The 72,089-nt window shown below is 40.3% G+C and overlaps 3 protein-coding genes across 4 annotated transcripts; 2 read left to right on the top strand and 1 right to left on the bottom strand.

Annotated features, from left to right (window-relative positions):
* Positions 1 to 48,437: 48,437 nt before the first annotated feature.
* LOC111880514 (probable Ufm1-specific protease) lies at positions 48,438 to 52,110 on the top strand. Of its 2 annotated transcripts, none has more exons than XM_023876942.2 (13): positions 48,438 to 48,702; positions 48,863 to 49,204; positions 49,280 to 49,509; positions 49,620 to 49,707; positions 49,994 to 50,163; positions 50,252 to 50,342; positions 50,460 to 50,585; positions 50,806 to 50,853; positions 50,927 to 51,003; positions 51,090 to 51,178; positions 51,268 to 51,379; positions 51,454 to 51,556; positions 51,627 to 52,110. In XM_023876942.2, the coding sequence occupies exons 1-13, from the start codon at positions 48,504 to 48,506 to the stop codon at positions 51,854 to 51,856; spliced, it is 1,905 nt and encodes a 634-aa protein (XP_023732710.1). In that variant the 5' UTR covers positions 48,438 to 48,503; the 3' UTR covers positions 51,857 to 52,110. The 2 variants fall into 2 exon arrangements, with proteins under 2 accessions (XP_023732710.1, XP_023732709.1); XM_023876941.2 differs by having other exon boundaries at positions 48,440 to 48,702; positions 49,274 to 49,509.
* Positions 52,111 to 59,622: 7,512 nt separating this feature from the next.
* Positions 59,623 to 63,123, top strand: LOC111880529 (MA3 DOMAIN-CONTAINING TRANSLATION REGULATORY FACTOR 1). The gene is made up of 4 exons (XM_023876961.3): positions 59,623 to 59,902; positions 60,021 to 60,258; positions 60,944 to 61,038; positions 61,129 to 63,123. Exons 2-4 carry the CDS (start codon positions 60,036 to 60,038, stop codon positions 62,929 to 62,931), a joined length of 2,121 nt encoding a protein of 706 aa, XP_023732729.1. The 5' UTR covers positions 59,623 to 59,902; positions 60,021 to 60,035; the 3' UTR covers positions 62,932 to 63,123.
* A 73-nt stretch (positions 63,124 to 63,196) lies between these two features.
* Positions 63,197 to 65,532, bottom strand: LOC111880530 (CBBY-like protein). Its single transcript, XM_023876962.3, has 8 exons — positions 65,051 to 65,532; positions 64,654 to 64,724; positions 64,272 to 64,430; positions 64,121 to 64,187; positions 63,936 to 64,031; positions 63,793 to 63,839; positions 63,554 to 63,634; positions 63,197 to 63,460 (listed from the first exon to the last, which is right to left on the bottom strand). The coding sequence occupies exons 1-8, from the start codon at positions 65,384 to 65,386 to the stop codon at positions 63,340 to 63,342; spliced, it is 978 nt and encodes a 325-aa protein (XP_023732730.1). The 5' UTR covers positions 65,387 to 65,532; the 3' UTR covers positions 63,197 to 63,339.
* Positions 65,533 to 72,089: the final 6,557 nt, after the last annotated feature.

Here is a 72,089-nt window from a genome sequence, read left to right as displayed (position 1 = left end):
CTGGTGTTTGGCGATCATGTGCGAGGACTTCCCCTTCTCAAGTTTGATAAGGAACACTTCTGCGCCGCATGCGAAATGGGAAAGAAAAGTCGAAAGAGTCATCCTACTCATATCAACACAAAGATCATTGAACCTCTTGAACTTCTACATATTGACTTATGTGGACCTTCGGCTACTGAAAGCATCGATGGCAGTAAGTTTATACTTGTTATTGTAGATGATTTCTTACGCTTCACATGGGTTTTGTAACACCCTAAATTCCAGAGGTGTTGTTGAAGGGCTTAAATTGTAAATTAAGGAAAGGGACACGACGAGTAGACATGCTTACTCGCCGAGTCGGAGCGGGATTTGTCGCGGGTTTAAGTGGCCAACTCGCCAAGTCGGCGGCTTGTACTCGACGAGTTGGTGCTGAAGGGAGAAAACCCTAATCCCGGGGTTGTCCCCTATATAAAGCACAATATAACCCACCCTCAGCCTCTTTGCTACCCTTTTGAGATCCAGAAGCCCTAATTTCGTTTGTGAGAAGACTTGGAAGCAAATTGGAGTGATTTGTGAAAGGATCTTGGAGATCAAGAAGCTTGGATCAAGGAGACTTGAATAGATCCGGACTACTTCAGTGGGAGATCATTTTGGAGGTAAGGAATCGTTATCCTTGGCCTTCTCCTTTCTAGTTCCATTTTCATGGAGTTTTAGGGTTTGGTTGGAGAAATATTGATGAGATCTTGAAGCATGAGTTAGATCTGGAGTTGAAACTCCAGATCAAAGTTCTATATGGATCATTGATGCAGAAAGACTTTCTAGTTTTTATGCAAAATCCCTTCCCCAAGAGTTAAGTCCCTTTCTAGCTTGGTTTTTGGTATTATGGGGCAAGAAGCACGTAAAGGTGGCAACTTTATGTTGCTAATTGACCCTAGAGACCCAGATCTCTTATTTGGAGCAAAGGAGTAGCTCTATGACTCGAGATTATGAGAATGCACGTATGGACTCGGCGAGACTGGGAGATGACTTGGCGAGTAGGGCTAGAGATTAGATATTGAGTCGCGTAGTAACTCGACGAGTCGCATGGGTGACTCGGCGAGTCTTATGATGATGAGCTTGGACTCGACGAGTTCGAAGAACAACTCGGCGAGTTTATTGAAGATTGTCGTGAACTCGGCGAGTCTGTTTTTGGACTCGGCGAGTCTGTTTTTGGACTCGGCGAGTCTGCTCGCAAAACCAAACCACTTTCAGTTAAAGCCTTGGATTAGTGATTCGGTTGGGGACTCAGTGATTTGGTCATGATGGAACTCAGAAATTGTTGGACTCGACGAGTCTTAGGGCGACTCGGCGAGTTAAGTCGTGCTATGAGAGTTTTCTGGATATGAAAACTCGGCTAGTCGACAGGTTGACTCGGCGAGTAGAGTTAATCAGGAAGGTTGACTTTGACCTTGACCTTCAGGGGTATTATGGTAATTTGGATATTTATGCCAATGATTATTGATGGATGTAGGTGTTGGAGTTTGAAGCGGTGCTTCTGGATTGTGCTCTTGTGATTCGGTTCGGCAGTTGCAAGGTGAGTTATCCTCACTATACTAAGGGGTCTAAGGCACCAAGGCCGACCCATTGGATATGTTATCCTAGTAGTGTTTCATGTTGAGAATGAGTTTGTGTTGCATGTTAGTGGTTATGCCAGTTAGGTAGACCTGTAGGACTACCTATGATGTTATATAATTATTGTATGCTTAGTAGCTATGTTATATGTTATGTGGGTTAGGTTGAGGTTGCACTGCTCCATGCGGTAGCCAACAACCCCTAAAGTATTCCAGATATGCGTTGAGGGCCCGGTAGGCATTCCAGACTCATACTGAGGACTCGGGAGTATGCCAGATATGAGCTGAGGGCCCAGTAGGCATTCCAGACTCATACAGAGGACTCAGAAGTATGCCAGATATGAGCTGAGGGCCGGGTAGGCATTCCAGACTCATACTGAGGACTCAGGAGTATGCCAGATACGAGCTGAGGGCCCGGTAGGCATTCCAGACTCATACTGACGACTCAGGAGCATTCCAGATACGAGCTGAGGCTCGGTAGGCATTCCAGACTCGTACTGATGGCCCAGGGGTAGTCCAGCCTGTTAAGCTGTAGACCCAGTATATGCTGTTATGTTTTATTGATATTCTATGCTAATGTTGATATTGCTATGTGGACTGTATGTGTATCAGTATTTTGGGGGTAACTCACTAGGCTTTCGAGCTTACAGTTTCAGCTTATTGTTTCAGGTACATCAGAGTATCGCGGCAAGGCGGAGGCGTGATCGTACAGTTTCTCCTATTATGTTTATGTTTCTAGGAAAAACTCTGATAATCAATATATTTTGAAAACAAAGTTGTAACGTTTTGATGAACTTGATATGTTTTAAAAGTTTAAATTGGTTCGAAATTTTGGATGTTACAAGTTGGTATCAGAGCCTTGGTTTGAGTGAATTGGATGAACATTCGTGTGAATCCAGTCTCAAATCAAGGTAATATTTTCAAAATGTTTTTTTATATGGTTTTCAAAATAACTAAAAGAGGATGCGAAGTTTACGATCAGCCGGACCCAGTAAGTAGACCCCAAAATACCATACAGTTATTTGATTACGTGATATGTTAGAACAGCATGCTAGTACTAGGCTAGCGATCTTCAAGAATTGCATGGTATAATTGCCTGATTACATGATGCCTGCTAGCCTAGGGTTTATCTTATATGAAATTGACATCATTACTGTAGTTATCTAGTGTAGGCATCACGGTTATACATAAATAAGATCTTATAGCCTGAGAATGTTTGATTTGGCCTTATGTTATGTTCTTGTTTAATTGGGAGCTTAGGGTATTGGATATTCGAAAGTCTATAGGGTCCAGCATTATGTATGGCTAGCATACACTAGTGCTGCTGGGTTGGTGGAAGTTTCATGGATAGGTGGGTTGTGAGAGGCCGGGAGGCCAGTTATGAGATATCCAACATTCCTCTAGGAGTGAGTATTGAGCGCTCGCTATGTTTACGTATATTGTCAGAGTGTTGTGGTGATACTTGAGACAAATATGGGTAGGTGTGGAAGGTAGTAGGGGCCCATACTACTGAAAGCACAGAACCTATACGCGTAGCAAGGAAGTCACAACCCCTAGGGTTGGTTGGGAGTTGGTTCCCTGTTAGCATATGGGTTATTCGAGATCTTTCTGGTGTATTGCTAGAATGGTGATTACAAGGCGTTTTGAGACTGAAGCCATGTCAGGATCGAGAGCTATCAGTCAGGATACGTCAGTATTGTCAGAGGATTGTTAGTGAGATCATCCGGGAGGGGGTGATCGAGATGGTCCGGGAAAAAAATTGTCAGAGATGTTTGGGTCTATCAAGACCGTCATGGTTGAGTATTTCGGTGAGTGCTATGCATCCATTACAGGGACGGTCGCCGCCGCGGCTACAAAAGCTGTAACTGCGGCAGGAGGAAGGAGCTGGTCGAGCTTGCAGTACCGAGACTTGTCACTGGGGCATATTTTGGTGACCAGTGGGCTGCAGTTACTTGGAATTGGGGAAATGTTACATACTCGATGCACACTGCAGGTTGAGCGGGAGAAGTTAGTATATTAGTTTCCTAGTTGGAGGCTTCAGGGGTCATGCTTGAGGCCAGGATTCGAGTTGCAGGGACTCTGAAAGGGGGAGATGATTATGATCAGTTAGAGTTTTGTAGTTGGAAGTAGAACGGATAATAGATGGATAAGAATGTCGTTTCCTAGGGCAAGGATTATACTCTTCCAGTTGTTCGAGCTCTGAGCATTGAGCAGGCTTGCGACCCTAGGTTCAGGTTGTGTTCCAGCTCAGGTTAGTTGGTCACCAAGATTGGCAACAGTATTTCAACGCTAGTAAGCGTGGGTGGGTCGATGTGGCATGAGTATGTTGTGAGGTCCGGTTCGACTTGGATCTCTTATATCGGGCTGTAAGGATTGATTCTATGATCTATTGCACTTTTGGGGACTGGAGACTATGTCTTGGGAGTAGTTTGTAACCCGGTTTAGGGCATAGGTTGCTTCGGCTACTGTAGTTTAGATATGGATGATCGAGCTGGTGAGTAAGTCGGGGTGCGAAACCCTGATTGATAGTATTTCTAGAGCTGAGGGTAGGAGATTTGTCGGAGCACTTTGGGAAGAAGGGTATTATATGGGAGGTTGCAGATAGAGTCCTATGGGATAGTTATTCGACATTTTCAGGATTCAATGGTTTTTAGTAATCGTTATTAATTGGCGTATAAGAGCGCCAAGGGAAAAAGCTTGTTGCTGAAGTATTAGTAGAGCATCTATCTCTGGACTTCAAGATTTGAGAGTGGGATCATTCAAGCATCAGGGATTGTCAGCTAAGTTATGTTGGGTTTCACACCAGTGGGTGGTGGTTAGTGTTCTAAGTAGGGGAGAATTGGTAATTCTTAGGTTGCGCATCATCCATTGAAGGTTTTGTCTGTTGCTGCTCAGATTATGTTTTCCAAAATGGTCGGACAGACATTAAGTTGTGAACCCACAGGGAGCAGGAATTCTCCGAATGGGATTCAAGAGGTGACAGTTACGAAGCTAGGATCATGCCACCCATTCCCTTATGCAGTGTTTTTATGTCCCGAAAGTATTTGGGGTATGTTTCTCCCCAATGGTGAAATAGAATTTTGATTTGTATTAGACCCGTGTGGCGGTAACCTTCGGGATAATTGTGGAAGTCTTCTCGGGCTAGTTCTGTATTGGTAGAATCGGATTAGTCTCGATCCAGTATGGGCTTTGTGGCGAGTGAATGTGAAGTTAAGGACTCCCAATTATGTTCATAGTAGTGGTCCTTCATGTGTAACGGCGGGTATTTATGATGGCATTAGAGTTAATTCGATATACGTGTGATCAGGTCTGGGTTATAGTCTACTAGTGAATCTAAAGTTCGTCTATCATTCTATTCTGGGGTCGAATGCGACCAAGGGTTGTAGGATTTTGCTTGGATAAGCAACTTGATCTATAGGTGGATCATGCATAGTGGGATTTCAACATGGTAGCACGGGTTGGTGTTGTAAAGGACGTTGGTTAGGTTTTCTTTTGGACAAGGTTGATAGTTTATCAGTAGCATTCTAGTCATGAGCTGAGGGCCAGGTGGGGTATACCAGACTCATGCTGTGGGCTTAGAGGCAATCCAGACCATGCTGAAGGCTTTGAGAGTGGTCCAGACAGGCTGAAGGCCCAGGTGGGCGGTCCAGACATGCTGAAGGTTCTGGGAGTGGTCCAGATAGGTTGAAGGCCTCGAAAAGCGGTCTAGTTATGCTGAAGACTCTGTATGTGTTAATGGATCAGTATGAGGAGAATGAGTGAATATTTCGCCATGCAATGGTAATCGAGATGGTGTGGCCCCAACTATTGATCATGATGATGGAGTTGGCTGGAGGCCGTGTGTGGGCCTAGTTAGTATGTGATCAGAATCGGAGTATATAGGAGTTCAAGAATAACAGTTGCACCGCATAGATAGTGTAGAGTGGAGTTTAGCTCAGTGGCACTTGTAATGCGGTAAGGGTTGTTGAGTAGGTTTCCTGGAAAAGAAAGGTGTGTAGCTCCGGAAGGAGTGTGGTCCTCTGAATGGAAAGCAGTAGTGTAAATGGATGATCGAAAGTACTTCAGTTATTGATAGTAAGCACTAGGGTTGTACCAGATATATCGAAGCACTTACGGGTAGGATGCCCGTTGAGGTTGTGGCGATGTTGGATGATGCGCATGCATGTTTTTAGTCTCCTTGGAAGAGGAGGGGGATAGTGGGTCCAGATTGGAGATTTGGACAGAGGAAGGTGAGACAGCAAGTTAACAGACTCGGGAGTAGTCTGAACCCGTTATGGGCGTGCCAAGTATTACAGCCTGAGGCTGATTGGGCCAGGTACAACTGGTTACACGAGATGTTTGGTTGATGGGCTATTGGAGTTGAAGGATGTGGTATCCTATCAGCGCGTGAGGTATAGAATCAGAGGGGAAAACAGGGTACGTTCCAGGTTGCAAGTTATTACGGTTATCCCCAATCATGGGTGAAGGAGGATGGATTAGTGTCTTGACAGAGCTCAGTGGGTGTTTGTGGTATCTAGCGTTCGCAGGGCGTGAAGGTGTGTTCCTGATTTGAAGGGATGTTCATCGGGTGATATGTGACTGATATGTGGTGCTATGGAGTTGAAAGACCGATGGTTAGCTTGGAATAGTGGCAAGGATGCCACGTGCGAATAAGCCATTTCAAGAGGCATATAGAAGTAGGGTTTGTAAGAGCATGAGTTGATTGAGAAAATCGGAGTCTACAGTGCAAAGGGTTTGTCCTGAAGCGTATATTGCAGTAGGCTTCGAGGACGAAGCCTAATTTAAGTGTGGGAGAGTTGTAACACCCCAAATTCCAGAGGTGCTGTTGAAGGGCTTAAATTGTAATTTAAGGAAAAGGACTCGACGAGTAGGCAAGCTTACTCGCCGAGTCGGAGCGGGATTTTTCGCGGGTTTAATGGCCAACTTGCCGAGTCGGCGGCTTGTACTCGACGAGTTGGTGATGAAGGGAGAAAACCATAATCCTGGGGGTTGTGCCCTATATAAAGCACATTATAACCCACCCTTAGCCTCTTTTCTACCCTTTTAAGATCCAGAAGCCCTAATTTCATTTGTGAGAAGAGTTTGAAGTAAATTGGATCAAGGACACTTGAAGAGATCCGTATTATACTTCTGTGGGAGATCATTTTGGAGGTAAGGAATCGTTATCCTTGGCCTTCTCCTTTCTAGTTCCATTTTCATGGAGTTTTAGGGTTTGGTTGGAGAAATATTGATGAGATCTTGAAGCATAAGTTAGATCTGGAGTTAAAACTCCATATCCGAGTTCTATATGGATCATTGATGCAGAAAGACTTTCTAGTTTTTATGCAAAAGCCCTTCCCCAAGAGTTAAGTCCCTTTCTAGCTTGTTTTTTGGTATTATGGGTCAAGAAGCACGTAAAGGTGGCAACTTTATGTTGCTAATGGACCCTAGAGACCCAGATCTATTGTTTGGAGCAAAGGAGTAGCTCTGTGACTCGAGATTATGAGAATGCACGTATGGACTCGGCGAGTCGGGCTAGAGATCAGATATTGAGTCGCGTCGTAACTTGGCGAGTCGCATGGGTGACTCGTCGAGTCTTATGATGAAGAGCTTGGACTCGACGAGTTCGAAGAACAACTCGGCGAGTCTATTGAATATTGACGTGAGCTCGGCGAGTCTGTTCTTGGACTCGGCGAGTCTGCTCGCAGAACCTAACCTCTTTCAGTTAAAGCCTTGGATTAGTGATTCGGTTGGGGACTCAGTGAGTTGGTCAGGATGGAACTCAGAAATCGTTGGACTCGACGAGTCTTGGGGAGACTCGGTGAGTTAAGTCGTGCTAGGAGAGTTTTCTAGATATGAGAACTCAGCGAGTCGACGGGTTGGCTCAGCGAGTAGAGTCAATCAGGAAGGTTGACTTTGACCTTGACCTTCAGGGGTATTATGGTAATTTGGATATTTATGCCAATGATTATTGATGGATGTAGGTGTTGGAGTTTGAGGCGGTGCTTCTGGATTGTGCTCTTGAGATTCGGTTCGGTGGTTGCAAGGTGAGTTATCCTCACTATACTAAGGGGTCTAAGGCAACAAGGCCGACCCATTGGATATGTTATCCTAGTAGCGTTTCATGTTGAGAATGAGTTTGTGTTGCATGTTATTGGTTATGCCAGTTAGGTAGACCTGTAGGACTACCCGTGATGTTATATGATTATTGCATGCTCAGTAGTTATGTTATATGCTATGTGGGTTGGGTTGAGGTTGTACTGCTCCATGCGGTAGCCAACAAACCCTAGAGTATTCCAGATATGCGCTGAGGGCCCGATAGGCATTCCAAACTCATACTGAGGACTCAGGAGTATGCCAGATATGAGCTGAGGGCCTGGTAGGCATTCCAAACTCATACTGAGGACTCAGGAGTATGTCAGATATGAGTTCAGGGCCCGGTAGGCATTCCAGAATCATACTGAGGACTCAGGAGTATGCCGGATATGAGCTGAGGGCCCGGTAGGCATTCCAGACTCGTACTGAGGGCTCGATGGCATTCCAGATACGAGTTGAGGGCCCGGTAGGCATTCCAGACTCATACTGAGGACTCGGGAGTATGCTAGATATGAGCTGAGGGCCCGGTAGGCATTCCAGACTCATACTGAGGATTCAGGAGTATGCCAGATATGAGCTGAGGGCCCGGTAGGCATTCCAGACTCATAGTGAGGACTCGGGAGCATTCCAGATACGAGCTGAGGGCTCGATAGGCATTCCAGACTCATACTGATGGCCCAGGGGTAGTCCAGCCTGTTTAGCTGTAGACCCAGTATATGCTGTTATGTTTTATTGATATTCTATGCTAATGTTGATATTGCTATGTGGACTGTATGTGTATCAGTATTTTGGGGGTAACTCACTAGGCTTTCGGGCTTACAGTTTCAGCTTATTGTTTCAGGTACATCAGAGGATCGCGGCAAGGCGAAGGCGTGAACGTACAGCTCCTCCTATTATATTTATGTTTCTGGGAAAAACTCTGATAATCAATATATTTTGAAAACAAAGTTGTAACGTTTTGATGAACTTGATATGTTTTAAAAGTTTAAATTGGTTCGAAATTTTGGATGTTACAAGTTGGTATCAGAGCCTTGGTTTGAGTGAATTGGATGAACATTCGTGTGAATCCAGTCTCAAATCAAGGTAAGATTTTCAAAACGTTTTTTATATGGTTTTCAAAATAACTAAAAGAGGATGCAAAGTGTACGATCAGCTGGAGCCAGTAAGTAGACCCCAAAATACCATACAATTACTTGATTATGTGATATGTTAGAACAGCATGCTAGTACTAGGCTAGGGATCTTCAGGAATTGCATGGTAGAATTGCCTGATTACATGATGCCTGCTAGCCTAGGGTTTCTCTTATATGAAATTGACACCATTACTGTAGTTATCTAGTGTAGGCATCACGGTTATACATAACTATGATCTTATAGCCTGAGAATGTTTGATGTGGCCTTATGTTTTTTTCTTGTTTGATTGGGAGCTTAGGGTAGGATTGGATATTCGAAAGTCTATAGGGTCCAGCATTATGTATGGCTAGCATACACTACTGCTGTAAGGTTGGTGGAAGTTTCATGGATAAGTGGGTTGTGAGAGACCGAGAGGCCGGTTATGAGATATCTAACATTCCTCTAGGAGTGAGGATTGAGTGCTCGCTATGTTTACGTATACTGTCAGGGTGTTGTGGTGATACTTGAGACAAATATAGGTAGGTGTGGAAGGTAGTAGGGGCCCATACTACTGAAAGCACAGGACCCATACGCGTAGCAAGGAAGTCACAATGCCTAGGGTTGGTTGTGAGTTGGTTCCCTGTTAGCATATGGGTTATTCGAGATCTTTCTGGTGTATTGCCAGAATGGTGATTACAAGGCATTTAGAGACTGAAACCAGGTCAGGATCGAGACCTGTCAGTCAGGATACGTCAGTATTGTCATAGGATTGTTAGTGAGATCATCCGGGAGGGGTGATCGAGATGGTCCGGGAAAAAAATTGTCGGAGATGTTTGGGTCTATCAAGACCGTCATGGTTGAGTATTTCGCTGAGCGCTATGCAGCCATTACAGGGACGGTCTCCGCAGCGGCTACAAAAGCTGTAACTGCGGCAGGAGGAAGGAGCTGGTCGATGTAACATCCCGAAATATCAAGAGTAGAGTTAAAGGGCTAAAAGAGTAAATTGGGAAAGAGCGACTCGGCGAGTCCATGTGTGGACTCGGCGAGTAGAGTCGCGACTTGGTCGCGTGTTAAGTGGCCGACTCGGCGAGTCAGAGTAATGGACTCGGCGACTAGGCGCTGAGTGGAGAAAACCCTAATTCTCGGGGTTGAGCCCTATATAAAGAACATAACATCCATTCCCCCAGCCTCCTTACTAATCCTCAAGTCCAGAAACCCTAACCCTTGTGTGTGAGTGGATCAAGTGCATTTGGAAGCTTGGAGAAGCAATTGTTGAGGAAATCATGAAGGGTAAGAGGCTTGGAGCAAAGGGGCTTTGCTTGGATTCGAGTTTCATTGCAGTTGGGGCGTTCCTTTGAGGTAATATCTCGTTTTTGAGCTGCTATTTCTTAGATGCATCGTTTTGGGGGTGTTAGAGACCATATCCTTGGATGTATTGGAGTTTAGAGGTTAGATCTGAGGTTGCTACCTCAGATCTGGAATGGAGAAGGATTGGAATGCATGAAAGTCCCTGTTTGTGAGTGGTTGATGGAGCTATTTTGTCCCAAACCCTAGAGTGAAAATGCATAGATCTCTTTGGATTCATGTAAAGTTTGCCACTTTACGTGATGGATGAGTTGTAGGAGGCTAGATCTATGTTTTGGATCAATTACATGGCCTGGAATGCTTCTGTATGAGTTCAGACCGGTGGTACTCGGCGAGTCACATGGGTGGACTCGACGAGTTGCTTGATGATGAGCTGGAACTCGACGAGTTGGAAGAACAACTCGGCGAGTTGGATGAAGATGGCCTGGAACTCGGCGAGTTGTATGAACAACTCGGCGAGTAGGTTGAAGATAGCCTTAGACTCGGCGAGTCTGCTGTTGGACTCGGCGAGTCTTGTCGAAGAGTCCCAATATTTTCTGGTTGAGTCGAGAATCGGCGAGTCAAGGGATGACTCGGTGAGTTGTGTGCAAGTGGACTCAGAGTTGTGGGACTCAGCGAGTCTCGGGGTGACTCGGTGAGTTGAGTCGCGGATTGGGGAAGTTCTGAGCATGGGGACTCGACGAGTCGACGGGTTGACTCGGCGAGCAGGGTCAACCAGGAGGGTTGACTTTGACTGAGGACTTTGACTTTGACCAAGAGTTGACCGTTGACTTTTAGGGGTTGGTCAGCGATGTGGCCTTTGGGCCAAGAGAGGGGTAAAATAGTATTTTATCCTTAAGAGGGTGCCATGAGAGGGTTGATTCTTGTCTCGAGAGTTATATTCATGAGAGTATATGCCTTACGTGTTAGGCGGCGGCGAGTTCGAGATTCAAGTGTGGGGATATCTGCTTTCTGCTTTCCAGGTGAGTCTTCTCACTATACTTTACCTTGAGTAGGTAACCAGAGTTATGTGACAGAGTATTTGTATGCTATGTATGTTATGTGTTGTACTGCATTATTTCTATGTGATTTATGTTGTGCATGTTTTCAGAGTTGGAACCGGAGGGTTCCTAGAGTTAGAACCGGAAGGTTCACAGAGTTAGAACCAGAGGGTTCACAGAGCAGGGTCCACGGACCCACAGAGTTATAGCCTCGTGTGGCTAATATGTGTTGTGTGTGGTATTTTGGGGAAACTCACTAAGCTTCGTGCTTACAGTGTTTTGTTTTATGTATGTGTTTCAGGTTTCTTTCAGGACCACGGGACGGCACCGGCTTGATTGTACACACCAGAGAAAGAGTCATGTTTTTGAGGATCCTGGTTTTCAATACAAGTGAAAATGGAGTCATGTTTTGTAATTCGATTATGAATGAGATTTTAAACAAGTGTTTCTAAGAATTAAACGATTATTTTTAAATGAAAAATTGTTTGAAATTTTCGGTGTTACAGTCGAGCTTGCAGTACCGAGACTTATCACAGGGACATATTTTGGTGACCAGTGGGCTGTAGTTACATGGGATTGGGGAAATGTTCCATACTCGATGCACTCTGTAGGTTGAGCGGGAGAAGTTAGTATATTAGTTTCCTAGTTGGAGGCTTCAGGGGTCATGGTTGAGGCCGGGATTCGAGTTGCAGGGACTCTGAAATGGGGCGATGATTATGATTAGTTAGATTTTTGTAGTTGGAAGTAGAATGGATAATAGATGGATAAGAATGTCGTTTCCTAGGGCAAGGATTATACTCTTCCAGTTGTTCGAGCTCTGAGCATTGAGCAGGCTTGCGACCCTAGGATCAGGTTGTGTTCCAGCTCGGGTTAGTTGGTCACCAGGATTGGCGACAATATTTCAGCGCTAGTAAGTGTGGGTGGGTCGATGTGGCATGAGTATGTTGTGAGGTTCGGTTCGACTTGGATCTCTTGTATCGGGCTGTAAGGATTGATTCTATGATCTATTGCACTTTTGGGGACTGGAGACTATGTCTTGGGAGTAGTTTGTAACCCGATTTAGGGCAGAGGTTGCTTCGGCTACCGTAGTTCAGATATGGATGATCGAGCTGGTGAGTAAGTCAGGGTGCGAAACCCTGATTGATAGTATTTCTAGAGCCGAGGGTGGGAGATTTGTCGGAGCACTTTGGGAAGAAGGGTATTATATGGGAGGTTGCGGACAGAGTCCTACGGGATAGTTATTCTACATTTTCAGGATTCAATGGTTTTTAGTAATCGTTATTAATTGGCGTATGAGAGCGCCAAGGGAAATAGCTTGTTGCTGAAGTATTAGTAGAGCATCTATCTCTGGACTTCAAGATTTGAGAGTGGGATCATTCAAGCATCAGGGATTGTCAGCTAAGTTATGTTGGGTTTCACACCAGTGGGTGGTGGTTAGTGTTCTAAGTAGGGGAGAATTGGTAATTCTCAGGTTGAGCATCAGCCGTTGAAGGTTTTGTCTGTTGCTGCTCAGATTATGTTATCCAAAACGGTCGGACAGACATTAAGTTGTGAACCCTCAGGGAGCAGGAATTCTCCGAATGGGATTCAAGAGGTGACAGTTACGAAGCTAGGATCGTGCCACCCATTCCCTTATGCAGTGTTTTCATGTTCCGAAAGTCTTTGGGGTATGTTTCTCCCCAATGGTGAAATAGAATTTTGATTTGTATTAGACCCGTGTGGCGGTAACCTTCGGGATAATTGTGGAAGTCTTCTCGGGCTAGTTTTGTATTGGTAGAATCGGATTAGTCTCGATCCAGTATGGGCTTTGTGGCGAGTGAATGTGAAGTTAAGGACTCCCAATTATGTTCATGGTAGTGGTCCTTCATGTGTAACAGCGGGTATTTATGATGGCATTAGAGTTGATTCGATATACGTGTGATCAGGTCTGGGTTATAGTCTGCTAGTGAATCTAAAGTTCGTCTTGATGGGTTTTGAGCATTCTAACACTTCCTAAGTGTACATGCAACCCTAATAACCTTGGATCTATGTTTGTCTAATTATCATGCAAAGTTGAATTCCAAGGTTATATTCCTATCTAGCATACATGGGGAACAATTTTAACTTGAATCATAGATAGAATAACTTACCTTGTTGTTACTTGTGTTCCTTGAAACCTTGTGAGCCTAGCACCCCAAGTGTGATGCCTCAAATGCTTCACACAACACCAAATGCTCTTGGAAAGACTCTTGAGATAACACACACTTCTCAAAATCGGCCAAGCCCTCTAGTTTCTTAGTGTTCAACTTGTGTAGCCAATTTTGGTGGAGAATGGGATCCTTATATAGTGTTGACACATCTAGGGTTACACCATGTAAACCCTAATGTGTCATGACTCTTCATTTCCATGACCCATGGGTTTGTAACTCCCATGGAGCATCCATGGAGCATCCTATGGGTAGAACCCAACTTGATAATCCATGGAGCCTCTTAGCCCACTATACAAGATATGAACCCATATATTTAATTAGTTATCCTTTGATCACTTAATTAATTCTAAATTAATTCTTTGATCAACTAATCAAATAATATTATTAATATATTAGAACTTATAATATATTAATAATCTCCAAGTGTTATTTCTCTCATTTAGTCTATCCAATTGCATGGTGCCATGCAACCCAAATGGACCATGCCGGGTCGGGTCAAGTACAAGCCCGAAATAGTTATGGACTTAGACACCTTATCCAACAGTCTCCCACTTTGATAAGTCTAATAACTATATCTCTAGTACTTCAGGAACCGACCGGCAATCGTAGCTCTTTCAAGGTCTCTCGGAACTGAGAAGATGATGATACGCCATTTAAGATAAGTGATCATATAATCCTCCGTTCTAGATATCAGCCGGACAAATACATGGAACATTGTCTTGCTTATTGTCCAGCATTTGTTTCCCGATTTCCGATTTGTTTGACATAGAACTTAATTGAACACATCAACTTAGTTCTGACCGGGCCCGGTACATGGGTCAAAACAAAATCATCGAGGGGCCCAGATATCAGCTTCTAATCGAAGAAGGAACAGATAAACTTCGACTCATATGTTTGTTCTACCACTTATTAAATTACACACAAAAGTACGTTTTATAACATCGAGTTACCAATGCGGTTTCGTACAGTCAATGCATAACTAACTTGTAAGTAACAAATCATATCTCTAGGTTTGAAGACTTATATGATATTACCGTCTCACGATCACTCGAGATAAAATTCCATGAAGTGATTCCAGTGAGCGTGGGTTGTGTCCAATGCTCAGCACTTATGAGCACTCATGATTGTTGTAGCCTTGTCCAAGACCTCTACAACCAAACATGACAGTCTTGATTCATATCTACTTCCAACATATGACCGACTGTGGAGGTTTGAATAATATGTTATACCAAACAAAATTATTCTGGAAGTCAAAACATGCAAAAGAAATATAGTAAACGATTGACAAGAGATAGCAACACTTTACTCATAAATAAAACACCTTTTATTCATCATCAAATGTCAATTACACTTTACAAATTTTCGGGTTATCTAACTACTAAAACTTATATCATCCTTCAGCCCTATGCTCCGAGCATGCTGAAGATGCTTAACCCTACTCAGTCCCTTCGTGAGGGGATCTGCTGGGTTCTCATCCGATGATATCCTCTTTGCCACGAGGAGTCCTTCTTCGATCCGATGTCTGATGAAATGGTATTTTCTGTCGATGTGTCTGGATCTCCCATGATCCCTTGGTTCCTTGGCTAAGGCAACAGCACTTTCACTATCACAGAAAATTTCCATTGGCTCTTTAATAGCTGGTACAACTCCAAGGTCTCCAATGAAGTTCTTCAGCCATATCGCCTCCTTTGCTGCTTCACTAGCTGCAATATACTCTGATTCATAAGTAGAATCTGCCACTGTCTCTTGCTTGGAACTCTTCCAAGAAATTGCTCCTCCGTTTAGGGTAAAGACCCAGCCCGACTGAGAGCGGAAATTATCCCTATCAGTCTGGAAGCTAGCATCACTATACCCAACAACTCTCAAGTCATCACTCCCACCGAGGGTAAGGACCCAGTCCTTAGTCCTTCGTAGGTACTTGAGGATATTCTTTACTGCAGTCCAGTGTGCCTTGCCAGGGTTCGCCTGATACCTGCTAACCATGCTCAAGGCAAAAGCTACATCGGGTCGAGTACACGTCATAGCATACATGATCGATCCTACAGCCGAAGCGTAAGGTGGTCGACTCATTTCTGCTATCTCAGCCTCAGTGCTAGGGCTTTGTGTCTTACTCAATCTGGTGTTACTCTGGATGGGTAACTCTCCTTTCTTGGAATCCTGCATGCTGAATCTCTTCAGCACCTTATCCAAGTAGGTACTCTGACTAAGTCCAATTAGTCTTTTACTCCGATCTCTCAAGATTCTTATCCCTAGAATATAGGCAGCTTCACCAAGGTCCTTCATAGCGAAACACTTCCCAAGCCAGGATTTTACTTCCTGCAGGGTTGGAATGTCGTTTCCTATGAGTAGTATGTCATCCACATACAATACCAAAAAGCTAACTATACTCCCACTAGCCTTGACATACACACAAGATTCATCTTCACTCCTAGAAAAGCCAAATTCCTTGACCTTTTCATCAAAGCAAATATTCCATCTGCGAGGTGCTTGCTTCAATCCATAAATGTATTTCTCAAGCTTACACACTCTATTAGGGTACTCGTTGCTGACAAAACCCTCTGGCTGACTCATGTAAACATCTTCAGCCAACTTTCCATTAAGGAAAGCGGTTTTGACATCCATCTGCCATATTTCATAGTCATGAAATGCAGCTATGGCTAACAGAACCCGAATAGACTTAATCTTGGCTACCGGAGAAAAGGTCTCATCATAATCCACTCCAGGAATTTGAGAGAAGCCCTTTGCAACCAGTCTAGCCTTATAAGTGTGTACTTTACCATCCATGTCGGTCTTCTTCTTGAAGACCCATTTGCACCCTACTGTCTTACGACCTGGTACATTTTCAACCAAGTTCCAAACTTTATTGTCATACATGGATTGTATCTCGCTATCCATAGCCTCTTTCCATTTAGCAGACTCGGGGCCTGCCATGGCTTCCTCGTAGCTGTTAGGGTCATCTTGACTTACTAGTGTCTCATCACTAATAAGTGTCTCACCTTCTGCAGTAATATGGAATCCATAGTAATGCTCAGGTGCACTCCTAACTCTCGTGGAACTTCTCAGAGGTACAGATTTGTCAATTGGCTCAACAGGAGTTTCCTCCTCAAGTTGAGGGCTAGAGTTTGAAGTTCCTTCACCGCTTGATTCTTGAATTTCTTCAAGATCAATTTGCCTCCCACTGTCTCCTTGGCTTATAAATTCTCTCTCTCGAAAGACACCTCTTCTTGCTACAAAGACCACATTGTCACTAGGTCTGTAGAAGAGGTAACCAAAGGATCGTTGTGGGTAACCGATGAAAATACACCTCTCGCTTCGAGGTTCGAGCTGTAACGACCGAAAAACACAACAAATTTTAAATTTTTCAAAAACATCTCAATTCCAATAATTCTTTACAAAAAGGTTTTCATTACAAAATAGTTATCGTATTCCCAGAATCATAACACCACACAAATTACGAGGAGCGGTACGATCACGCCTTTGCCTTGCCACAATCTCCTGAAGAACCTGAAAAACATGAAACCACAACTGTAAGCCCGAAAGCTTAGTGAGATACCCCCCAAAATACCAACCACAAATTCCATACACGCATAACATGCCATAACATATCCGATCATAGAACAGCCATGCTCATCGAGTCTGCAGTGTGATTGGTCCGCCCGTTCCCGGCCTTCAATCCACCTGGTCCACTCTCTGAGTCTACAGTATGACTGGTCCGCCCGCACCGGGCCTTCAGTCTGTCTGGTCCACTCTCCGAGCCTTCGGCACGTCTGGTCCGCCCCTACCGGGACCTACAGCCTATCCGGACCGCTCGCTGGGCCTACGGGACAACCGGTCCACCCTGGGTATCTTGGCCTACTGCACACAGCAGGACCCGCCTCAACCCAACTCCAGTCCATACATCCATGTGCACATATACATATAATCATCTAAAAATTCACAGATAACAAGCAGATCAACAAATCACATAACATGCCACTATCCTCGCCAGGATACCGACCTAACAGGTCACTAACATAGCATTTCTCTAACTCTTGGATACCGATCTCAATCAGGTCTCTAGCATATACCATCCTAACTCACAGGATGCAAACATGATAAAACAGCAACATAAAAACAACTACCCGGATCCCAATCCGATAGGGGTCGGCCTTGGTGCCTTAGACCCCGTTGATATAGTGAGGATAACTCACCTCGAAGCTGCCGACTGAACAGATAATCCGAGCTACTCCGATCACTGATACGATCTCCACCACTGGTCAACCACTAATGCGCTGAACTCAAAACAACAAACAATAATTACCAAAATGCCCCTGGACACCATTGGTCAACCCTTGGCCAAAGACAAGGTCAAAGTCAACTCCTGACTGACCCTACTCGCCGAGTCAACCCTATGACTCGCCGAGTTCCCATGCTCAGACTTCACTCCATCCGCGACCTAACTCGCCGAGTCACCCCGAGACTCGCCGAGTCCAACAATTCAGAGACCACTCGCACACAACTCACCGAGTCATCCCTTGACTCACCGATTCTCGACTCAACCAGAGAATATCGGGACTCTTCGACAAGACTCGCCGAGTCCAAGAACAGACTCGCCGAGTCCAAGGCTATCATCAACATACTCGCCGAGTTGTTCATACAACTCGCCGAGTTCAAGGCTATCTTCATCCGACTCGCCGAGTTGTTCTTCCAACTCGTCGAGTCCCAGCTCATCTTCAAGCAACTCGTCGAGTTCACCCGTGTGACTCGCCGAGTACCACCAATCTGAATCCATTCAGAAGCATTCCAGGCCATGCAAATGATCCAAAACATAGATCCAACCTCCTACAACTCATCCATCACGTAAAGTGGCAATCTTTACGTGAATCCATAGAGATCTAGGCCATATTCACTCATAACTAGGGTTTGGGACTTGCAAGCCTCACTAAACACTCCAACACAGGGACTTTCATGCTCTTTGATTCTCCTCCCTTCCAGATCTGAGGTAGCAACCTCAGATCTACCCTCTAGACATCTATTTACACCCTTAAACATGATCCCACAAACCCCAAAATGAAGAAACAACATACAATCAGACCAAGAACGAGATATTACCTCCAATGGACGCCCCCCAACTGCAATGAAGTTGATTCCAAGCAAAGCCCCTTGCCCCAAGCCTTCAATTCCCACAAATTCCTTCAAAGATTACTTCTCCAAGCTTCAATCCTCTCAACAATGGATCTCCTCTGCGATTTAGGGTTTCTAGCACTCAAGAGGGAAGTAAAGAGGCTGGGGAAGGAACATAATGTTCCTTATATAGGGCTCAACCCCGAGAATTAGGGTTTTCTCCACCCAGCGCCTACTCGCCGAGTCCAACTCATCGACTCGCCGAGTCGGCTACTTAACACGCGGTCAAGCCGCGACTCTACTCGCCGAGTCCATCCATGGACTCGCCGAGTCACTCTTTCCCAATTAACACTTTTGGCCCTTCAACTCTACTCTCGCTATTTCGGGATGTTACACGAGCTTATCATGAGTCTCGCGTCTCACAAAAGCCTCGCAACCCCAAATCTTGATGTGGTCTAGTTTAGGTACTTTACCAGTCCACATCTCGTGAGGAGTTTTGGCAACTTTCTTTGTAGGGACTAGATTAAGAATATGGGCGGCAGTCTCTAAGGCATACCCCCAGAACGAGATTGGTAGCGTAGCTCGACTCATCATGAACGAACCATATCTAACAAGGTTCGATTACGCCTCTCAGCCACACCATTCAACTGTGGTGTCCTGGGAGGTGTCAATTGTGAGACTATCCCACATTCCCTTAGATAGTCGAGGAACTCTGAACTAAGATACTCACCACCACGATCGGATCGAAGCATCTTAATGTTCCTACCCAATTGATTCTCGACTTCCTGTTTAAATTCCTTAAACCTCTCGAAAGTCTCTGACTTATGCTTGATCAAGTAGACATATCCATATCTACTATAATCATCAGTAAAAGTCAAATAATAACGATTAGCATCCCTTGTGGCATGTTTGAATGGTCCACACACATCCGTGTGTATAAGGTCCAACAAACCTTCACCCCTCTCACACGAACCTGTGAAGGGTGACTTTGTCATTTTTCCAAGTAAGCATGATTCGCAACTATCATCTGACTTTAGGTCAAACGACTCCAAGACTCCATCCTTTTGGAGTTGGCCTATGCGCTTCTTGCTTATATGTCCAAGACGACAATGCCATAATGATGCTTTATCCAAGTTATTATTAGTAGAATCAATACACAAAACATTATTTCCTAAGTTATCAACAACAGATACAGCTTCATACACACCATCACAAGGTAATGCTTTAAAATAAAGAACATTATTAAAGAAAGCATCAATAGAACCAACTTCATTATTAAATGAAAAGGTAAACCCTTGTTTGTACAAAGCATGAAAGGAAATAATATTTCTTGCCATTCCTGGCGAATAACAACACTTATTCAGATCTAAACTAAACCCACTACTTAGCGATAAAGTATAAACTCCAATCTTGGTAACAGGTATAGCTTTCCTATTCCCCATGATCAAGTTTATCCTTCCTTGCTCCACATCCTCACTTCTTCTTAGTCCCTACAAGTCACAACAAATGTGAATACCACACCCGGTATAAAGGACCCAAGAATTAGAATGGGGTGAGTTATTAGAAATGATAGTGTAAATACCTGCATGGTTGGGTTTAACTTTCCCATCCTTCACATCTTGCTGGTATTTTGGGCAGTTCCGCTTCCAATGAGCTTTTTCATGGCAATAGAAGCATTCAGCCTCTTTTGGGTCAGAAGAAGGAGTAATGAAACCTTTCTTGGTTCCACTTGAAGAAGAGCCATCAAGGGTCCGAGCCTTGGTACCCTTCGAAGATCTCTTTCTCTTCCTCCATCGATTCTTCCCGATTGCCAAAACCGGAGTAGAGTTTTGAGTAGGAGTGATAGCAACCAACTTCCCCTTAAGACCTGATTCTGCGGTCTTGAGAAGTCCCTGAAGTTTGCTGAGAGTGAATTCTTCCTTGTTCATGTGATATGTCATGCGGAATTGATCATAGCACGATGGTAAGGAATGCAAAATAATATCTATTTCAAGATCCTCCGGGAAGTTCACATTAAGCTTCAGCAAACGATCCACATACCTTTGCATTTTCTGCATGTGGCTCGTGACGGATTCCCCGTCCTTCATCATGGTTGTTATCATGGAGCAGATGATTTCATACCTCTCTTGTCTTGCACTTTGATGGTATCTTTCCATCAAATCTTGGTGCATTTCATAAGGGTAGAAATCCTCATAAGACTTTTGGAGTTCCGCTGTCATCGTGGCCATCATGATGCAAGCCACTTTCGTAGCATCCCTTTCATGTGCCCGAAATTCAGCGATCTCCTGAGGAGTTGCAGTGGACTCATTAATCTCCTTAAGCTCCTTGTCAAGGACATATTCTTTGTCCTCGTAGCGGGTAATCATCCTGATGTTTCTGATCCACTCATTGAAGTTGGATCCATCAAAGGTGACTTTCCCACACAAGTTCATAAGGGTAAAGGAGCCATTAGGATTAGAGCCAGAAGCATTGTTGAAAGACATCTGAAGGAAAGAGGACAAGATTAGTTTAGATATAAGTGAGTCCTTAATAAAACACCCAAATGTAATATTAAGGCTAGGATCCAATCACAATATAATATAACTTAGAAGAGGTATGCCGTAATCTAAGCTATATCATATTTGAAAGGTAGGTGAATGACGATTCACCAATTTCCACCACGAAAACCGCAATATTTTAGTATTAGGTTTTTGAATGGTTCTTAGAAATTCCTAGATTCTTTGAGATTCAATGAACTTTTCAAAGGCATGTTTCAATCTCGAGTGTGCCCTCCAAGTTTTGTGACTGGGATACCGAGGATCACAAAACGAGGTGTGAAGTAACCATGCAAATCACTTGGTACCCTTAAAGTTTATCACTCAATCGATGTGCCGGTTAACCACACACGCTCCATCGATACTATAATAAACCCTAAGTCACCCTTTACCTACCTTGTTAAGTCCAAGTTAGTGTGCCGGTTAACCACACACGCTCCACCAACGACTTAATCAAAGTGTAAAGTGTAATTTCATGGAATAGCACCTTATTCACATTTTTCCTAAAGTAACTAAGATTGGGAATTTATTAAAACATTTAGTTACTTTATAATATTCATCATACTTTGAATGAGAATTAATAAGTCCTTGTCTTACCCGTTCGGCTAACGACCCTCCACCGATCAAGCAAGCGGTGGGTGAGAGTGGACACCCATTAAGTCACCATTTTATAGGCAACAACCTTATACCCACCTTATAGACCGGCTTCGTGAATGAGGCGTACTAGCGGTAAGACGACTTTGTTCTTATACATATATATATAATTATTAAATCATAATAATATAAGTATAAGGATTGAATTTTAACTTTTAAAATTCTAAGGGTTGGAACTAAAGTTTTAACTTAACTTTACTTGTTCCAAAACTTGAGGGCAAGTTTTGTAAACTTTCAAAACTTTTCATTTCTTGTAACTTATGAGTTTATTAGAGTAATAAAATGAGGACTTTTCATTTTTCCTAACTCTTGTGTTCTTTTAATGGTTTTTAACCCAAGAGACTTTTGGTTTTCCATAACTTGAGGACAAGTTATGGACTCCATTAAAACACATTATGATCATGAATTAATCTACCACATAGGTTACAAATAATTCCTATGATCATCTAAACATCATAAGAACAAGAATATGAATATGAACACTTTCAAGAATCAAAATCACATTTAATCTTTGTAATTTTGATAACTTGTTGTTGTAAATGAGTTAGAAAAGACATTACACCTTCTAAAATAAGTTTTCAAGTACCAAAACATTTTAGGGTAATGATTCTAATTCATTTCCAGCAACTCAAGTCGAAATTCTGCACTCTGTCGACCCTACTCGCCGAGTGCATAAACCTACTCGCCGAGTAGGTTGAAGATACACATGAACTCGACGAGTCCTCCCCATGGACTCGCCGAGTCCATCAGTCAGACAGCAGAAATTTCGATTTTCTTCAACTTTCAAGCACAAATAACAAACAAACAAGCCTAGGCTCTGATACCACTGATGCGTTTTGAGCATTCTAACACTTCCTAAGTGTACATGCAACCCTAATAACCTTGGATCTATGTTTGTCTAATTATCATGCAAAGTTGAATTCCAAGGTTATATTCCTATCTAGCATACATGGGGAACAATTTTAACTTGAATCATAGATAGAATAACTTACCTTGTTGTTACTTGTGTTCCTTGAAACCTTGTGAGCCTAGCACCCCAAGTGTGATGCCTCAAATGCTTCACACAACACCAAATGCTCTTGGAAAGACTCTTGAGATAACACACACTTCTCAAAATCGGCCAAGCCCTCTAGTTTCTTAGTGTTCAACTTGTGTAGCCAATTTTGGTGGAGAATGGGATCCTTATATAGTGTTGACACATCTAGGGTTACACCATGTAAACCCTAATGTGTCATGACTCTTCATTTCCATGACCCATGGGTTTGTAACTCCCATGGAGCATCCATGGAGCATCCTATGGGTAGAACCCAACTTGATAATCCATGGAGCCTCTTAGCCCACTATACAAGATATGAACCCATATATTTAATTAGTTATCCTTTGATCACTTAATTAATTCTAAATTAATTCTTTGATCAAATAATCAAATAATATTATTAATATATTAGAACTTATAATATATTAATAATCTCCAAGTGTTATTTCTCTCATTTAGTCTATCCAATTGCATGGTGCCATGCAACCCAAATGGACCATGCCGGGTCGGGTCAAGTACAAGCCCGAAATAGTTATGGACTTAGACACCTTATCCAACACGTCTATCATTCTATTCTGGGGTCGAGTGCGACCAAGGGTTGTAGGATTTTTCTTGTATAAGCAAATTGATCTATAGGTGGATCATGCATAGTGGGATTTCAACATGGTAGCACGGGTTGGTGTTGTAAAGGACGTTGGTTAGGTTTTCTTTTGGACAAGGTTGATAGTTTATCAGGAGCATTCCAGTCATGAGCTGAGGGCCAGGTGGAGTATACCAGACTCATGCTATGGGCTCAGAGGCAATCCAAACCATGCTGAAGGCTTTGAGAGTGGTCCAGACAGGCTGAAGGCCCAGGTGGGCGGTCCAGACATGCTGAAGGTTCTGGGAGTGGTCCAGATAGGCTGAAGGCCTCGAAAGGCGGTCAAGTTATGCTGAAGACTCTGTATGTGTTAATGGATCAGTATGAGGAGAATGAGTGAATATGTCGCCATGCAATGGTAATCGAGATGGTGTGGCCCCAACTATTGATCATGATGATGGAGTTGGCTGGAGGCCGTGCGTGGGCCTAGTTAGTATGTGATCAGAATCGGAGTATATGGGAGTTCAAGAATAACAATTGCTCTGCATAGATAGTGTAGAGTGTAGTTTAGCTCAGTGGCACTTGTAAGTGCGGTAAGGGTTGTTGAGTAGGTTTCCTGGAAAAGAGAGGTGTGTAGCTCCGGAAGGAGTGTGGTCCTCTGAATGGAAAGCAGTAGTGTAAATGGATGATCGAAAGTACTTCAGTTATTGATAGTAAGCACTAGGGTTGTACCAGATATATGGAAGCACTTACAGGTAGGATGCCCGTTGAGGTTGTGGCGATGTTGGATGATGCGCATGCATGTTTTTAGTCTCCTTGGAAGAGGAAAAGGATAGTGGTTCTAGATTGGAGATTTGGAAAGAGGAAGGTGAGACAGCAGGTTAGCAGACTCAGGAGTAGTCTGGACCCGTTATGGGCATGCCAAGTATTACAGCCCGAGGCTGATTGGGCCAGGTACAACTGGTTACGCGAGATGTTTGGTTGTTGGGCTACTGGAGCTGAAGGATGCGGTATCCTATCAGCGCGTGAGGTATAGAATCAGAGGGGAAAACAGGGTACGTTCCAGATTGCAAGTTATTACGGTTATCCCCAATCATGGGTGAAGGAGGATGGATTAGTGTCTTGACAGAGCTCAGTGGGTGTTTGTGGTATCTAGCGTTCGCAGGGCGTGAAGGTGTGTTCCTGATTTGAAGGGATGTTCATCGGGTGATATGTGACTGATATGTGGTGCTATGGAGTTGAAAGACCGATGGTTAGCTTGGAATAGTGGCAAGGATGCCACGTGCGAATAAGCCATTTCAAGAGGCATATAGAAGTAGGGTTTGTAAGAGCATGAGTTGATTGAGAAAATCGGAGTCTACAGTGCAAAGGGTTTGTCCTTAAGCGTATATTGCAGTAGGCTTCGAGGACGAAGCCTAATTTAAGTGGGGGAGAGTTGTAACACCCCAAATTCCAGAGGTGCTGTTGAAGGGCTTAAATTGTAATTTAAGGAAAAGGACTCGACGAGTAGGCATGCTTACTCGCCGAGTCGGAGCGGGATTTTTCGCGGGTTTAATGGCCAACTTGCCGAGTCGGCGGCTTGTACTCGACGAGTTGGTGCTGAAGGGAGAAAACCTTAATCCTGGGGGTTGTGCCCTATATAAAGCACATTATAACCCACCCTCAGCCTCTTTTCTACCCTTTTAAGATCCAGAAGCCCTAATTTCGTTTGTGAGAAGACTTTGAAGCAAATTGGAGTGATTTGTTAAGGGATCTTGGAGATCAAGAAGCTTGGATCAAGGAGACTTGAAGAGATCCGTATTATACTTCTGTGGGAGATCATTTTGGAGGTACGGAATCGTTATCCTTGGCCTTCTCCTTTCTAGTTCCATTTTCATGGAGTTTTAGGGTTTGGTTGGAGAAATATTGATGAGATCTTGAAGCATAAGTTAGATCTGGAGTTCAAACTCCAGATCCGAGTTCTATATGGATCATTGATGCAGAAAGACTTTCTAGTTTTTATGCAAAAGCCCTTCCCTAAGAGTTAAGTCCCTTTCAAGCTTGTTTTTTGGTATTATGGGTCAAGAAGCACGTAAAGGTGGCAACTTTATGTTGCTAATGGACCCTAGAGACCCAGATCTATTGTTTGGAACAAAGGAGTAGCTCTGTGACTCGAGATTATGAGAATGCACGTATGGACTCAGCGAGTCGGGCTAGAGATCAGATATTGAGTCGCGTAGTAACTTGGTGAGTCGCATGGGTGACTCGGCGAGTCTTATGATGAAGAGCTTGGACTCGACGAGTTCGAAGAACAACTCGGCGAGTCTATTGAATATTGACGTGAGCTCGGCGAGTCTGTTCTTGGACTCGGCGAGTCTGCTTGCAGAACCTAACCTCTTTCAGTTAAAGCCTTGGATTAGTGATTCGGTTGGGCACTCAGTGAGTTGGTCAGGATGGAACTCAGAAATCGTTGGACTCGACGAGTCTTGGGGAGACTCGGCGAGTTAAGTCGTGCTAGGAGAGTTTTCTGGATATGAGAACTCGGCGAGTCGACGGGTTGACTCGGCGAGTCGACGGCTTAACTCGGCGAGTAGAGTCAATCAGGAAGGTTGACTTTGACCTTGACCTTCAGGGGTATTATGGTAATTTGGATATTTATGCCAACGATTATTGATGGATGTAGGTGTTGGAGTTTGAGGCGGTGCTTCTTGATTGTGCTCTTGAGATTCGGTTCGGCGGTTGCAAGGTGAGTTATCCTCACTATACTAAGGGGTCTAAGGCAACAAGGCCGATCCATTGGATATGTTATCCTAGTAGTGTTTCATGTTGAGAATGAGTTTGTGTTGCATGTTAGTGGTTATGCCAGTTAGGTAGACCTGTAGGACTACCCGTGATGTTATATGATTATTGCATGCTCAGTAGTTATGTTATATGTTATGTGGGTTGGGTTGAGGTTGTACTGCTCCATGCGGTAGCCAACAAACCCTAAAGTATTCCAGATATGCGCTGAGGGCCCGATAGGCATTCCAAACTCATACTGAGGACTCAGGAGTATGCCAGATATGAGCTGAGGGCCTGGTAGGCATTCTAAACTCATACTGAGGACTCGGGAGTATGTCAGATATGAGCTGAGGGCCCGGTAGGCATTCCAGAATCATACTGAGGACTCGGGAGTATGTCGGATATGAGCTGAGGGCCCGGTAGGCATTCCAGACTCGTACTGAGGGCTCGATGGCATTCCAGATACGAGTTGAGGGCCCGGTAGCCATTCCAGACTCATACTGAGGACTCGGGAGTATGCTAGATATGAGCTGAGGGCCCGGTAGGCATTCCAGACTTATACTGAGGACTCATGAGTATGCCAGATATGAGCTGAGGGCCCGGTAGGCATTCCAGACTCATAGTGAGGACTCGGGAGCATTCCAGATACGAGCTGAGGGCTCGATAGGCATTCCAGACTCATACTGATGGCCCAGGGGTAGTCCAGCCTGTTTAGCTGTAGACCCAGTATATGCTGTTATGTTTAATTGATATTCTATGCTACTGTTGATATTGCTATGTGGACTGTATGTGTATCAGTATTTTGGGGGTAACTCACTAGGCTTTCGAGCTTACAGTTTCAGCTTATTGTTTCAGGTACATCAGAGGATCACGGCAAGGCGAAGGCGTGATCGTACAGCTCCTTCTATTATGTTTATGTTTCTGGGAAAAACTCTGATAATCAATATATTTTGAAAACAAAGTTGTAACGTTTTGATGAACTTGATATGTTTTAAAAGTTTAAATTGGTTCGAAATTTTGGATGTAACAAGTTGGTATCAGAGCCTTGGTTTGAGTGAATTGGATGAACATTCGTGTGAATCCAGTCTCAAATCAAGGTAAGATTTTCAAAAGGTTTTTTATATGGTTTTCAAAATAACTAAAAGAGGATGCGAAGTGTACGATCAGCTGGAGCCAGTAAGTAGACCCCAAAATACCATACAATTACTTGATTATGTGATATGTTAGAACAGCATGCTAGTACTAGGCTAGGTATCTTCAGGAATTGCATGGTAGAATTGCCTGATTACATGATGTCTGCTAGCCTAGGGTTTCTCTTATATGAAATTGACACCATTACTGTAATTATCTAGTGTAGGCATCACGGTTATACATAACTAAGATCTTATAGCCTGAGAATGTTTGATGTGGCCTTATGTTTTTTTCTTGTTTGATTGGGAGCTTAGGGTAGGATTGGATATTCGAAAGTCTATAGGGTCCAGCATTATGTATGGATAGCATACACTACTGCTACAGGGTTGGTGGAAGTTTTATGGATAAGTGGGTTGTGAGAGACCGAGAGGCCGGTTATGAGATATCCAACATTCCTCTAGGAGTGAGGATTGAGCGCTCGCTATGTTTACGTATACTATCAGGGTGTTGTGGTGATACTTGAGACAAATATGGGTAGGTGTGGAAGGTAGTAGGGGCCCATACTACTGAAAGCATAGGACCCATACGCGTAGCAAGGAAGTCACAACGCCTAGGGTTGGTTGGGAGTTGGTTCCCTGTTAGCATATGGGTTATTCGAGATCTTTCTGGTGTATTGCCAGAATGGTGATTACAAGGCGTTTAGAGACTGAAGCCAGGTCAGGATCGAGAGCTGTCAGTCAGGATACGTCAGTATTGTCAGAGGATTGTTAGTGAGATCATCCGGGAGGGGGTGATCGAGATGGTCCGGGAAAAAAATTGTCGGTGATGTTTGGGTCTATCAAGACCATCATGGTTGAGTATTTCGGTGAGTGCTATGCAGCCATTACAGGGACGGTCGCCGCGGCGGCTACAAAAGCTGTAATTGCGGCAGGAGGAAGGAGCTGGTCGAGCTTGCAGTACCGAGACTTGTCACTGGGACATATTTTGGTGACCAGTGGGCTGTAGTTACTTGGGATTGGCGAAATGTTCCATACTCGATGCACTCTGCAGGTTGAGCGGGAGAAGTTAGTATATTAGTTTCCTAGTTAGAGGCTTCAAGGGTCATGCTTGAGGTCGGGATTCGAGTTGCAGGGACTCTGAAAGGGGGCGATGATTATGATCAGTTAGAGTTTTGTAGTTGGAAGTAGAATGGATAATAGATGGATAAGAATTTCGTTTCCTAGGGCAAGGATTATAATCTTCCAGTTGTTCGAGCTCTGAGCATTGAGCAGGCTTGCGACCCTAGGATCAGGTTGTGTTCCAGCTCGGGTTAGTTGGTCACCAGGATTGGCGACAGTATTTCAGCGCTAGTAAGAGTGGGTGGGTCGATGTGGCATGAGTATGTTGTGAGGTTCGGTTCGACTTGGATCTCTTGTATCAGGCTGTAAGGATTGATTCTACGATCTATTGCACTTTTGGGGACTAGAGACTATGTCTTGGGAGTAGTTTGTAACCCGGTTTAAGGCAGAGGTTGCTTCGGCTACCGTAGTTCAGATATGGATGATCGAGCTGGTGAGTAATTCAGGGTGCGAAACCCTGATTGATAGTATTTCTAGAGCCGAGGGTGGGAGATTTGTCGGAGCACTTTGGGAAGAAGGGTATTATATGGGAGGTTGCGGACAGAGTCCTACGGGATAGTTATTCGACATTGTCAGGATTCAATGGTTTTTAGTAATCGTTATTAATTGGCGTATGAGAGCGCCAAGGGAAATAGCTTGTTGCTGAAGTATTAGTAGAGCATCTATCTCTGGACTTCAAGATTTGAGAGTGGGATCATTCAAGCATCAGGGATTGTCAGCTAAGTTATGTTGGGTTTCACACCAGTGGGTGGTGGTTAGTGTTCTAAGTAGGGGAGAATTGGTAATTCTCAGGTTGAGCATCAGCCGTTGAAGGTTTTGTCTGTTGCTGCTCAGATTATGTTATCCAAAATGGTCGGACAAACATTAAGTTGTGAACCCTCAGGGAGCAGGAATTCTCCGAATGGGATTCAAGAGGTGACAGTTACGAAGCTAGGATCGTGCCACCCATTCCCTTATGCAGTGTTTTCATGTTCCGAATGTCTTTGGGGTATGTTTCTCCCCAATGGTGAAATAGAATTTTGATTTGTATTAGACCCGTGTGGCGGTAACCTTCGGGATAATTGTGGAAGTCTTCTCGGGCTAGTTCTGTATTGGTAGAATCGGATTAGTCTCGATCCAGTATGGGCTTTGTGGCGAGCGAATGTGAAGTTAAGGACCCCCAATTATGTTCATGGTAGTGGTCCTTCATGTCTAACGACGGGTATTTATGATGGCATTAGAGTTGATTCCATATACGTGTGATCAGGTCTGGGTTATAGTCTGCTAGTGAATCTAAAGTTCGTCTATCATTCTATTTTGGGGTCGAGTGTGACCAAGGGTTGTAGGATTTTGCTTGGATAAGCAAATTGATCTATAGGTGGATCATGCATAGTGGGATTTCAACATGGTAGCACGGGTTGGTGTTGTAAAGGACGTTGGTTAGGTTTTCTTTTAGACAAGGTTGATAGTTTATCAGGAGCATTCCAGTCATGAGCTGAGGGTCAGGTGGGGTATACCAGACTCATGTTGTGGGCTCAGAGGCAATCCAAACCATGCTGAAGGCTTTGAGAGTGGTCCAGACAGGCTGAAGGCCCAGGTGGGCGGTCCAGACATGCTGAAGGTTCTGGGAGTGGTCCAGATAGGCTGAAGGCCTCGAAAGGTGGTCTAGTTATGCTGAAGACTCTGTATGTGTTAATGGATTAGTATGAGGAGAATGAGTGAATATGTCGCCATGCAATGGTAATCGAGATGGTGTGGCCCCAACTATTGATCATGATGATGGAGTTGGCTGGAGGCCGTGCGTGGGCCCAGTTAGTATGTGATCAGAATCGGAGTATATGGGAGTTCAAGAATAACAGTTGCTCTGCATAGATAGTGTAGAGTGGAGTTTAGCTCAGTGGCACTTGTAAGTGCGGTAAGGGTTGTTGAGTAGGTTTCCTGGAAAAGAAAGGTGTGTAGCTCCGGAAGGAGTGTGGTCCTCTGAATGGAAAGCAGTAGTGTAAATGGATGATCGAAAGTACTTCAGTTATTGATAGTAAGCACTAGGGTTGTACCAGATATATGGAAGCACTTACGGGTAGGATGCCCGTTGAGGTTGTGGCGATGTTGGATGATGCACATCCATGTTTTTAGTCTCCTTGGAAGAGGAGGAGGATAACGGTTCCAGATTGGAGATTTGGACAGAGGAAGGTGAGACAGCAGGTTAACAGACGCGAGATGTTTGGTTGATGGGCTATTGGAGCTGAAGGATGCGGTATCCTATCAGCGCATGAGGTATAGAATCAGAGGGGGAAACAGGGTACGTTCCAGGTTGCAAGTTATTAGGGTTATCTCCAATCATGGGTGAAAGAGGATGCATTAGTGTCTTAACAGAGCTCAGTGGGTGTCTGTGGTATCTAGCGTTCACAGGGCGTGAAGGTGTGTTCCTGATTTGAAGGGATGTTCATCGGGTGATATGTGACTGATATGTGGTGCGATGGAGTTGAAAGACCGATGGTTAGCTTGGAATAGTGGCAAGGATGCCATGTGCGAATAAGCCATTTCAAGAGGCATATAGAAGTAGGGTTTGTAAGAGCATGAGTTGATTGAGAAAATCGGAGTCTACAGTGCAAGGGGTTTGTCCTGAAGCGTATATTGCAGTAGGCTTCGAGGACGAAGCCTAATTTAAGTAGGGGAGAGTTGTAACACCCCAAATTCCAGAGGTGCTATTGAAGGGTTTAAATTGTAAATTAAGGAAAGGGACTCGACGAGTAGGCATGCTTACTCGCCGAGTCGGAGCGGGATTTTTCGCGGGTTTAATGGCCAACTCGCCGAGTCGGCAGCTTGTACTCGACGAGTTGGTGCTGAAGGGAGAAAACCCTAATCCCGGGGGTTGTGCCCTATATAAAGCACATTATAACCCACCCTCAGCCTCTTTTCTACCCTTTTAAGATCCAAAAGCCCTAATTTCGTTTGTGAGAAGACTTTGAAGCAAATTGGAGTGATTTGTTAAGGGATCTTGGAGATCAAGAAGCTTGGATCAAGGTCACTTGAAGAGATCCGTATTATACTTCTGTGGGAGATCATTTTGAAGGTAAGGAATCGTTATCCTTGGCCTTCTCCTTTCTAGTTCCATTTTCATGGAGTTTTAGGGTTTGGTTAGAGAAATATTTATGAGATCTTGAAGCATAAGTCAAGAAGCACGTAAAGGTGGCAACTTTATGTTGCTAATGGACCCTAGAGACCCAGATCTATTGTTTGGAGCAAAGGAGTAGCTCTGTGACTCGAGATTATGAGAATGCACGTATGGACTCGCCGAGTCTGGGAGATGACTCGACGAGTCGGGCTAGAGATCAGATATTGAGTCGCGTAGTAACTCGGCGAGTCACATGGGTGACTCGACGAGTCTTATGATGATGAGCTTGGACTGGACAAGTTGGAAGAACAACTCGGCGAGTCTATTGAAGATTTTCGTGAACTCGGCGAGTCTGTTCTTGGACTCGGCGAGTCTGCTCGCAAAACCTAACCTCTTTTAGTTAAAGCCTTAGATTAGTGATTCGGTTGGGGACTCAGTGATTTGGTCAGGATGGAACTCAGAAATTATTGGACGCGACGAGTCTTGGGGCGACTCGGTGAGCTAAGTCGTGCTATGAGAGTTTTCTGGATATGAGAACTCGGCGAGTTGACGGGTTGACTTGGCGAGTAAAGTCAATCAGGAAGGTTGACTTTGACCTTGACCTTCAGGGGTATTATGGTAATTTGGATATTTATGCCAATGATTATTGATGGATGTAGGTGTTGGAGTTTGAGGCGGTGCTTCTGGATTGTGCTCTTGTGATTCGGTTCGTCAGTTGCAAGGTGAGTTATCCTCACTATACTAAGGGGACTAAGGCACCAAGGCCAACCCATTGGATATGTTATCCTAGTAGTGTTTCATGTTGAGAATGAGTTTGTGTTGCATGTTAGTGGTTATGCCAGTTAGGTAGACCTGTAGGACTACCTGTGATGTTATATGATTATTGTATGCTTAGTAGTTATGTTATATGTTATGTGGGTTGGGTTGAGGTTATACTGCTCCATGCGCTAGCCAAAAAACCCTAGAGTATTCCAGATATGCACTGAGGGCCCAGTAGGCATTCCAGACTCATACTGAGGACTCGGGAGTATGCAAGATATGAGCTGAGGGCCCGGTAGGCATTCCAGACTCATATAGAGGACGCGAGAGTATGCCAAATATGAGCTAAGGGCCCGGTAGGCATTCCAGAATCATACTGAGGACTCGGGAGTATGCCGGATATGAGCTGAGGGCCCGGTAGGCATTCCAGACTCATATTAAGGACTCGGGAGCATTCCAAATACGAGCTGAGGGCTCGGTAGGCATTCCAGACTCGTACTGAGGGCTCGATGGCATTCCAGATACGAGTTGAGGGCCTGGTAGGCATTCCAAACTCATATTGAGGGCCCAGGGGTAGTCCAGCTTGTTAAGCTGTAGACCCAGTATATGTTGTTATGTTTTATTGATATTCTATGCTAATGTTGATATTGCTATGTGGACTGTATGTGTATCGGTATTTTGGGGGTAACTCACTAAGCTTTCAGGCTTACAGTTTTAGCTTATTGTTTCAGGTACATCAGAGGATCGCGGCAAGGTGAAGGCGTGATCGTACTGCTCCTCCTATTATGTTTATGTTTCTAGGAAAAACTCTGATAATCAATATATTTGGAAAACAAAGTTGTAACGTTTTGATGAACTTGATATGTTTTAAAAGTTTAAATTGGTTCGAAATTTTGGATGTTACAGGCTTTCTTTCTTAAATAGAAATCATAAGCAACTACCAAGTTAAAATATTTTATCAAACAAATAGAGCTGCAATTGCGAATGGTGGTAAGAAATATCAGAAGCGATAATGGGCTCGAGTTCAAAAACAAAGATTTTGAAGACTTTCTGGTTGAAAAGGGAGTAACTCACAATTTCTCTGCTCCCTATAATCCACAACATAATGGGATTTTTTAAAGGAGAAATCTTTCATTATGTGAAGCAACCCGGACCATGCTGAGCTTCGCTTCTCTTCCACTGTACTTCTGGGCGGATGCAATTGCTGTTGCATGTTACACTCAGAACCGATCCTTCCTCAACAAGCGATTTTCCATCACACCATACGAGATTTTAAATAATCGCAAGCCTAATGTGAAGTTTTTCCACGTGTTTGGTTCAAGATGTTTTGTTTTCAACTCGAAAGAGAACCAAAATAAGTTCGACGTAGAGGCTGACGAAGGGATCTTTCTTGGTTACTAGCTTACTTCAAAGGCATATAGGGTTCTGAATAAACGCTCAAAGAAGATTAAAGAAACCTACTATGTTACATTTGATGATAATTACTTGAAGAAGATTCGAACAAGCGAAAGTCCAATGGAGGAAATCTTTCAAGAATCAGGTCAAGTCTCGGTTCCCATTTCCAATCTATTTGAGGAATACATGCTACTCTTTGATGAACCAGAGAAGGCAGTTCACTTGGAAGCAAAAGTAGCAGATAATAAAATCGAAAACTTGAAGAAGATTATCGACGAAGCTGCAAAAGTCATGGAAAGCGAACCTCAAGTCGACAAGCAGACACCAAGCGTACCTAACGAATCAAGCGAAAGTCGAGCTTCAATTGACTCTCCAACAGAAAGCTCTACATTTCAGGGGAGGGGTCATCTGCACCAAAAACAACCGAATTGCCTTTCCAGGGGGAGAATCGATCACAAACCTCAACCCATGACAATCCAACTGAGCGGGAGCATTTTGATCAAAACATGGGATACGCTTCGCCATTTGAGGGGGAGGATGAAACTACAAATGACGAAGGCGATCAATCAGAACTTGAAGAAGAAATTAACGCTGAATTGGATCCTGCCTACGACCCAAATTACCCACCTCTCACAAAATGGACAAAAGATCATCCTAAAACTCAAATAATTGGCGAAATATCTGAGGGAGTTCTCACTCGCTCTCAATTAAAAGCGAAGCAAACTGCTTTATTCTCTCAAGTAGAATTTTGCATGTTTAATTCGTTCGTCTCCAAGATTGAACCGAAGACGGTAAACGCTGCTCTTGATCACTCAGATTGGGTGCAAGCTATGCAAGACGAACTCCATGAGTTTGAGCGAAATCGTGTATGGAGGCTGATTCCCATACCAAATGATGTATCTGTAGTTGGTTTAAAATGGGTTTTCAAGAACAAGTTAGATAAAGAGGGTAATGTGATTCGCAACAAAGCAAGGCTGGTGGTGAAAGGATATTTTCAGGAAGAAGGAATAGATTATGAGGAAACCTTCACTCCTATAGCAAGGTTGGAATCAGTAAGAATCTTTCTAGCATATGTTGCACATAAAAACTTCGAAGTTTTCCAAATGGATGTAAAATGTGTTTTCTTGAATGGAGAACTAGAAGAAACGGTATATGTAGAGCAACCACCTGGATTTGTGAATGAAAAGTATCCTGATCATTGCTACATTCTGGATAGAGCAGCCTACGATTTGAAGCAAGCCCTAAGAGCCTGGTATGAAACTCTAACATGCTTTCTCAAAATGTCGAAATTCAAACAAGGTTCGGTTGACCCAACCTTCTTTCGCAAGAAAGAAGGCGAACACTTAATGATAGTTCAAATTTATGTCGATGACATCATCTTCGGCTCTACGAATCCTAGCTTAACAGTTGAATTCAGGAAGTTGATGGAGACTAAGTTTGAAATGAGCGCAATGGGTCCAATTAACTTTTTCCTTGGACTAAATATTAGACAGGGACCAAAAGGCATCTTTATTAATCAGGAGGCTTACACGAAGACTTTGTTGGTGAAGTTCGGCATGACGGGAGATTCCAAAGTAAAGGTTCCAATGGATTTTGGCACGAAGTTAACACCGTCTCTGGATAAAACTGACTATTAATGTGACACTCTATCGTCAAATGATAGGGTCTCTTATGTATCTAACGACTAGTATACCAGACATAATGTTTTCTGTCTGTTATTGTGCAAGGTTTCAAGCGAATCCAAGAGAACCTCATATGGTTGTAGTGAAACATATCTCCCGGTACTTGAAGCGAACCTCGTCTCTCGGTCTCTAGTATCCTGTTAAATCTGAATTCTTTGCTCAAGCCTTCTCTGACGCTGATCTTGGTGGATGTTGTCTAGACCAAAAGAGTACAACTAGCGGGTGTCAGTTCCTTGATGGCAAACTCGTCAGCTGGCAATCAAAGAAACAAACATGTGTGTCTCTTTCCACAGCCGAATCTGAGTACATTGCTACAGCATCATGCACATCACAAGTCATATGGATACAAAGCCAACTTAGAGATTATGGCTTAAGAATGAAGAAGATTCCCCTCTATTGTGAATCTGAAAGTACGATTCGAATTTGTCACAATCTAGTGCAACATTCCAAGACTAAACATATTGCACTAAGATATCATTTTATCAAGGACCATGTTGAAGATGGTAATGTTGAAGTTCACTTCGTTCGGTCTTCAGATCAACTGGTTGACATCTTTACTAAGGCCTTACCGGAAGTAAGCTTTAATAAAATTCTACAAGGTTTGGGAATGATGGAAGCTGAGTCGGTACCGAAACCTCTTTCGTTTCACTAAAATAGGGAAAGCGAAATAGAGCGAACGCTCAGTCTATTTCGGTTCTGGAATTTTCAGGGACCGAAATGAACCGAACGCTCGGTCTATTTCGCTTCATTAATTCCAACGTTCGGTTTCGGATGTATATTTTTGTATATCTTTTCGCTTGATGTTCTTTCGTTTTTGTCTTAATCCAAAAATATATCTTTTTTTGTTTTTATTAATTTTTCAAAATTTTCAAAAATCCAAAAATATATTTTTTTTATTAATTTTTCAGAAAGTTAAAAAATCCAAAAATATTTTTTTTCTGTTTTTATTATTTTTTCAAATTTTTCAAAACTTCAAAAATATTTTCTTTATGTGTTTCGTCTCGTTTTTGTTTCTTTTCTTCCTTAGGTTTGAAGATCACAACTATTACATCATTTGGAGCTAGGGCAAGTATATCCTTTTTGATCTATGTACTAGTTAAGTGTCCCTAGAAGCATGTTGTTGTATGTCGACCGAAGCCTCCAAGACTCTGAGTGAAGCCTTAATGATTCGAACGACACCCATTGTTTCTTCCCAATCAGGCTACTACAATCACGCTAGTCATGAGCTACTGTAACGCCCGTGTTTCTGGGCTAAAAGCATTAATAATGGTGTTATAGTCTAGGTCAACCTTTGTAACTCATTTTGAAGTAATAAAGATGAATTATGTGAATATCATGGGAATTATATGCTTATTTGCTTAATTATTATGATTTAATTAATTAATAATAAAAATAAGCGTTGAAAATGAATATTAGATAAAACTGATATCTTTACATAAATTTGTAGTGGTCGAAACAAAGATTCCGGAGATATAAAGAACGTCGAAATCCAAGTTATAACGAAGAAGTTATGACCTGTCGAAGTTTCACGACGGAACCGGCACGGCACCGGAAAGCGTAAAAAGTGAATTTATGATAAAGTGCTTTTTAGCCTTAGCGATCTAAACAAAAGTCATAGTATTCGTTAAACTGAGAATTACGATCAAAAGAACGTCCAAATCTGACTTCGTATGAGAAAGTTATATTTTTCTAAATTTTAGCTTAGCAGTAGACAGCTAAAAACTCGAATTTAAGATCGAGCGATATTTAGCCGACACAACCTAAACGAGAATCGAAGGTCTAGTCAATAGTGGTACAACGATAAAAAGACAGACGAAAACGAGTGTCGGATGAAGAAGTTATGAATTTTTAACAGATTTTTCTGTCCTGGTCTGTTAAAAATAATAATATAAAAATTAAAATCGAAATTATCCGACGAAGTCTAAACGAAAGTTGTAGAGCGTAATTTTACCTACGTGTGCATATAAAGAACGTCGAACACGGAGCCTGTATGCGAAAGTTATGGATTTTAGAAGGTTTGGGTGCAATTTCCGAGAAATTCGCATGGTGCAGATCCGGCCACGTCACCCTTCTCGCGAATCCGACCCGTGTCCGATGCTGATGACGTATCCGAAGCGTGGCCAAGTCCGGATCCGACGCGTGTCACATTCTCCTCGGACTGAAGTCTCGGCCAATCAGAAGTTGTCGCGTACCCTTCGCGTGTCCGAAGCTCGCACGGGCCACGTCCGAGCCTTATGGCCTTCGCATCGTCCGACACGTGTTCGCTTCTCAGCCCTCCGAATCCGAGCCTCGTAGCCGCTATGTGGAGCCTCCTTAGCCACCAGTCTTCGATTTTGCACCCTATAAATAGGAGGGTTGCGACATCTCCCGGGTACTTTTGGAAAATTGGCATTTTTCACCCCTAAACTTATATTTTGACTATTTTGACTTCCCCCGAAGCCCCAGAATCATTTCCAACACCCAAAACACATCCCGAAGTGCCCGAAGACCCGGAAAATTTTATCTTTTCGGTTTTGAAGCTCCAACCTCGCAGAGCCCGGTTTTTCATTAAAACCCCCAGTTTTTATCAAAAACGATCATTTTAAGAAACGAAGTGCTGCCCGATTATCTTCAAATCATGTGAGTGTATAGTCACTTTCATCTTATACATAGATATGAAGTATTTTATATAAATATGTGCTATGTATATATATATATATATATATATATATATATATTGATTGTTTATTTGAGATAATTGTTGAATGAATGTTTTATACAAGTTTTAAAATGATTTAAACTGTATATATATTTTATCTACAAATATGTTGGGTATAACATGGGTAGATGAAATAGTTGGTGTGTGATAAAATGATGAGAGGCCTCGATGTTGTTGTTGTTCCAGTCATCTAGCGGAGTATGGATGACGACCACGGACTCTTCTAGACAGCCTAGTGGAATGCTAGCAGACTTGCAAACTGTGGGTGTTTGTGGGCTTGATGTTCACCGGTGTACTCCATCCCCCTCATGGTTGCCTTACGGACATATATGGATGAGGAATCCCCTTAGCAGTAAAGTCCATCCCGATGATAAAATCCTTAGACTAGGTCCCTTGTATAGGTGTTTAGGGATGTAAAGTGAGGATAACGGGAATGGGTAATCAGGGTTATTGTTGGTTTGATGAAATTAATAAATTTATTGTTGATCGATGAAAATAATAAATTTATTATTATTTGTGGAAAACCTTATATGCTCACCAGGCTCCCAAGCCTGACCCACTCAGCTTTCTGCTTTATAGGTAGTGGACCCAGAGCATAATTTGGATGATGATGAGGGATTTTTCGATTATAGGCCAGTAGTTGTAAATAACTGTTGTAGGGCTTATAATGTACTGTTTATGCTTTTGATCTGTATCGAACATGATATCCCGAGTCTTTTTAATGAAATACATTTATTCGGAAATGCTTTGATAAATCTTTATCATATTTTTATTTTGGGAACAAATTCCGCAAACACTTTTATGTAAAATGTTACTCTGATTTTCAAACAAGTATAAACAAAATCGGTCTTTTCTGGTCGTGAAATTGGGGATGTCACAGCTACCTTACTCTTCTCACATTGAGTTAAGAGTTTCCTGCTTTGTCATTCTTAAATAGCATAGGTACTTTCAGTTCCTTAACCACCTCATCACATTTCTCCATCTACTTTCGCTCCACAATCTTAACCCTTGACACTCTCAGCATTTACCACTGAGGTTTATAGTTACACAACATCTGTGTTGATGATCTTAGATATGTTCACCACGTGCTAAGTGAGACCTAAAATACAACACCTTATGTGAATTGACGGTGGACGCTAAAATGTTCAAGCTATTACTTGTTAACTCGAAGAAATCTCTTTTTATTTTTAAGTGGTATTTATGAAATTGTCTAAAACTAAGACGTTTCTTCCCATAAGATCCAGTTTCATTTTTGTTTTTGAGATTTCTCCTAATCACCCTGTCACTATATATTTTATCAAACCTACTTGTTCAACAGGCCACATTGGTCTCACAAGTACTTTGTCCTACTCTCGGTCTTATTTTAAGTATCGAAGTTTGGATGAAGATTAACCACCCATTAAAGCCTATATTTGAAATAAAAATGCCTTTCAATGTTTCTTAACAAAAATTTGATCGTATTTCAACGGGAAACCACACAGACACTTCAAGTCTCTCTTGACTTTGAAGGACGAGATTCGTGCTCGGGATCCTTCTTTTTGTAACATCCTGATTTCCCAGGTATATTATTTTATTTAATTATTTTGGATTTTGTGGAGGAACTCAGCAAGTTGGAGCCAAGACTCGCCGAGTAGGGTTGCGGATGTTCATCCGGGTTCACGTCCAGACTCGGCGAGTCCATTAGTGGACTCGGCGAGTCCATGCTGTTTAATGAAACCCTAATCCCCCAGGTTTGGAGCCTATTTAAGGGCACTTATAGCCTCCCATTGCGGCTACCAGTCCCTTGAGAGAACCCTAAGTGAGCCAAATCGTTGTGAGGGAGAAGAAGTCACTTTTGATCCTTGTACCTTTGGTTTAGCAAGAAGAAGGTGACAAGAGCAAAGAGGAGGTGTGATTCAAGCAGTTCCAGAGTTCAGAGACTTCATTTTGAGGTAATAGTTCGAACCTCCTTCAGTTTTGGTGTTGATCATTAGAGTTAGGGTTTTCAAACCCCTTTGGAGAGTGATTATGCGGAGCAAATGGTCCCTCTTCGAGTTTGTGCCTTGGATCTGGACTCAAAGAGGTCCAGAGACCTTAACCCTTGGAGCTTTATGGATCAGATTAGGTTGCCATTTTTGGGACTAAATCTCCTTTTGATGCCTTGTTGTGGTTATACAAGCATCAAGTTTCGAACTTTACGTGACATTCTTGCTTGGGGAGGCCAAATCTATGGTTTGGGGAAACATATCTGACCTCAAGAGGTCAGTAGAGTTTGTGCATCGCATGAACTCGCCGAGTTGTTCTTGAGACTCGGCGAGTAGGGTTAGGGTTTCACGTAAATTGCTCAGTGAGTAGACTTGCCGAATTGGGGATGACTCAGTGAGTCAGGAGGGGGTTAGAGGACTGGAGTTCAAGGTTGTACTCGCCGAGTTGTTCTTGAGACTCGGCGAGTTGAGTCGGGGTGGCCCCGCGATTCATGACTGGTATGACTCGTCGAGCATAGGGAGGGACTCGGCGTGTCAATCAGGACAAAGAGTTAGAGGACATGTGTGAACTCGCCGAGTCACCAGGGTGCACTCGGCGAGTAGGGTCAAAGTGTGACCATTGACTTTTGTTGACTTTTAGGGTTTGGTCATCAATGGAGTCCTTATGACAAGAAGGGGGTAAAATAGTCTTTTACCCTTCTGAGGGTGCCAATGGCAGGTTGAGTCTAGTCTCGAGAGTTATATTTATAAGAGTATTTATTTATGTGAATAGGCGGAGGCTAGGCAATATTTTCCATCGAGTCAGAGATTTACCGAGACGCCTGAGGTGAGTCTTCTCACTATACTTTACCTAGTGTGGTAATAGAGTTATGTGACAGAGTATTATAGAGTTATATGCCAGTGTATTTGCATGTTATTTATGTGTTGTGATATGTGATATGCATGATTCAGAGTTACAGAGTTGGGACTTTCGGGTCCCTAGAGTTAGGGCCAGAGGGCCCACAGAGAGTTGGGGCTGGAGGGCCCCACTGAGACACATTGACCAGAGGATCGATAGAGTTACAGCCTCGAGTGGCTATTATGTGTTAGAGTGGTATTTTGGGGAACTCACTAAGCTTATGCTTACAGTGTTACGTGTTATGTGTTTCAGGTACCAGTGACGACCGCGAGAAGGCGTCGGCTTGATTCGTACACACACATGGGATTTTATGTATTTTGATCTTGGGAGATATTTTGTGAAACAAAGACATGATACTATGACATTTTATGAAGGAATGAGTTTGTAAAAATGTGTTTAAAAATGCGAAAAATTGTTTTAATTTTTACGGTGTTACACTTTTCATGTATTCATTAACATCACTTATATCCCAAACACATATTGCTTTATTTCTTTTCTTTGGCACACTCTTACACGAAGATCTTTATGATTTTCCAAATTCTTTTTTGTGGTCCTCATAACACCTTTTCAGATTTGTGATTTCGGTTCTAAAAGAAATGGTGGCTCACTTCATTATGGGGCGAAGGTTGAAGCACTTGACAAGAACGATTGAGTCTCGGTTGCTGCTGTCTGGAATTTGAAATGTTTTCAAAGTAGAAGAGACGGTAATTGGATAAGGATTCCACATGACTCACAGGATAAGAATTTGGATAGGCGCGTGAATTTGAAACGGTTCCTAAACCTACGCCTAGTGACATATATCTAGGGAAACACAACTGTCAAATCACGCTTTTTCAGGCCCCGTTTCAGGGATTGTATCATCATCACATCCGATTCTTTCTCTCTCTTGGCAATGGTATAAAAAGGTTTCTCGCACATCCTGTACCTCTTCATCACCTCCAAATCTCTCAAAGAATACAATAGGCGATTTACACTGTTCATCTTCTTCCTCTCATCAACCATGGCAGAATCCTCTTCCGTCCAAGAACAAGCTGCTACTTCATCCCTTCTGACCATCAAATCTAATCAGAATATGATCATCGAACTGAACCCCTTTGTTTATGACTCTACATGCTTCATGTGGTCGAGTGTCTGAAGTATTCCCCATTGGTGGTTGCGCTCACTCAAGTCGAGTCTGTTCCAATGTCTCTACTATCACAGGTCTATTCCTCAGCTTCTTATGACAAACGCAAGGACCAGATCTTCTTTGAAATCTTCAATCACAAGACATCTGTCTTAAAATCTCAATTATGTTCTCTGTTAAAGCTTGCATCATATGCTTCTGTTATTTCTCCAGACTTCATCACTACTACTCAACTCTTCTCTATGTTCTATGACATGGGGTATACTGATGTTCTCACCACCGTCACTAAGTTCAAGAAGTCCTGCTTACCACCACAATGGAATGGTCTTTTCACACTTATATTTAAAGGGTTAGCTGAAAGATTCGTTGGATCAGATGGTGTCAGTAAAGGTTTCATGACCATTTTGTATGGTCTCTATCATGACATCAATCTGGACTATGGATCTCTGATATGGTCTCAGTTGGTGCAGAGTCTCAACTCATCGTCCAAACACTCAGAAATCTCATGTGGACGATTCTGGACTCTGGTGACTCACAGGGCAATCGAGCATTTCCAGGTTCCGGTCATGGCAGATGCAATGTTGTCCTCAATTGCCACATTTCACACGACAAAGATTATTGTCTCTGATCCCACCAAGTTCTCCTTTAACGGGTCAATTCCTGAAACAATGTCACGATGTGTTTCCAGTGCAAGCCGTGTTATGGTTGATTATCGAAAGTTGACTCCTTCAGGGCCACGTCAACTTACTCCAGAGATGCAGTCTGCTCTGGAAGCTATTGAGAAACCAGCCAAGAGGGGCAAGAAGCCAGAATCAAAGAAAACAGAGACCGAAGGTCCGTCATCTCCTACTGAGAAAAACAAAAAGTGTAAAGCAGACAAAGCAGTTCCTTCCTCCCCGAAAAAGAAAAAGGACAAGAAAATGGCGAGAAAAATGAAGGCATCTTTGCCTGTTAACTCAGATGAAGAAGAAGAGGTTCATGTTGAAGACTTACAGAGGGGAAATACACCTCCATGATCTCCAACTCTTGAGGTAAAACCTCCAGTTTCTGTTCCTACTCCTCCTCCTTCTCTGAAAACTACTACAACACCACTTCCTGTTGCTCCATTACCACCACCCGTTTCTTCTCAACCTACTACCACTGCTCCACTTCCACCTCCAATCTTTTCTCAAGCTACAACAACCACTACAACCGAACCTCCGGTTCCTGTCAACGTATCTGATACGGGGGCGCCTACCGAAGCAACCGAAACCCCTATCACCACCACAATCCCTATTAAAACCAAAACACTAGTTACTACTAAACCTCTTTCACCATCTCCTTTCAACAGATTCTGAACCTATTCTTGGTGGTGATAAATTTGATTTTGACTCTACTTACTATAGTCCTTACCGGCTTCCAAGTGATGATGATGATGATGCTCCGGTGACAAAGCAAAATTTAAAGAGTCTTAATGATAAGCTTGATAAATTAATTGCTTCTCCGGAAACTTATTCTGATGTGGTTTTGAAAGCTTTTCTCGACACAGCTCTTCAGCAGTACACAGCCTCAATTGACAAATCAACACAAGCTGTGGATGCATCCACATCCTCCTGCAAGAAAGAAACAAGTGAAGTGACGGATCTCATTCATAATTTGAGAATTTTCTTAGACTCCTTCAAAGGCCATGCTGATTCCAATGCAGCCAAAGTCAATGCTTCTGTTGATTCCCTCTCCAAGTCACTTCAAGAGGAGAAACCGAAATTTGACACTGTTTGTTCTGAACTCAAAGCATATTATAAGTCTCTTCTTACTTCTGTCAATACTCGCCTTGAAAAGTTTCAGGCTGAGCTAGCTACTGAGAATAAGATAATGGATGCACTAGCTCACAAAACAACATGCTTGAAGTCCAGTCTGCTCAACTTGATCAAGCAAAGAAGGAATTTGACTCACTCAAGACTGAGCGTGTTGTACTTAAAAGTTGTGTTGGTGATGTTCTCTCCATTCTGGGTACTATCGTCAATGCCCATGATCCGGTTCTCACTCTTACCATCCGGAATCACTTAACTGCAAAGCTCCTTCCAGCAATTGAAATCTTGAATCAAATGAAGGGTGTTACAGAGCCGCTTGTCAGTCCGCACCAAGGGGGAGAAAATGTTCAAGATCCTCCAATTCCACCAAAATTTGTTCTCAAATCTCAACCCAAAGAACCGAAGGTTAATGTAGCTTCGGGTTCTGGAGGAACGGAAAAACTGAAGGATATTTTAGATGAAAGTGATGAGGAATATGAAACAATTGCGGATTCCCTGAAAAGAAAGAAAAGGGATAAAGAAATCGATGATAATCTCCGGATAGCCAGACAAGAAGAAGAGAGAGAAAGAAAGCAAAAAGAAGAACAAAATGAGCTGATTTGCAAAAAGGCTCTCTTTCCCCCTTGGACTCGGGAAAGATTGCTTAAAGAAGCAATTGAGTCCCCAAGCACTCATTGATTGGAACCAGTTGCTTCATTTGAGTGTGTTAATACGAAGGATTCACAATTTGATATGCCTATTACCTGCAGGGCATTCGTTTTTCATTGTTTTGACTCAACAGTTGAGGTTCCTTCTCCTCACCCACAGGTTGATCAAGATCTTATCAATTATTATCTTGGATTTGCTCAACCTTAATACTTGACATGGAGTGCACAGAAAATAACATATGTGAAGGTATTGAAACCCTCTGCTGCTGGAAAGTTTCTCAATGTTCGGTTCAGGGTAATTCGAGGTTCAGATAACTCGGATCATATAATTTCTTTGGCTGATCTTCCAAACCTTAACCCACAGGATTGGATTTTGTTATTCAATATTTTGCTAATCAATCAAGAGCAATATGTGCCGATTCTTGATCATATTAAAAGGATGTTGGCTTCCTACATCCATGAAGTTGCTAAAATGGATCAAGAGATTGCAAATGTTTTGAGGAAGAAGCTGGCTGTGAAGCCCATTGGGAAGCCGAGTGATCTTAATAAAATGAAGATGGGCAAGATTGATCCAACACATCGTACAATCATGTTCACAAGAGGCGAAGGTGAAAATTTCCTTTTCGCTCTTGTCGACAAGCACCTGTTCTCCACAACTTGTTTGGAGCATGTTCTTGATATAACTCATAGGTGTAAACACAATAGTGTTTTGGACAAGAACTTCTCAGACATACTTCGGTGGTATATTGCTTTTCGTCAAATTCTATTGGCCATTATACTAAAGGTGTTGTGAAGAAGTCTCATGTTACTCAACCGAACTAATCTCTCGCCTCGATAGACACAAATGGGGAGATTGTTGGGTCTATTAGAGTTGCGTCATTGGGCTTAATGCTTTTGACTATTTTGTATACCCAGTTTGGGCTTGTCCAACCATGGATTATTATTAGGGTTAGCTTATATATAGTGCATGCATGTATAGCCTTAGATGAGAACGCTTTTCATTAATTACTGCATTGTAACCCTTAACACCTCTAAAGTCGAAGTTCTTAATCGAGCTCTTCTGAGGTGTTGAATATTAATCATTCGACATTTTTGCTTCATTATTTATTATCTGTTTAGAATCTATCGATCTATTAGAATATTATTCTCATCATTTAGCAACAATTCTCACAACAAATATGATTTCATAAGACAAATCCATAAATAAATAAAAAAATCATAATTTCATCATGCTCAAATCAGATTTCATGAACCTTAGAAAATAAACCCTAGAAAATAAGGTGAGGTGTTACATGGCGGGGGAAGTATACGAAAAGAAGAATGCAATAGAGGAAAGAGGGTGACGGCCTTTGGGCCGCTTCGGCACCGGAATCGGACAAGAGGAGGAAGACGGTGATGAAACGGCCTTTGAGCGGACTCCGACATCAGAATCGGACAAGAGGAGGAAGACAGTGATGAGACGGACTTTGGGTTGACTCCGACGTCGGAATCGTACAAGAGGAGGAAGACGATGATGTTTTGGTCAGGCACAACTGCTATGTACGACGATGACACTAGGAGGCGACGAGACCGATGGAGGGAGGCATCGATGGTGAGGCAGGCGTCCATGGGGAATGATGATGTTGAAGGCGTTGTTTTTTAAAGGAAAAAAACAGAATGAGCATATTTTTTTTTGTTTTCTTTAGGTTTAGAAGACTTTCGAAGACAATGATTCATGTATGTGCCAAGAAGATTTCACATAGACATTTTTAGGTCTGCACAATTCTAAAAAACAAACAATTTGTAAGAACATATGTCTGCGCGGTGCATACAAAAATGGTCACCCACATCAGCAAACAAAAAACAAACACCGCCTAGCTTCCACTTAGAACTTTCATAACAAGGGTTAATACGAATGCACTAGTAAGACTATGACTAGAATATAACAATAATATTTTATTAAAGGGATAATGACTTGGAAGGGTAACGAACTTTCGACTTTTTTCATATTTAGTCACTAAACTTTTTTTCGTTATTTATTTGCCATTGAACTATTGAAACTGTTCACATTTTACCCTTATGACCGGCTGTTACTGGTCATAAGGGTAAAATGTGAACAGTTTCAATAGTTTAGTGGCAAATAGATAACGAAAAAAAGTTTAGTGACTAAATATGAACAAAATCGAAAGTTCGTTTCCCTCTAAAAAGTTCAATAGCTAAATGTGAACAAACTTCCTATTGTATTATGTTTTAGCAAATTATATATTTTTGTTAAATTGTAGCAACATTTGTTGATGAAGAAATTTATGAAATAAAAAAAAGAAAAAACAAAACAAAACCCTGAAAATATATTTAAAAAAAACAAAAAACTGAAACCGAAATAAAAAACCAATGGTTTGACATTTTCCAAAATAAAAAATCAAAATTTTCAATCTGATTTTGGTTTTACAAAAAAATGAACCATTCTCACTGATGTGAATTATGACCATTGGTTTGGCATGCGAAATTTGTGACATCCCATGAATACGTAGTTACAACATCGTCTGAACTCGTAATTCATAGTAAGGGGTTAGAGTATCATCGCATGAATACGTAGTTACAACATCGCCTAAACTCGTAATTCATCACCTACAGGTTATGGGTCTGCTGGTGTTTCCACTGGGTTGTCTAGAATAGTCTGTGGTCGCCATCTATACTCTGGTAGATGACTACATCGCCACATTGCCGGTTAAGGTTATGGTATCTCCTTTCATCCTACATCACCTATTCATCATCATCTATGTACCTAATTATCATCACCTTTCTATCATCACCTATCTCTCATCATTTTATTTCATCACACACCAATTATTTCATCTACCAATGTTTCATCCGCAACATATTTGTAGATATAAAATAAATATACCGTTTAATCTTTTAAAACATGTATAAAATCGTTCATCCAGCATAGACAGCAAGTATTCAAATAATATGCACACATAGCACGTAATTTATATAAAATACTTCATATCTATGTGTAAGATGAAAGTAACTATATATACCATAAAAATCCCATAAATGCTTCCTAACGTCAAACCCCAAGGTTTACTCTACTAAAGCTTCATATTCTCGGCTCTCTGGACCTAGAAGGGTCCAGATTCCTAACATCAAACCCCAAGGTTTACTCTACTAAAGCTTCATATTCTCGGCTCTTTGGACCTAGAAGGGTCCAGATCTATAACACAAACTTGCAAGAGGGGTTTGAGGCATTCAAAACCCCAAAGATGAAGTGATTCAAGCCTTAACCCCAAAATGGAATCTACACAATAAGGAAGGAAAAATGTTCAATTTTGTACCTCAGAATGAAGCTCCTTGCTTGAATAACTCAGAACAATAACCTTCCTTGGTCCCTCTTGCTGGAACTCTTCTCCTTTCTTGCAAAATCACACCAAAAAGCTCAAGATAGCTCTTCCTCTCACTCTACACACTCAAGCTCGCTAGGGTTCTCACTTATGGGAAAGGTAGTCGCAATTGAAGGCCATAAGTGCCTTTAAATATGGCTCGGGCCCAAAGATTTAGGGTTTTTGCCAACAACACGGACTCCTCGAGTCGCCTCACCGACTCGTCGAGTCCATTCATTAATCCAAGTCATCAGTCACGACCTTACTCGACGAGTTGAGGCGTCAACTCGTCGAGTCTCTCTTCTTAACTTAAAAGAAAAATACTTAAATTATGATACCTGGAAATCCGGATGTTACATTTTGTTTTTTTATTTCATAGATTTCTTCATCAACAAATGTTGCTACAGTTAAACAAAAATAAATAATTTGCTAAAACATAATACAATAGGAAGTTTGTTCACATTTAGCCATTGAACTTTTTAGAGGGAAACAAATTTTCGATTTTGTTCACATTTAGTCACTAAACTTTTTTTCGTTATCTATTTGTCACTAAACTATTGAAACTGTTCATATTTTACCCTTATGACCGGTAACAGCCGATTATAAGGGTAAAATGTGAACAATTTCAATAGTTTAATGACGAATAGATAACGAAAAAAAATTTAATGACTAAATGTGAACAAAATCGAAAGTTCGTTACCCTTTCAAGTCATTGTCCCTTTATTAAACGAAAATATAAATTAATTATCTTTTAATAACATTTTTTTGGTTTATTGTAACGTTGAGAAAACCCTAACATAAATCAATAGACAGGACGCAAAGTCCACATAGTCAAGTTCCTGCAGAAACTGTTGTTCTCTATATCGCCATGGCTGATGATTCAAACGAGAACAAAACCACCATACGGATTCTATGTCGCAAACTTCTGCTGATCACAAAATCCGAATCAGGAATACAATGGCTGATTGGTTCCCCGTTTCTCCCTACGTTCACCATCGTCTCAACCTTCAGATGCATCAACACCCTTACTTCCGATCCCCTGTCCCCGGATTTCTCCAAAGAATCAGGTAAAACCCTAGCTTCACCGCGAATTTGATAAATTCCAACTCTATACACGGAAATATCATTGATAGATATAATGGAACGTCAATTACTATCATAAGAATCACACATTTCTCCCTAATATCCGTAATTCAAGTTGATTTTTGTTGGAATATTCGTGTGTAGATGATATGCGGGCATTGTTACCAAGGGGATTCGAGGTAATCGGATCTTTGATTGTTAGTACCAGCAATCCAAATGTGGAAGGGTCTGCCCGGGATGCTATAAATGCCTCAGGTAAAATGAGGAAGGCCCTTTCACAGTTGGAGAATCGTAGTTTAGTTGGAGCTGTAGTGGATCCAAGCTCTGGAGACATTCGGTTTTTTGTATCGAACTCTGTAGTTGAACCGGTAACTTCCATTGTGTTTGAAGACCATCCGGAGAAGTATGTTTGGGAGAGAGGTTGTATACTGCACTGTGAACTTCCAATCAAGTTGCCAGTGTATTATTCTGTAAAGGATCCAAAAGGTACGCCATTTTCTTATGCACATTTGTTCATAGAAAAGCAACATGAAATATTCTCAAAATTTCATTCAGATGCAGAAAACATGCTAAAGCGTGCAACTGAGGCTGTTGCAGCCAAATTTAGAGACCCTAAAACAACATACGTGCTAGAAACAGTCGATGAATCCATGACTGAAGCATTACAGCCTGTAATTATTCAGAACAGGGATTATGATCTTGAGGATACCTCTCAAAAATCTAATACAAAGTCTTTATTGTGCTCACACCTTTGTTCTGAAGATAGGAAACACAAATCTCCTTCAGTGGAGGTAATTTCATATCAAATACAGTTATTTGCTTTCACATGTTTCATTGCAATAAGCTGGTTTTTTCAATTTAATTTCTTGATTTTCATCTTTGTGATAGTTTCTTTACTTAGAATGCAGATAAAATCCAAGTAAGCTTATTTCTTGCTACATCAGGACCCTCTGTAAAACCTCCTGCCCCTTCTGCTGAATATATTCCAGGTATTGATTGGATTTTTAGATAAATTCTGATTTTCTCCATCCATAATTATTTATGAAAAAAAAAAGTACATAAAATCACTTTTACATCCACCGTTTTGTCTATTTGGCAACTGAACCATTCTCTAGTAGTGATTAAACCATCATACTTTTTCGATCTTTCAGACAAATTGTTCAGAGTTATGTGTTTTTATTTTATTATTTTTTTTATATCAGTCATCAGGACAAAATACAGAGTTTATTATCTTTGCTTCATTAGTAAAGTGTAAGTTTCTTTTGGGATTTGTAGGTGAAGCCAAGCTTCTGGTTGTTGAGTATAAACTAAAAGTTATCTGTTATGCAACAAAGGATCTTCTTCTGATGGATGCAATTTCAAAATTAATTATTCCTGGGTTAGTTGACCAGTTACATACTATGAAGAACATGACCTTACCCAATCTATTATCTCAACACCCAAAGGTTAAAAATGACATTTAATTTTTTTTTTTTCATTTTTTAAAACTTTTCCTGCTCTCTTACTTATTACAAACTTGATTGCTTTATATAGCTACATCCATATCACTTCATTCCTCCAGGATTCCTGCATCCAATAACTGCCATTTATGATTCACTTTATGGCGAAACAGAAATGAAGCAAGGTAGAGAAAATATTTGCTTGATGATTAATGATTTACAGTTTCTTTTTTTTTTTTAATAAATAAAATGGAGGTGGGTTTGTTTGTATAAACTTTGACATATGGCCTTTTTCTCTTCAGTTGAAATCAGAAAATGTCTTCATATGAGGCTTGGATTACCTTTAGATCGTCCTCTTTTGAGAATTGCAAGTGCCATTGACTTTTTGACTGCAAAAGAAGGTGCAAGTGGCAACCTCTTGCGGAAAGGTATACATACATACATACATACATACATACATACATATATATATATATATATATATATATATATATATATATATATATATATATATATATCCTATGTGATAATATTCTTTTTTAAGTCAAAAAGAAACACTTAATGTGGAAAGCCTCATGTCCTTATTAAGTTTGTTAAGTTAAAAAGAAACAACATCTGAACCTTGCTAACATATTGTTGCTAAATCAGGAACTCCTCTGCTTAAGGATGTGCACATTGGGATCCCAAGTAGTGGAGGTAAGTAACCCTTTTGAAAGCTGATTAAAGTTGGGGGTAATTAGGTAATTTTACATATAATGCTATGTTGCAGTTCATGGTGGAGTTGTATCTCTGGTTCAAGGCTCTTATGAGTATTATCATTACCTTCAAGATGGCTTTGATGACTCGGTGAATAATTTAGAAGCTTTTGTCAGAAAAGAAAAAAAAAAAGAATCCCTTTTTCTAATCATTTTTTTCTAAATTAATAATACCAGGGGTGGGGTTGTGCTTATCGCTCTTTACAGACCATAGTTTCATGGTTTAAAATCCAACAATACACAGCTATTCATGTTCCTTCACACCGGTGTGTATTACTTTTATCTTTTTTTCACCAAAGTTCAAATAATTAATATTCTATTTAAGTTATTAATATAAGAAAAGCTATGTTTTCAGTGAAATACAAGAATCACTTGTGGAAATTGGAGATAAAGACGCTTCATTTATCGGGTCATGTGACTGGATTGGTGCCATTGAACTAAGCTTCGTTTTGGACAAATTACTCGGTGTAAGTTATAACCGATTTAGCCACTCCACTATTTTCTGTAGTGATTAAGTTATTATATTTTTAATTTTTAACAGGTAAGCTGCAAGGTCATAAATGTCAGATCTGGAGACGAATTACCCGAAAAATGTAGAGAACTGGCTATGCATTTTGAGACCCAAGGAACACCCATCATGATAGGTGAGTCTTTGTGTATTATAACAAACATTTCATTTATTTCTTTGTAAAAATTACAACATGGCAATGCCAGGTGGCGGGGTTCTTGCGTATACCCTTTTGGGAGTGGATTATAATGAAGCAAGTGGAGATTGTGCATTTTTGATACTTGATCCTCATTACACGGGTAGTGATGATTTAAAGAAAATAGTGAATGGTGGTTGGTGTGGATGGAAGAAAGCGGTTGACAGCAAGGGCAAACATTTCTTCTTGCACAATAAGTTCTACAATCTCTTGCTACCACAGAGGCCAAACATGGTTTGAATTATTATTGATTTGGCCATATTCCAAAAATACCCCTCTTTTTTTCTTTGATTTGTTTCTGCGGAAAAGACTTGTTTTAGTCGGTGTATATTGGGTTATATTTGTATGGGTGGTGTTGTTTGAGTAAGAAAGGCGAAAATGCCCCTCCTGAAATGAAGAATCATGAATATGTTGCATTTTTGTTTTTGTTTAATATGTATTGCAAAATGAAAAGGTTTTGATGGAAATAAAAAGAGAAATGAGAATAAGACCAATTTGGAGTTATAAAGTGGATAGATAGGCATAAGATAAAGATCAGCTCAGCATCAGATGGTGTGTCTCTATCGCTTCGTAATTGATATGACTAATAAATTAAAAACCGCCTTCTAAAATCAAGGACAGGGGACGCTGAAAGTGATATAAAGATCTCTAGTCTATGCACTTTTTGTTTTATGAGTTTCTTTCTCTTTAATTAATGTATTTATATCATGTTCCTCATATAGCCCTGTTATTAAATGCTTTAAAAAATGATACTCCATTTGCTTTTTAAACCATCCAGCTTTTAGTTGTATTTAAAAAGGAAACAAATTGTTTTTGTATTTTAAACTAGTTGTGAGACCCGTATATTATACGGGTTGATTAAAACAAAATGTTAAGTACGAACGATTAAATAGAAATTTTATTTGAATTTGAAATTGAAATAAGTGAAAATAATGAGAAAAAAAACATGCAAAAAATAAATAAATTAAAATTATGTGTTTAGTGTGTACTAAACGGGTTAATGATAACAAAATGTTAAACACAAAGATTTAAACTGTAAATTTATTTGAAATTGAATTTGAAATTTAAAATTTAAAATTTGAAATTAATAGTCATTATGGTAGGTTTAATTTATGAAAATTAAATTAATGATATATTGAAAATGAAAATTAAAGTAATGACAAGTGGAAAATAAATATATCTCAAATTATGACAAAATGACATGTGGCTAATTTTATGAGAGAAGGATATGTGGCAAAGTTATTTTCATTTATTATGGTAGATTATACCATTAGTCCCTCTTTATACTTAAATCGGTTTTTAATCTACCCTTGCTTCCAACGTGGCAACAAACTTTTAGAAGCCTTCCAACCAAGGTTCTAAATGGCTGTGAGGCGTTGCAACAAGGTCAAGCATTAAGCTTAACGAGTCATTGCGTTTTTCAAGGCGTGATGTAAGGCGACAATTTTGTATTAATTTATAATTATATTATCATATAGATATAAATTTATATTAAATATAACTACTTTTTAGAAGTGTTATATTAATAACTAACTATAAAAGTTTCCCTGCGTTGCATGGGTCAAAAGGTATTGGTTTGAGAAGTATGTTGCTTATCTATTCAATTCGTCTATTTAACATTGTTGTTTCATAAGACTGAAAAGAAGTGCATTGGAATCAAACCTATACCTGAGTTGCTTTTTACCTACAATTTCTTTAAAAAACCTCAAACAATGCTAAAATTAGTTTAAATATAAAATGCAAGAAAGAGAAAATAGTTAAATTGATTTGTTTATCGTAACAACTTATCAAAAATAAATAAATAAATGGTAAAATACGCAAATAGCTTCAAACATTTTTTTATAAGCAAGGATGTAGTTGCTTTTATTTTTTTTGGAGTTTTTCCATTGAAAGTGTTTTTCCTCTTTCATAATTATGTCGGAAACAATACAACCCAAACCGATAAATTAAGAAGAAACACAAAAACCTTAAAGAGAAAAAGCCAACACGCATAAATAGTTAGGCATACATATAACTTCTATTTATAATCATATTAATTCTTTGTTCCTTAGGGAACAGTTTTTTTAATTGATTGGTTGCAATTTCTTTTTTATTTTTCTTTTTTTTTCTGCATTTTGTATTTTTAATTTTTAATTTTTTTTAGTCGGTCCACTGCTTCTTTTTTACTTCCCGATACTTCTTCAGCTCTTTGTTCTCTTTGACTCTCTTCTCCCACCGCTCATTACTCTGGCTTCTGGAACCTTTTTCTACCGCCTCATTACTACTGCTTTCAATTTCATCTCTCAAACCTATCCATCTTCCACCGCTTATTGAACCGTTCAACTTAGATCGATCATCGCTTCCACCTACCGCCTTGGTAAGAGTTGCCGTCGAAATCTTCTGCCATCGCCATAGCTCTCCACTTTGTGTCCACAAAAACCCTTATGCACACCTCAAATAGGTGAGTTCCATTTATTTGTTCCACTTCATTTCCCATCCTTTCTTACCTTCTCACCGCCTGCTTATCGTTATCTAACTCCACCACCATCACTGCCGACATCATCGCATTCCATTAGCAACAGCCGGAAAGGTAACCTTTCAACCCTTACAGATTCATATTTGGATTAAGTTTTTTATTGTTCATATTTGGATTAGTATCTGAAACACCGAAAATTTCAAAACAAATTTTCATTTAAAAATAAACGTTTAATTCTTAAAAACACTTTGCTTAAAATCTCATTCATAATCGAATTACAAAACATAACTCCATTTTCACTTACATAATAAACCAGGATCCTCAAAACATGACTCTTTCTCTGGTGTGTACAATCGAGCCGGTGCCGTCCCGTGATCCTGAGAGAAACCTAAAACACATAACACAAAACACTGTAAGCACGAAGCTTAGTGAGTTCCCCAAAATACCACTCTAACACATATTAGCCACTCGATGCTATAACTCTGTTGACCCTCCGGTCAGTGTGTCTCAGTGGGACCCTCCAGTCCCAGCTCTATGTGGGCCCTCTGGCCCTAACTCTATGGACCCAAGGGTCCTAACTCTGAATCATGCATAGCACATATCACAATAAATCTCAACATATAAATAGCATACAAATATACTGGCACATAATACGAAAAACACCACATATAGCACATATTAGCCACTCGAGGCTATAACTCTATGGGCCCTTGGGCCCTAACTCTGCGGACCCTCTGGTCCTAGCTCTTTGGACCATCTGGTCCCATCTCTGATATACACACATCATAAATCACATAGAAATAATGCGGTGTCACACGTCACATACAATAACTCTGTCACATAACTCTGTTACCACTCTAGGTAAAGTATAGTGAGAAGACTCACCTCGCGTATCTCGATAACTCGTAAATCCCGGAAATCACTCGCGCTCGATCCCCCCGAGCTATAATCCTCCTATAACACAATATATCTCTAATTAACACTTTCACAACTAAGGTTGACTACTCCTATCAAGTCAACACCGGTTAACTCTGGTCAACGGTCAACTTTGACCGGACTCGGCAAGTGCACTAGAGCGACTCGGCGAGTCTATACGTGTTCACTGACTCCCTAGGATCCTCAAGAACAACTCGGCGAGTTCCAGCTTGACTCAGTCCACCCGTCACCCTCTCTGACTCTCCCTGACTCACTGAGTCAACCCCTTAACTCGGCAAGACCACTCGCTGAGTGGTTATGGACAATCTTCATGCTACTCGCCAAGTCTGTTCTTCGGACTCGGCGAGTCTATGCCATGCATAAACTCAAACTCACTCCTGAGGTCAGATCCGTTCCAATAACTCATAGATCCAGTCCTCCCAAGCACATACATCACGTAAAGTTACTATCTTGGTGCTCATGCAAAGGTTCAAAGGCCTTATTTGATGATATGGTCTCTAGAATGCTATTCTAAGCTCATGGCCTCCATTAACACTCATAAAGCTTGAGGGAAAAGAGTCTCTGGACCTCTTTGGGTCCAGATCTAAAGCACCAACACAAGAAGAGGCCAATTACTCCATGAATCATTCCACAAGGAAACCCTAACTCTAAGATTTACACCAAGGACTGAGAAAGGAACGAATGGTTACCTCAAATGAAGTCTCTGAGCTCAGAAATCACTGGATTAGCACCTTCTTTGGTCTCCTCTTGCCTTGATCCTCTTCTATATGCAAAAACACCCACAAATAGCCAAGGATCTTCCTCTTCTCTCTCACAAGACGCTCAAAGACTCTTTAGGGTTCTCTCTGGGGTTGGTGGCCGCAAATGACGACCATAAGCCCCTTTAAATAGGTCTCATACCCTGGAAATTAGGGTTTCATTAAACACCGTGGACTCGCCGAGTCCACCTTGTGGACTCGCCGAGTCCGGACGCGAACCCGAGCCCAAACCGCAATCATACTCGACGAGTTTGAGCTCCAACTCGCCGAGTCTCCTTACAAATCACCAAAATTATAAGAATAAAATATTACCTGAGAATTCAGGCTGTTACAGTGTCAATTTTAATTTCAGTCACACTTTACTATTGGGTTCAAGAATAATTTAATCAGCCAGGTACTACTTCCTTTTTTTGTGTTTGGTTTTTCAATGCAACACCTCATCTTCACTCTCTCCCACCACCCCTCTCAATTTTACGGCTTTTGGTTCTTCTGTATAGGCTCAAAGGTGATGATCAGGTGGCCGGAAGTGCTGGTCATGGGGCTGGAGATGGACCCAAATGGAAACACAGGTGTTGATTCCATCGTGTATACCTATATGACATTGTTTTTTTTCTGTTTTAATGATTTTTAAAGCTTCAAGGTAAAACTATGTTCTTATTGTGTTCATAAACCAAACAATACATGCTTTAAACAAATTACACTGATGATCTATGTTTCTTCATTAAGGTATACTTGATTCAACCAATAGTCCTTTGTGTTTTCCTTTCTTTGGTTCCATTCATTATAAATATGTTCTATCATCTATGCGTTCATGTCTTTATTAAGGTATACTTGATTCAACCAATAGTTTTGACCGTTGACTTTGTTGACTTTTAAGGATTGGTCAACAATGGGGTCTTTGAGTCAATAGAGGGGTAAAATGGTCTTTTACCCATAGGAGGATGCTAAGAGAGGGTTGGGTCTAGTCTCGAGAGTTATATTTATGAGCGTATCTTACTTTATGTGATTAGGCGGAGGCTAGACTATACTGCTACCGAGTCAGGGATTTCCCGAGACATCTGAGGTGAGTCTTCTCACTATACTTTATCTTGAGTGGTAATTAGAGTTATGTGACAGAGTTATTGTATGATATTTATGTGATGTGTTGCACTGCATTATTTCTATGTGATTTATGCCTTGTGTATATCAGAGTATATCAGAGTTAGAACCGGAAGGTTCACAGAGCTAGGACCAGAGGGTCCACAGAGTTAGGGCCCAAGGGCCTACAGAGTTATAGCCTCGAGTGGCTAGTATGTGTTATGTGTGGTATTTTGGGGAACTCACTAAGCTTTATGCTTACAGTGTTATGTGTTATGTGTTTCAGGTGCCAGTGATGATCGTGGGAAGGTGCCAGCATGATCTGTACACACACCCGCGGAGTTTATTATGATTTGATCTTGGGAAATGTTTTGTGAACAATGATATGATACAATGAGATTTTATTAATGAATGTGTTCGGAAATGTGTTTTAAAATGCGAAAAATTGTCTTAAATTTTACGGTGTTACACTTCTTCACAAAAACCACTTTCCAAGCTTCTTTACACACAAAATGAATAGTATTCAAGATTAGGGTTTTCCGAGCTCAAGAGGGACGGGGAGGCCGAGGGAGGCTAATGACCCTTTAAATAGGGTGTAAAACCCTGGAAATTAGGGTTTTATTTTCCAATTCCTACTCGTCGAGTTGGGGTCCTCCAAATCGTCGAGTAGACCTCTTAAATGCACGCGGTCTAAATCGTTTCTACACGACGATTTGGGGCATCCGACTTGTCGAGTAGGTCTAAGAACATGGCTATAAACTTTAAACTTTATACCTGGGAGTCGGGATGTTACAAAGTGATTAACCATTCTTTCGTTTTACAAGATATCGTATGGACACGAGATATGTATACAAATCAATATATATTCTAAGATTTTGTTTCCCGATTTCCAATTTTTGATGACTTTATTAGACTACGAATTGAACACATCAATTAGTTTAGGTCGGGCCGAACACTATAATGTTAACATCAAATCACTGAGAGGCCCAAACGTAGCACATTTCCTTTATAAGAAAAAGGAATAAATAAACTTTGAGTATATAATTATAACCTCTACTCCTCTTGCTATATATGGACCTATATTTTATAACAGCCAGTTACAGATGTGTTAATGTAATACCAACACACAACAGAGTTGTAAACACATTTCATTCATAATTAGCTTAATTTTTGTTGGTTCTAAACAACTGAAACTATTTGATATGTGATAAGGGTTTGCGGGCAAATAATGGTCCATGTGTACTTTCAGGCATGGTAAATGATTAGGCATTCCCAAAAAATAAGTTTAGTTTATTTGGAGTTAGAAAAATAAAATACAATATTATTTTTATTAGATTATTTGGGGGATCATTATCATAATTATCATATTGATTTCATTAGAACTCGATATACCTTCATAGTTTTCTATTGGTTGCCCTTAAAGATGTCAAAACTATATTAAACAAAATCAACTAATATGTTAGCAATCGAGGCAACAACATGGTAGTAATCAATATGTTTGATATCCAATATATATGTCTGACGCCATATACTACACAATGACGTTGATTTGCTCCCATGAACCTCCACTACAAAAAAAAAAAAAAAAAAAAAAAAAAAAAAAAATTTGGTTACATGAGCCCATTTTAAATAACAAAACATTATTGAGATATAGATTAATGGTAAAAACCCTTCAAATTGCAATCTGACATATATATAGAATGTAGAAAACGTCAATTTGATATATATATATATATATATATATATATATATATATATATATATATATATATATATATATATATATATATATATATATATATATATATATATATATATATATATATATATATATATATATATATATTAGATTTCGTATCATCTCAACAGTTTTATAACGTCATACGGAATCTATCATTTCGAAATTAATGATTATTTTGTAATTCAATTAAAAGTTAGTCATTTCACAATATTTTTCATTTCTAATATCACATGATTTAATATTGAATTCCATATATTTTTAGAATTAACTTTATCTATAATATAAACTAGAAAAGGAATCATTGCTTTGCATGGGGGCAAAAGATAGTTACAAGTTTATAAATTTATAATCAATTAAGTTATTGGCTCTGAGCAACGGTATCCCATTATATTACATGTTATAACATGAAGTGGGGATGGTGTTTTCAACGTTATTATATGTTATAATATGGTGTTAAAATGAAAGAGATAAAAAAATGATTTGATTCGGTGTTATCTTCTCTTTTCGTTACCACATCCTAATAACAAAACATCTAAAGTTTCATATCATTTTCCGTTTAAAGATTTTAGTTAACACATATATTGAAAAGGAAGTGATTCGTATACAACAACTTTTTGTCATACATAATAATTTATGCATTATAAAGCTGTACAGTATAACATTTTAAAACATCAATTATTATGAAACGAGAAAAATTGTTATGTACAAATTATCTCTTATCTTAACTTATGTATAAACAGAGATCAACTAAATATCCGCTCTTCACATGTAATAATTTGATCTAGAAAATATACAAAATAAACCCTTCCTGTCGTTCACAAAGCCCTAAATACGAGGGCATGGCTGTCTTTTCACCGGAAAACGAAAACCCTAGATTGGTTGAATCTGAACTAAAGAAGGGCAAATGCGCAGACCAATGAGGGTGTACGGTACAACTCACATTAGCGCAAAATCGCCACGTGTAACATCGCTAATAGACGGTGACGTGTCCACGTAACCGTATCCTCCCTATAAAAAAACCTAGTCTCCGTTCTCATCCATTTCTAATTCGTTATCTTTTCTCTCTCATAATACGCACAGTGTATGTGTGAGACTCTGTGTTTATTACTCACAATTAACACTGATCTAGGGTTTCATATTACGAATCACCATTTCCTGTCTGCAAATCGACCTGGAACTGATTTTATTACTGTTTATTGAATAATCATCGATTTAGTTTCTCCTGTCTTGGCTCGAGATCCGGGCCAAGAGCAGTGGAACAAGAGAAATCTGTGCGAGAGGTCTATCGCATTTGCTGTGGAATCGAATCTATCTTCTCTGTAAGTGAAGAGAGTCAGTTGATGGATCTATTTTGTAATCAATCGATTTGATTTGATAACGTTTATTGTTTCAGTTGCGTGATTGCTGGTTGATACTTAGATTGGGAATTTTTTGTAGGATTTGTGATTGGGAATGGCGTCGCCACGTGAGGGGTTTTTGACTGATGAACAGAGGGAAGTGTTGAAAACAGCAACTCAGAACACAGAGATTTTGTCATCGTCGCCGAAATCGCCGTCGTGGTTGATGTCTGAACATCAGATTAAAGCTCCGGCTGGGGAAAGGGCGCCAAACGTTGGGATTGCTGTCAGACATGTGCGTCGCTCGCATTCGGGAAAGTTCGTTAGGGTTAAGAAAGGTGCGTGTTATATTTTGTTTCCAGTTGGAGTAATTTTTTTAGGATTGCTATTTTGCCTAACTATAAAGTTAATATTGATGGTCGATTGCATCGTTAGGAAGTGTCACTATTTCGCTTTAACTCCTATGGCATGTCTCGTCTTTTTGAGTAGATAACTCATATAGTTGCAACATTAGGCGCTGCACTGTGAATTATTTTTTTTACCATATCCGCATCCTTTGTCGATGTACTATCATGTTTTGGTTTTCCGCATAGAGCTTGTGATAAAATTGATTTTTCCTCTGTAAATTTGTCCAAGAAGATCTGCAATAGGTAGGTAGATGTTTGTTTTAAATTTAAGATCTGAGTGGTAAAACCAGAAGATGATAATAAGCGATAATAATATTTGGATGAGTGAAATAGGCAGTTACTTGTTTCCATTTGTTACAATGGTGCCTTGAAAATTTGTACCCAAACATGATATGATTCAGCTTCATGTATATTTTGTGTATTTGTTTCAAGGCTACAGTTCAACTTTTGTATACTTTCATATTGAGCAAATCTTGGTGTCCTGTTTCTAGTATCGAATCATGATTTATAAATTATAGCCAATTCTTGTTTGTCAAATTGTCCTCCTTTCTGTTTCTTTCCGTTGTTGTAGTTGTATATGTTTGTATTCTCTTTTCCTGATCAACTCTACAAACAGATGGTGGTGGTGGCAAGGGTACATGGGGGAAACTACTTGACACTGATGGTGATGCTCATATCGATCGCAACGACCCTAATTACGATAGTGGCGAGGTAGCTAATTATGAGCATATTACTATGATTTTTCAATCCTTTTCTGGTTCTTGTAACACATTCATATTCTTAGCTTTTCATTCATTGTAGGAGCCATACCAACTTGTTGGATCATCTGTCACTGATCCTTTAGATGAATACAAGAAGAAGGTAGCATCCATCATTAATGAATACTTCACCACTGGTGATGTGGATCTAGCAGCTTCTGAACTCAGGGAACTCGGGTCATCTGAATACCATTCTTACTTCATCAAACGACTCGTATCCATGGCCATGGACAGACACGACAAAGAGAAAGAAATGACTTCTGTTCTTCTTTCGGCTCTTTATTCAGACGTCATCAGCTCCACACAAATCAAGCAAGGTTTTTTTATGCTTCTTGAATCTGCTGATGACCTGGCAGTCGACATACTCGATGCAGTTGAAATCCTTGCTTTATTCATCGCCCGTGCTGTAGTCGACGACATCCTCCCTCCAGCATTTGTCACAAGGGCAAAAAAGTCATTACCCGAGTCGTCAAAAGGATTTCAAGTTCTTCAAACAGCTGAAAAGAGCTACCTCTCGGCCCCACATCATGCTGAGTTGGTAGAACGTAGGTGGGGTGGTAGCACTCATGTAACTGTTGAAGAAGTCAAGAAAAGAATTTCTGATCTTTTAAAAGAATACGCAGAAAATGGCGACACTTCTGAAGCATGTAGGTGCATTCGACAGCTGGGTGTCGCGTTCTTTCATCATGAAGTTGTGAAACGTGCGTTGGTTTTAGCCATGGAGATGCGCGCAGCAGATCAGCTCATTTTGAAGCTGTTAAAGGAGGCATCGGAGGAGGGCCTGATAAGTTCCAGTCAAATGGTCAAAGGTTTCGCGCGTTTACGTGAGAGCCTCGATGACCTGGCGCTCGACATCCCGTCTGCAAAATCGTTGTTTGACTCACTGGTTGACCGAGCGGTTGCCGACAGCTGGCTCGATGCATCGTTTGTGAACTCGGGTGACGTGGCGATGACGGAGCGTGATGACATTGTGAAACTGAGACGTTACAAAGAAGAAATCGTTACGATAATACATGAGTATTTTCTCTCAGACGACATTCCGGAACTTATCAGGAGTCTTGAGGATTTGGGTTTACCCGAATATAATCCGGTCTTTTTGAAGAAGTTGATAACTTTAGCTATGGATAGGAAGAATCGCGAGAAGGAAATGGCTTCTGTTTTGCTTTCAGCTCTTCACATAGAAATCTTTTCAACTCAAGATATAGTTGACGGTTTCGTCCTTCTGCTGGAATCCGCTGAAGACACGGCTCTAGACATCCTGGATGCTTCTAACGAGCTGGCGCTGTTTCTCGCGCGAGCTGTCATTGATGATGTGTTGGCCCCACTGAACCTGGAGGAGATAGGTGCCAGGTTGGCACCGAATGGGAGCGGGAGTGAAACGGTTCACGTGGCGCAGTCGTTGATAGGGGCGCGGCATGCTGGGGAGCGGTTGCTGAGGTGTTGGGGAGGAGGGACGGGGTGGGCGGTGGAGGATGCAAAGGACAAGATTGTAAAATTGCTGGAGGAGTACGAGAGTGGGGGTGTTGTTGGGGAGGCGTGTCAGTGTATTCGTGACCTTGGGATGCCGTTTTTTAACCATGAGGTGGTGAAGAAGGCTTTGGTGATGGCGATGGAGAAGAAGAATGACAGGATGTTGGATTTGTTGCAGGAGTGTTATAGTGAAGGGCTGATTACTACTAACCAGATGACCAAAGGGTTTGGGAGGATGAAAGATGGGTTGGATGATCTGGCGCTTGATATTCCCAATGCTGATGCCAAGTTCAAGGCCTACTATGAGCATGCTTTGGTTAGGGGATGGCTGATTCCCGTGCTTAGTGCTGCTAATGGCGATGATGCTGTTGCTTGAGAAGATTTATGTGGATGATGAGTTGTACGTTTACACACACAGCACGATGTGACATGTTTTCATTATTTTTGTTGGGAGTGTGATGTATAAAAAATGGTTGTTTTTCGAAAACCTTAGTTAGCTCTCAGACTACTGGATCTTTGCATATCTCTTCTTGATACGATGATGAATGAACCTACTACTGTTTTAGCATGGGGTTGGGGATATACATATATTTGTATCTTTGTCTTTCCATTTTCAGATTATAGCTCGCATCTCATCTTGCTTTTGCTTCTATGGAAATTTGGTTTTGTGAATTTTAATTCTCAAAGTCTTGTTTTGACAAAGATAAGATGAATACATTTTATTCCTTTTGTAAATACAAGAATTGTCAATTGGTTGTGCGATGGGTGGGGTGGCATATCCTTCTTAGACGTACTGTTTTTGAAGAAGGGTTGTGCAGAATTCAAAATCAAATCTTTCTTCTGGTGGGTCTCCGATACAATCAAAAACCGCATCTGCATTTGCAAAGTCCTCATCTGCTGTATAACTGTGCAACAATAAAAAAAAATATATTTTTTAGAACCTTACTACATATATATAGAGAGAGAGTCCGACTAGTGGAAAAGAGAAAACATATTACCCACTCTTGGTGACAATACATGTCATTCCAGCAGCTTTTGCAGCTGCAAGGCCTATTCCACTGTCTTCTACAACCACACATCTGCAAAGTGCAAACACCAACAAAAAAAATCACTCATATTTTCCAACACATTTTATTTACTTTAGTGCCATTGGTCATTGCTACTCTTTTCTTCTATTATCTAATTTGTCGTTAAATGTCTACAATACCCTTTAATGTATTACATGAAAATACCATACCTTGATGGTTCAACTCCTAGAGTGGTGGCTGCTAAGTTGTAGATCGCCTGCGGAAAAGTATCAAGTATAATCCTTGTGAACAAGTAAAAATTTGAGGTAATTTTGTAGCAAATGAATATGACAAATGAGGAGGAGAATTCTACCGGATCGGGTTTTTTACGAGGAACCACATCTCCAGCAAAAATTTGGATCTTTGCAGCTCGCTCAGGCCCCAAAAGAAACGAAACAATAGCGGACACCTGGAGTCTCATTCAAAACACTATCTTTTACAAATAAACCAATAAAGAATTTGATGACACACATATATGATTATATATGAGTGACATACCGCCTTTTCATTAGAAGTGCTGCAAACAGCAACTTTGACATCTTTGGCAAAAGCCTGATCAATCAACCTGTTACCGGTAGTTTGTAGTTTAATTAGAATTTAGAAAACATACCAGCAACCGAATGAATTGTTTAAAACAAAAGCTGCTTACTTTGCGACTCCAGGACGAAGTGGCAACAACTTCTTCTCGATAAGGACCATAAACAGCTCGGTTTTTCGTTTGTGAAGTGACGCTATAAACTCTTTCCTTTCTTGTTCCCCTTTTGGCGCCTTCTCTGGCCATGCCGTTTGGTTGAAGTATGCAGTCATTCTTTCATTACATTGCAGAAAGATGTTAATATCATTAATCTCATATTGGACAAGGAGGGTAATTACGTCTTTTTGACTAGAATAGAGAGTGAATTCCTGTCCCACCTTTTTAAATTAACCAGACAAAATTGCAACTTTTGTCTTATGGACCGAAAGACTGAAGTTACTTCTTGTCCAATACTTGTAACAAATGCGGGATTTAGGGAGTGAAAACATGGTGTTACCTTTCTTTTCCACCACCGATTTTAAGCAATTCACCATACAAATCTACATCCCATGTTACACCCAATTCTTTCTGTGAAATAAAATTAAACATCTAGTCAAATTCTTCAACAATACTTCCTGTGTAAAAAAAAAATAATAATCACATTTTGACTTTTACAAGTCAAAAGCAGACTGATTCACAGCCTAAATCCGGATTGAATTATTGAGAAAGTGCTGCTGAAAGTGTATTATATATCGTATGCCACAAACAGAACAATTTTCGACCAAATTCATGTGGATACTATACTCGCACTTTCAACCAGATTCTCACCGATTTCGAATCAAAAAAGAAAGAAGTTAACCCCAAAAGTCAAAATGTATCCGAGTAATGTAATTATGAGACAGAATCATACATACTTCCGCGAATGTGTCGTTGAAGGAGACGCGATGGCCGTCCTTCTCGGTATCAACGAGCACGCCGTCGCAATCAAAGAGGAGAGCTGAAGGAAGAACAGGTGAATCAACTGCCGAACATCTGAAACTACTCCCTCTCGATCTTCTACTACAATTGCGAACCAATGGATTCCAAAATTTCGATGTTGAAGATCGAACCGACACTTCTTTGCCGATTACAGAAGAAGGTTGCATTGAGGGTCTGACTTGATGGGTGCTGCCATGGCGGGAGGATGTCTTGTTGGTGCTGAAATTGTCGGAGCAAAGAATAGAAGAAGCAGGAACGATGATTGATGCCATTTGGGGTTGGATGGTTGGTCTAATTTTAGTTGAATTTCATGTTTGTTTTTGATGAACTTGTGATTGGGAAATGGGATTGGGTTTGTGGAGGGAGAGGAAGGTATGTGCTTAAAACTTTATCTTCCATGTCCATTGGATTTGCATAGCCACCACATACACCGTCCATGAGAGTTGGTTGCAAAATGAGACAAAAGCACTTCCAACCTTCAAAATTATTCATTAACATTTTCATTAATTTTAAAAATATCATGTTTATATATCAATTATCTTGTGTATATATATGTCTTAGAATTGTATAAAAGTAGTGTCTTATCAACCTACTCATTTTTATTCGTATAAGAAAAAGTTGTTTGGCTTAAATTCATTTTGACTTAAAGTTAATATATATATATATATATATATATATATATATATATATATATATATATATATATATATATATATATATATATATATATATATATATATATATATATATATATATATATATATATATATATATATATATATATTCGTATAAGAAAAAGTTGTTTGGCTTAAATTCATTTCGACTTAAAGTGTATGTATATATATATATATATATATATATATATATATATATATATATATATATATATATATATATATATATATATATATATATATATATATATATATATATATATATATATATATTACATTGAGAGTAAATTACACGAATGGTCCCTATGATTTGGGCAATTTGCATTCTTGGTCCCTAACTTATTTTTTTAACTCGGAAGGTCCCTACTGTTTGTTTTTGTTATGCGCTTGGTCCCTACTATTTGTTTTTGTTACGCGTTTGGTCCCTGTCTTACCTAAAAAGACTATTATTTAAATAGGAAAAAATGGTGAGATAGGTAAGATAAAGTGAGAGGGGTGAGGTTGGGGTGTGTTTATTTAAATAGATTAAAAAATCAAGGGAAAAATAGTGTTTTTAGGTAAGATAGGAACCAAGCGCGTAACAAAAATAAATAATAGGGACCTTCCGAGTTAAAAAAATAAGTTAGGAACCAAACATACAAATTACCGTAAACCATAAGGACCAATCGTGTAATTTACTCTTACTTTGATTACTTTATATATTTAATTATTCTTTTAAGGAAGGGATTTTCTAATATGTGCCTAAAGACACATATAAGAAATATTAATTAAACACAATTATTACCATAATTAAATATTAAACACATTATTTATAAGAAATATTATCATAATTAAATATAAAATTCATTAATAATTTTTATAATTAATGCATTTCACATTTAATTATGGTAATAATTATGATTAATTAATACTTCTTATATGTGCCCTTAGGGCGCATATTAGAAAATCCCTTTAAGGAAAATCCTTATTTCACAATATTATTATGTTCGCCAAATCACACTTCTAGACAACTTAGTTACATGTTGGAAATCATTAAACACACTCAATTTTACGTGTACGTTGACCGTTTATAGAGTAATTCAAACTCGAATTAACCTTGTTCAATACGGAAATTGAGCTCGAGCTTAATAGGGATCAATTTGAATTCTTAGTTAACATGTATAGTTCTCTATAATATGTAAGTGTTAGTACATAAGTAATTATCACCGTAGATCCATCAAGTACAATATTACAAGAATTAGACCAAATATAAAAACTCACAAAAATCTATATTTGTCGAAAATTATAGTTAGTAGTTCTTAACGAAAGGCCTAATATATTTTAGGTTGATCACCAACAATCTACCACTTCCCACTGATGCAAAGGACAAAGGACACTGAAAAACCAATTAAATTGCAAACTCAAGTTTTTTTTTTCTTTTATTATTATTATTATTATTTAAAGGAGATTGAAAAAGCTGATTTTATCGAACTTTTAATATATGTAACTATTTTTTTCAACAAAAAAATTATATGTATTTTTCACAGACAAACAGTTAGAAATTACAGTTAGAAAACGAAAAAAATTACTTAAAAACGCAAATTTTGAAACTAATCATAGTCAACGATGTCATAAATTTTAGTTAAAATATAAAAAACGTAAAAGTAATCACATATAAATCCAGAGAAAATTAAAGATGGACTTATATAATATGCTATTTCGTGCAACAAATCTAAAACATTTATCTGTTTGATTTTATATAATTTTTTATGTGGGCCAAATCTGAAGGATAAAATCTAAGCCCATAACAAAATAGTAGCGCAATAAATGAAGCTGTCACAGCAATTAATGGTATTACTAACAGCGGAGAGTGGATAACCGATGTTAGTAATTTCATCCGTCCGATTTTTTCAACTTCAAATCTTGGCCGCATGAACTCACTAATTACAGCTTCTTGATTCCTCCTGTTTCACGCATCTATCCAAGCACGACTCCACTCTCTCAATAACTGCAAATCGGTTTTATTGTTCGATCTATATCAGAGATCGATTTCAATGTAAATGTGTTTCCATCAACTGCTTCATGGAATTGATTCGATCAATGGAGGTTTTCCTTGTGGTTTCTATTGTGATGTTTGTAGCAAACAATTCTTGTTTTTTCCTTGAACTCAAGAATATACTGGGTACAACCTTTATCGATTTCCCTAACATCCAATTAAGTATCGATTCCTATTTTCTTCTTATTGTTGCATTCTTTTTTCTTTTCCTGAATAAAGGGTTATGATCAATTTCTCCTTCATCTGATTGATACGTTCCTTCATCAATTTCTTCTTATAGACAACCTCACTCTCTCTTTCGTTCATTCTTGTACTTTATGAACCGATTTCAGCTATGCACCAGTCACCACCAAATATGAACCTCTTTCAGGTACTCCTACTAACAATTATTTACTATTAGATGTTACCTTGAGTCATAAGGTCTCATGAAGAACTTTGATTACTAGTCTTTTCAGATATGAGAGCTTGTGCTTCAGGATTTTGTAGATGTTTGGGACATGTCAAGTACTTTAGAGGTAGAATCATGAATTAAGAACTAATAGTTGCTTTGACATGAATACTTTGGTAATACTTGTATTTTCTTCACTGGAGATATGTAAAATTTGTCTTCAACTCTGATACGCCCTTCAATGACTAAGGTGAAGTTGAATCATTGTATTAAGACAGTTTTTACAAGGAAATGCATGTAAATTCATTGTCATATGAACTTGCAGGTACAATGTGAAGCGAATGTTATTTTCTTGACAGTAAGGATATCTTCTCCAACATTAACCCACTTAGAGGCAAGTGTGTATATGGTCATGTTTGTTATTTTCTCCATTAAGTGGTTTTTGGATACAGTGTTTTCTAAATAATACTGTAATATTGAAAAAAAATTGGAATAATTTCAAGTGTTAAAAGTATTATTTCTGACTTAAAGTTTCTTCTAGCTGCAACATTTGTGCTATACAACAGTTTCTCCAGATAGACATCACATGATATCCATATAGATTTTGGGCTAAGCAAAAGAAAATAGTGACACACTTCATTTATTTGCTATTATAGAATGCTAATTACATGTGTGTCTATTACAATTCCCCCAGTTAGATCTTATAAAAAGATTAGTTTGTTGTTACTTAACTGATTGTTTACTACAATTTCATGTCAACTGTTTCTTTTTAGGTTTTCTTTTTATATAAGTTTTTGATTGGTTGAAGGAGAAATTTGCAGATGCTATGGGAGAGATGATGTAAAAGTGATAGTTTTGATAGGCAACTCTTGAGTTTTTTTAATCCTTTTCATTAAATTGCATTGTTTCTACCCTTTTTCTCATTCACAAAATCTTTTTAGTCTCTTGGTGTCACTGCCCAATGGCTTATAAAGCTGTCGATTCAGTCTCTTAAGGAAGAAGAAAGATACAACAATAGTAATATTTCATATTTTGTGTCCTAGAATATTTTAGTTTTTTTTTAAGTCACCAATCATCTTGGTTCTGAAGTGTTTGACGAAAGCATATTCTTATTTTGCTTTGAATTCTAATTGAACTTTGTGCTTCGTATGAAATGCATAAATTAGAACATATAGTGCAAAGTTCTTATTTTGATCCCAAACTGAACTTATCCATGGAATTGAACATGAAAAGTTGCAGATGTTGAGGAGAAGCCATAATAGGTTAACTTTGTTTTAGAAAAAACATATAAATAGATGACAAATAACATATGATTTTTTACAATCTCTTTGATATATTGTCATTAGGGTTTGAAAAAGGGTATTCAAATCTAGATGAAAATGAACAAGGTCAGGGATAAATAGGGCTTTGTTATTTAGGTTTAGAGTTTTAGCTTGACATATAGAAAACAACGCCTACATCCCTTGATAAACACGATTTCTTCTAACTTGTGAGGTGAAACAAAGAGCAACGACATATATTTGACAAATGGCGTGTTTGGCAAAATTAGCTGGTAGCTGGTGGTGGGTAGCTTGTAGCTTCTAGTGTTATGTTAAACGCTACATGAAGTAGCATTTGGATTTGGAGTGTTTTGTTTAAACTAAACGCTATAAGCTTATAGTGTCAAACAAGACTTTTTGTTCAAAACAGAATGTTTTGTCAAACGCTAGAAGCTCTCAAACGCTCCAAAAAACTTCGTGCCGAACACGCCCAAATTATTACCAAGGAAGCCACTAAGCATTATTACCAAGAAAGCCATTAAGTAGGTGATTAACTTTTTATCATTCTATCATTTTCTTTTATTCTTTAGATTTTGGAGAACATTTAATTTACAATTTGTGGTGCTTTACTTTTGCAATATTGACTAAAAATCCTTTTAGAGGTGTGTACTTTACGTTTGCAATTTATACTAAATTGTTTGAAATTTCAATGTGGTTGTACTTGGAGAAAGGAATGATGGAATTTTGATAACTATAACACGTTACTTCTTATCAGGATGCTTAGAGAAAAAGGTAAAACTTATGCTTTTTTATATATCTTTAACTGAATTCAGTTACAAATAGATTCAAAGAAATTTGCAAGCCAAACTCTTTAAATATCATATGTTTGCTCCAAAATTGGAAAACTCAGTTTATTTGCATTGCATATTTATTGTTATTTTTTCTTTTCATAATCGGTACTGTTAATAGATTCGATGAAGGTAGCAAGGTTTCGTTACCTTTTGGTGTTGTAAGTTCACTATTAATTTAACATCCCAAAAATAATGACCACAAATTTCATTTTTAAACCATTAAGTAAACCATACTTATTAAAATCATCCCATCAAAACATAAGTCATAGTATTCCAAACAACAAATCAGATTATCATATCAAAACATCAGAGTAACATCACAGGCTAAACATCATGGTGTGTGCAATGCAGTCATCCCAAGCTCTTCTCTTTGCAACTGGAAGTACCTGATACTAAAACTGAAAAATATAAGCACGAAGCTTAGTGTTCCCCATACTACCACATACCATACACATAATCACATATATTGGGCCCCCGCCCCTTCCTCGGTCCCTGCCCGATATCGGACATTGTCCAACATCAGGCCCCGCTCGGTATACAGATCAGTTTCTCCCAGGCCTCGCCTGTCACTGGGCCTTGCCCATTATGTACATACAAACAATATCATACACAATACTATATGTTCCAGTCCTAAGGCCTCGCCTATCATGGGAACCGCCCCTACTCTGCTAATGATGAGATATGGAACCCCATCCACACTCAGTTAGTGATGAGATACGGGAACCCCCCATACTCACCTCCCTACCAAGCACATACAAGTATTACGAAGGCAATAAATATAACTAAGCATGCATACATTCATCGGGTATCACCCGACATCGAACCGTAGTCCAGAATCATACATATAAACATTCCTCGGGCCCCGCTCGGCATCGGACTGTAATCCGAAAAGCATACAGACATTCCTCGGGCATCGCCTGACATCGTATAGTAACCAAGAAAACATACAATTCAGACACATGCAAGAATTACAAAGACATCAAGCATACCGGTATTCCTTGGGCACCACCTAACATTCGTAACCTGGAAACACATAACATAAATACGAGTCAGTATTGGTGCCTTCGAACCGTTCAAATAGGAGGAAACTCACCTCGCAAAGCTGAATCTCACGGATAATCCTCTGGCTGCTAGCTGGCAGATACCCGAACTGCTGATCTCTCGACTCCCCGAGCTACCATTACCAAAATAACACTTAGTCCAGAAACCAATAATCCTCTTTAGGGTAAAATGACCATTTTACCCCTGATCTAATTTGGTCCATGCCTAAGGCCCAAAACCATAACATGAAAGGCCCAATACTAGGTGGACTTCCTAAGCCCACTAGTAGCCCACTAATGGCCCAATTTTCTAAATTGGGCCCAAACCATCTAATGTGCCTTACCCCTAAAGCCCAAACATATTCTTAGCCCAAAATATCTGACTTCTGATGACCCACTAAGGCCTAAAGAAACAAAGTCTGATGAATGACCCAAACCGAGGCCCACACAACGCAAAGCCCAAAACGGTTAAGTACACGGGACGTACTCCTCTATATGCTAAGCGTACATGCTATATGGCTTGTACGTTGCACGTACATGCATGTACGCACAACATACTGCTTTGTTAAGCCACTTCTACCATTAAGCACTTAATACTTTATTCCAAAGGCAAAAATCATAAATCCAAGTCCTCTTCAACGTCTTAATCCATAAAGTCGTTGACTTGGTGACTTTATATGACCCACATGAACCCAAACTCAAATTATAGCAATATACTTCCATGAAGA

The sequence above is a fragment of the Lactuca sativa genome, chromosome 5, assembly GCF_002870075.4.
Source record: "Lactuca sativa cultivar Salinas chromosome 5, Lsat_Salinas_v11, whole genome shotgun sequence".
Taxonomy (NCBI): Eukaryota; Viridiplantae; Streptophyta; class Magnoliopsida; order Asterales; family Asteraceae; genus Lactuca; species Lactuca sativa.
This window is presented reverse-complemented; position numbering and strand designations above follow the sequence as displayed.

Bases quoted from the DNA above. Each gene is read 5' to 3' on its own strand.
- LOC111880530 (XM_023876962.3), bottom strand. From the start codon at position 65,386: ATGGCATCAATCATCGTTCCTGCTTCTTCTATTCTTTGCTCCGACAAT. The intron at 64,725-65,050 runs GTATGTATGATT...TTTATTTCACAG, and splicing joins TCAACGACACATTCGCGGAA to AAAGAATTGGGTGTAACATG. The intron at 64,032-64,120 runs GTATGTCACTCA...ATGAGACTCCAG, and splicing joins GCACTTCTAATGAAAAGGCG to GTGTCCGCTATTGTTTCGTT.
- LOC111880514 (XM_023876941.2), top strand. From the start codon at position 48,504: ATGGCTGATGATTCAAACGAGAACAAAACCACCATACGGATTCTATGT. The intron at 50,586-50,805 runs GTATACATACAT...TTGCTAAATCAG, and splicing joins TGGCAACCTCTTGCGGAAAG to GAACTCCTCTGCTTAAGGAT. The intron at 51,380-51,453 runs GTAAGTTATAAC...AATTTTTAACAG, and splicing joins TTTTGGACAAATTACTCGGT to GTAAGCTGCAAGGTCATAAA.
- LOC111880529 (XM_023876961.3), top strand. From the start codon at position 60,036: ATGGCGTCGCCACGTGAGGGGTTTTTGACTGATGAACAGAGGGAAGTG. The intron at 60,259-60,943 runs GTGCGTGTTATA...CTCTACAAACAG, and splicing joins GTTCGTTAGGGTTAAGAAAG to ATGGTGGTGGTGGCAAGGGT. The intron at 61,039-61,128 runs GTAGCTAATTAT...CATTCATTGTAG, and splicing joins CTAATTACGATAGTGGCGAG to GAGCCATACCAACTTGTTGG.